Consider the following 72,089-nt stretch of genomic DNA (forward strand, 5'->3'; position numbering starts at 1 on the left):
CATGATTCCGAACCACTATGGAGTTAGCGAACTCCGTGATCGTGAATGGGGTGTAACCTTCACACCCGTGAACGGTTTCCAAGTTCCTAACTTGTTGGCGACTATTTTATCTTTAGTTTCCTTCCTTTTGGACGCCATCATGCCTAAAAGCATGATCACAGTGAGGGCTCAAAGTTGAGTTTGAAAAATTCCCTACACGAACATTTACCAACTAATCGACCAAATTCAATAAACAGTCATTACCTTTTTGTTTATTCAATTAGTAGTGTCTTAGGTACCAAGTCAATTGTTCCTGATCCTTACAACATTTTTTACTCCTTAAACAAGAAACCTTTTGCCACTTAACTAAACTATTCATACACACTTACAACAAGAAGACTAACTAAAATACAAGTCCTATTCTAGAGATCTTCATATTCTTCTGGTCTTAAAGCTTCCTTAGATCGACTCATTGATTTCATCATTTCCTTGAATTATTATTCAAGAAAGATATCGATCTTCAATCAAGTACTTGGACTAATGGTTAATACACATGAGAATCAATTGATCATACCAAAATAAGCAGCAACCAGCTAAGTTGTTTGTCATCAGTTTAAAGCCTAGGAACCTAACAAAAAAAAAAGGTATGTAGAAATAAAGTTATATCAAATGTATCATAATTTCATGAATAATAAAAGTGATGATAATTCCATAGTTAAAAAATAAATAAATAAATAAAAACATTATGAATTTTTCAGCAACTATAGAGCATACTTCTCAAAATGATTATTTAATTTGTTGTTAAAATTAATAAAGTGTGAAGTCGTTATTTAAAGTTTATTTTCCTTGAATTAGAGCCCTGCTAATAACATGTTAATAGACCTGGTTATTGGGAGGGTTGAGGCCGGTTAGTGAGGATCAATAATGGGCTGGTTTAAGGTCGGAGGAAATACTAGAATGGGTCATTAACGGGTCAATAAGTCATTTACTATGCTACTCATTTAAATATTTCTTCTTTGAATCTAAATTACCATTCCATGATAGATTGATAGTTCCAACAACTACATCCTAAAACCAGTCTAACAATCCTTCACAAAATTGTTTTGATAGCAAAAAAATATTTACCCATCAACCTATGTTATAGATTTGAGAGTTAAAGTTTTGTTTATAAATCTTAATATTTGGACTTGAGGATTCGAAGAAAGAATACAGATTTTTAAGATTAAAGAAGGATTATATGCAAGAATACAGATTTTTAAGATTAAAGAAGGATTATAGGCTATGTAATGTGACAACGGATGATAGATTTTCCGACACATCGTTAGCGACAAACGAAAGAATACAGATTTTTAAGATTAAAGAAAACAAATATTAAAGAAGGATTATGGGCTATGTAATGTGACGAACTGACGACGAATGATAGATTTTCCGGCACATCGATAGCGACAAAGAATCTCCAGGCGAAGCATAAACCTTTTAATTGTAAATGTGTACCGTAGAGAAAGGAGAAAGGGAAGGGAGGAGAGCGAACATACAACTTTTTTTGTTTAGGTGTCCTTTTTAAGTGACCCTATATCTATTTTCATTACTATAGGACTGTTCATAAGAACCCATTATCGTGCCATTGTAGAGGAAAATTCATTGTTGAATTTCCTTATTACAAGATACGAGTCATATGGCTACATAGGTTTCACTATTTATATGGTACTTGATGGTTATTGCAATTTATTCAAATAGAAAGAGTATCACGAAGAACATAAGGAGAAATCTCTCTAGGAGCGTGATTTTCCCAACATTATTCTACTCCCAACGGCACTATATAAGTAAGATGGTGAGCTACATAATTTTCATCCCTCTCCACATGAAACCAAGAAATAAAAGAAAAAGAACTTTTAGAAGCAATAATGTCTTCTAAAACACGATCAAGTAGAGAAAGATCAAGAGCACTTGTAGAGTTTGGATACCATGGTCTGGGAATCCAATTCTAATATAACATTGGCCATACCATAGTGCTTTGCTTTCTTAATAACAAAGAGCAGCCCTACATTCCGCTACTGGGGTTCCCACCTAGCTTTCACCCTACGGATAGCAGCAAAAATTATTTCCCCTAAGTTGTTTCGGGCTATTGCACCCATGGAGTTCCAACCGTCTTCACGAGTTGAGGCATCAAGCCATCAACATTTGAGAGAGAGAGAGAGAGAGAGAGAGAGAGAGAGAGAGAGAGAGGGGGGGGGGGAGTCCAGGTACCTCTGCTAGTTGGAGGTTTGGGAGGGGCACTGATTGAGTAAATTATTGACAAATTATTACTAATACTTCATTCTTTTACACTTTCATTGTTCAGACTTCTACACTATTAACATACTCCCACCTGAGACTTAACCATATTGTGATTTTATTCTTGAGAAAGATGTAGTAATCTATGGTGCAATTATACTTCTACACTATTCACGTAGTCCGTAATAACCGAGCACACAGTGATTAATGTTATATTTACACAAGGGAATCAAAAAATTTTATGAGTGTTATACCAGTTACATAAGTTACAATTAGATCAACCACCAGAATCACACAAATTCACCTTGTCACACAGCATAAGGCTGCAAAGAATATTTGTAAAGAAAACATCATGTACGCTTCAGGACATGAATTGTTCATGAAAAGCACCGCGGAAGCGAACAGAAAGCGAAACCAACTCTTTGTTGCTGTACACAAGGACTCTCCTCCATGTTGTCGCTTAGATGGTGCAAATTTGCAACAAGCAGATAAGACATATATCGGTCATATTTACTGAGTTTAAACGATTTGCAAGCCATCACCATTTATTTCCATTTTCCGGGATTTCCACACTCTCTGCAATGCATACTGACATCTGAAGATATAGAACAAAAGTAACCAATAAAATTAAAGAGGAAAATATTAGCAGAAGCTTATTTATACAATAATTGAACAAAATCCTCTTACCGCCAGGGAAGATGATCCAGAAACATATAAGGTGAAATGAGTATCTCCTTAAAATTTTGTCGGTCAGCTATGATTGCTCGATATGGCGGCTCTGATTCTTGAGCTCCCCAACCTTTCAAAAGAGGGATATTAATTCCCCTTTGTCTTCGAATTAAGTGTATAACAAGGCCTGGAAGAAAAAGTTCTGGTGGATCACCAGGTGATCTTCTTACAGATGATGGCACAGCTTCCATAAACCGAGATACTGGATCATCATCAGGATTTTCATCAGGGACAATGATATCAGTTAAATCTTCCAGCAAATCGTTGGCCAAGCACTTGACATTTTCTTTAGCATGAAATTCATCATGCAGGAATGCGTAGTTGCCAAGGTCCGTGTTTGCTGCCATCAGAAGACTAATATGTAAATTCAAACGGAAAAAGAAGAATGGTAAGGGACAGGGAAAAAGCTGCAAACAAAAAGAATTAACGGGGTGGAACACATTACCTTCAGGAAAGATTTTAGAATGAGTTCTGTAAACGTTATCAGTCGTACAGCTTTGAGTAGCATCGCCAGTGATAGCAGCAGCTGTAAGTGGCTTCAATGCCTTCCCATTCTGATACTTGCTCACATAAAGAAACAGCTGTGCCAATTTGGCAATCATAGCTGTATCAGTTGTGCTGCCTTGTGACAATGTAGTTAATGCAGCAGCTCGCAGCCTTAAGATTGAGTTGACAGAAAGAAATGATGAAAATTCACTGTCGTGCACAACACTGCATGAGAGATAAGAAAACTTAATTCATCTTTCTTTGAAGTAACAATGAATACACGGGAGAAACATTAAGTCATAATATTTCATCCTCACTCTTATCAAACTACCTTGTAATGAAGCTTGAGCATGCATCTGCAATAACTGAATCAACACAAGGAAGAGGTCCATATGCATACACATGTAAGTCTCGGAATCGGCCATACAGCTGCATTCATTTCAAAGGATCAAAAAATTTAGCAATCAATTTCTCTTAATAAAGATCTAAAATTGAACAGAAATGAGAGAGGCACTGGCTTCAAATAATAAAGAAAAATCCCAGAGAAATGCAAAAAATTATTGAATCATCAGTTTCAATAAACACAATTATAAATAGACAAAGCCACTGCAGAATTACTCATTGGGAAACAGAATACACAGGCTGCCATCAACACTTTCATTGTAATTTAAACATTGGAAATTGATATCACCGTTATTCTTTTTCCATAATTTGATAGGTTGATAGTTCAGAACATAAAACCAAAATTTTATTTAGAGCTGCTTCTAAAAATGAAGCGATATACTAGATGGATTACTATTGACATGGAGAAAACTGTAATATTCTATAGATAAAAGGAAATACTGAATACTAAAATATTAGTGCGTTACCCTAATACCAAGCAATGCAGCAATAGAACCTCCAAGAGAGTGTCCCACAATTCGAACTGCATAACCATCACACTCACATCCTGCCCCCAGAAGTGATGAAAGATAACCACGAGATTCTATTGCAGAAACTCCACTTGGTCCTTCAACAAATAAATTACTATTAGAGAACACTTTCAAGATTAGGACCAAACTAGAAGCTCAAACAAGGTTAAGATATTATTGTTTCTGAAAGCAGTCATATATCGATCTACAGTGGTCACTGCTTGCAAAACATAAATGGAAATTAATAAATTCTTGGAAAACTCTGAACCTCAACGAAAGATTATAAAATCCTCAAATTGGAAGTTAACTCATACAGAAACGCATTAAAAAAAATAAAAATTGAAGCCACTGCTAGGACTAACAAGGGGCAAAAGAGGGACAAACAAGTAGTGTTCATAACAGCTTATGCCAGGAACGTCTTAAGTTTCCTTGGTCTTTCCTAGTTGCAGGTTATCACTGGTGACTGCCCCATTTCTCTAATTTGGCAGATGGGGTAAAGGAGCAAGAGCTGGCAATCAGAGGAAGTAGGATAGGAGAGAAGATGGAAAGGAAAAAAAAAAAGTCTGGTAGCTAGTTATCAATTTAATAATTTATCACTGATGATTGCCCCAATAATCAATGGATTAGCTAGCATAAGGGAATAAAATAGCGTAAATGGAAGGGTGAGAGGAGAATAAATATGAAAGAAGAGAATTAGCCTGAGTCTTTCAAGGAAACATGAATTATTACGAGAACTTAACATCTAGGTCTACCATGCAATCCAAGGGTCAGGATTTACATGATTCTACAAAATATATTTAACAAAGGTTAACAAGCACAAATAACAATTAACTAGGCACAAAGAAAACATGGAGTACAATTACAATTTTACAAGAATGAAATACATGAAAAAAAAAAGGCAAGCTAAAGAATTCCACCAATCACAGGATGACCTGTATGATTTACCTGAGTAGGCCCCTTCAATATGGTGATAAAGTTCTCTAGCAGCCTCAACTATTCCTGAGTATCCATGATGTGGAAATGATGAAAGAACAGTTTGCCTCATGGTAGAATCAATATACAAGCCACTGTAAGCAAACAGAAATGTAACAAAACAGTCAGCAACATAAATAGCAAAGATCCACTATCATTAGGAGTGATCCAGAAAATTCAGATAGGATGAACATAATATAAATTTGACTTCAGGAAATCCTATAGTTTCCCTGATATTGGATCTTTAATATGTAATACACAACCGTTTTCCATTTTTACATGGTGCACATTGGTGCTCCTAGTATTGCCTTGGCATCCACATACATACTTTGAGCAAACCTTTTATAGCTAAATATTATGATCAAATTTTCTCTCCCATCTCATCCTGCTAACCTCAATCACCCAACAAACTACCACTAACAAAATTCAGAGGAACTTCTAGTGGAGAATGAGCCTAATAAAGAGTTTGCAGTAAATGGGGGTGTGGAAATTCTTCAGTTGCTCTTGGTGGTAGCATAGAGGGCAGGACAAATGGTAGGACAAGCTATTAGTTTGCACCATGATACTGGGATTTTCTCAATCCTCAGTTCATGAATGGAGTACATAGCATGGCAAGGGATTAGGAGATACTACATAGCGGTGAACAATGTGATCTTATGATCACCACTACACAGAATTCTTCCATACTTTCGTTCTTCATCTGAATCCAAATGTAGCTGAAACAAAAGATGCAATAAGAAAGATTACGGTGCTTGCTTTATGAATCATCCAAGTGTTCTGTTGTGAGAGAAGTCTCCTTACATATATTCTCAGTTGTAAGATATAGACAAGTCAAGAACTAGTATTATATTAAGTGACTAGAGAATGTTCAAGGACTTAATATCCTTAAGAGTTTTAAAATATTTAGTTTCTTGAGTCCTAATTTGTAGGCTCAATTAATCACTACTCCATACTTGGTCCCCACTTCACTTCCACTTCTGTAAATTAAGACTATTAAGATTACAGCCAAAACTGCAATCTTAAAAACTGCTTCTAACTCCTTAATGAAATCTCTCCTATCAATTACAACAGCAAACAAGTGCTTAAAAAAACTCTTTTTCTAAGCCCACTTCACTTACGTGTTCCCAATAACATAATTATACACTCCTGTCCTTCAAGAATAAATTTCTATAATGAATATCTACAGGAGTACAGGGATGACACTTCTTATTCAAAATATCTGTAAAAAAAACCCTCTTTCTAGTCTGTAAATCACAGCCATATCATAGATGGTCTTCTTCACAAGTTCACAACCCTGCACATTCCCAAAAGTCACCTCACTCAAACATTTAAGTTTCACTCAACAAATTGACTATATATTCCCTTCAGGAATGTCTCAAAATCTGACCATAATCTAAAAGTGTGGGTATTACACTATTACATAATTGTTTCATGCTTTGTTTACCTTGTCTAGATCCAAATTTAACTGAAAAAGATGCAATAAGAAGAAACAAGGAACTTGCTTTATTAATCCATCTAAGTCTTCTGTTGTGAGGGAGGTCTCCCTGCAAAGGCCATCAGTAATCAGATCTTCTGGTGTCTCTGTACCTCGTACTGCTATCACTACAGTCCTTATATCATGCAAAACTACAATGAAGTATGCAGCCTGGCACTTTCCCTGTTCAAAATAACAAAAATTGTCACCAACAATAATTAAAATCAAGGACCATAACACATGTATAGAGAAAAAAATAAATATAAGTACAAGGCATGGCAATCATGAAACATTATCATAAAAGTAAAATTACATGATGCTTTATAAGATATATGTGCAATAAGATAATAACCAAAGAATTTCAGAATGACAAAGCAGTTTCAAAATAAGGGCATTGACATGGGCTAATAATTCATTAGCTCTTAACAGAGAATATTCTTAAGGGTTCTGCACGTTCCTTAATCCCACGCCGGAAAACTCCAACTACAGCACCATATGGCAAGTTCAGACTACAAGAAGATTATAGTGAAGAAAATAATCAAACCTTGTCAAACATCAGGTGTAATTTTGGTTGACCATATCTATTACCAGATATAAAGACCCCAAGACAAATTACTGCTTGTGACTGCATACCCTTATATTAAATTTATATAGATACCGGCGGCTGAAACATAAAAATCTCAGGTACTTCCACCCTCTGTGCAGAACTTTCCGGCCTCATCTCATCATGTTAATCCCCCTGTTTAATCGTATTAACTTGCCTGCATAGGCTCTTTAATGCCAATTGTTACAATTCTATGCTCCATCTTACTGATTCCAATACTAAAAAGCCCCACAATTTAGTCAGTGCTTCTACTAAATTCTAGCTAATGTAAACAAGACTATTCCCCAACAACAACATTTACAACAACAACAACAAAGCCTTACTTCCGAAATGATTTGGGATAGGCTAACATGAATCGCCATAAGGAATCATATGCAACAAATTTCGATTCATGTTCATAAGATGTGACTAAGTTTTACGCTGGCCGAATCATACGCAAAAATAGAACAAATAAGGGAAATGATAAAATGATTGTGGATAAAAAAGAATGAGAAAACCATCAGTCTTTGTGAACCGAGGAGAAGGAGAGCTAGAGGAAGTGAATGACCTCATTAAGGAAGTGTACGGTCTTGTTTGAGGAAGTGATTTTATGACAAATTTGATTGGGAAGTCCAATGGCAATAAGAAGGAGATTCATTAGCTCGTTATTTTATATGAATCGAGGGATAAGCTTATCGTTGAAAGGGAAACAGCCTGGATCACCAGCTACGGCCCCTAAATGATTGCTCAGTGATAAAGCAGGTAGGGTGCTTCTTTGGCGACCGTGAAGTCACCAGAAACAAGCACATATAAAGTGAAAACCTAAAAGGAAGGTATAAAATATAATTTCAAAGAATTTGATGAAAGAGTAGGGGATAATAATCTATTAAACACTCTTTTTAAGACTTGGACGAAACTATTAATTTTTTAAAAGGTATAAATGTAGCTACATAGCAGAAGTATATTTAAAGTAACCAAATATGGCAGTATTGTAGCACAAAACAATTTATAACTGACAAGAATAACAGAAAGATTGAAGGATTGTTTTTGCTATTCTTGAAAATAAATATTGGCAGCACAACTCGTGATGTTTGAGAGGTTAAGGCCTAAACAAGTTAGACCTAAACCTCTCATGGTTATACACTTAAAAAGACAAGGTGATCCAATCAACTATAACAAATAAAAATTCAAATAATCCTTAATCAATCTCTAAATTCTCTAACCAAATGCACATGTTGTAGGAACAGAACCACTTAACACTATACTATTACAGCCACTAACACTATATTGTTACAATCACCCTCTATGGCTAATGCATCAAAATGTATATCCAAGGGTAACATGAAAAGCACTGAAGACATGTAAATAAAGTATCTCCTTTAAAAAAAATATATAAACATCACATGCAGTGTGACCTCATAATTCATATTCTCAGTCTTTTCAAGATAGACTTTTTAAGTAATATAGAAAATCCGTCCAGAGTTCTATAAGCAAATTGGCCATCTATCCAATACGCTTAAAGTCAAAGCCATTCAAGGTATAAATTTAAAGTTGAGGCAACTTGCTAAGAATACATCAAGCCACATACACCTCAATGAAAACTTTCCCATCATCAAAAAGGTATGAATTGACATAATATGTAGAAGTAACCTGATTTACACGGCCACGTCGAAGAGACTCTAGAGGCAAATTAACATAATTAAGAAAGGCTGCGGCATGGCCTCTCCACCAATTATCCCCTTCTAGCACAGGCCGCCTAATCTTAAAAAAGGAACTTAGGATTAGTAAAAGTACATAAAAGCACAGTCGCACAGATTTCATCAAACAAAAAATATATAGCAAAATAAGAGATCAAACATCATACTGAAACAAATAAAGAACAATTTTATCAAGCAAGGTACCCGGTAGACTAAGACCTGTTACGACTCCATGCTGTAAAAACTCCTTGCCTGCGTAGCCATGCACAGGGAAATAAAATGGGATTTCTTCCAACATCTAGCAATGGACCCTGCATAAGAAAAACAACAAAACTTAAAATCATCAAGATAAACAGAGGAAACTACTATCTCTGATTAACATTGATCTAAGCACTGACTATTTGCACGTACATAAAAGACAAAGGAAGTGCCTAAAAAGGTGGGTGGGTGTAAGAGAAAGATATGTAACTTAAGAGATAGTGTGTAAATATAGTGTGTAAAACAATTGAGCGTGTAAGAAATATGTGGATAAAGTAAGATAAGAGTGAATGAAAATGGGTAAATGTTGTGGAATGTAGGATTGTAGGCTTAAAGGGGTCAGATGGTAAATGGGATACGCCACAAAGCAACATGTGAAGAACATCTAGAAACTGACCAAAATGGCAGATGTTAAGATCATTGAGGAATGGAGGTAGTATATATCAAGGAATTTTCATCATAAAAAAGTCAAGTTAACAGAGGAAACTGAAAACAAAATTATCATTGCATACCGTGTAAGCAGCTTCAGCAAAGGGGTGAAATGAAGTTGCCTCCTGAATTTCATCATCAGGAGCATCAACAGAATTTGCGTCTAATTGAGGATATTCATTACGCATCTGCAATAGAGCCAGACCTGCAATGTACCTAACTTACACATCAGGAAAAGTGTTGAAACAAACAAAGAAAAGCACCTTGTGAGGATAAGTATTGGAAGAAAAGTAGTGGATTATGGTTTTGAAAACCAACATATTTAACACTTGACTTACCCAGAAAAGATTACATTACAGAGAGATGTAAATCAAGACTACCAAATCCAATTCAGAAGTTCCAAAACACAGTGAGCAATGTGCAAGGGTGAGAGTGGGTAACAATGATGAGTATCCAAGCCACTGGAAGGGCTGGTGGCATGGTTGTTGAAATGGCTATTCATATCTTAGAACACTAGAATTCTACAATCCCAAAAATATGTTATTAATAGTAAATCTTAATTCTAAGAAGCATCTCAAAATTGTAGGATCTTAGAAAACTATCAAGACTAACATGTGAAGTGTTGCATATTTAATATGATTCTAAAGTTTAACAACTTGTTCCTACAATAACAGCTTGAAATGATAAAATCATTCTTACATGTTATCGTTGACTAATTAGTTTCAGGAGGTACATATGATTGTATATGTTTACAAAATAGATAAATAAATAAATATAAATAATAAATGAAATTAAAACATCTTCAAATATGAATAATTATTAGTATATTGGGATTAAAAACAGCCCTATCAATCCCAAGTAAAATCCCAATTCTAATAACTTTGGTTGACAGAATTAAACAAAATACACAGAAGCATATTTACAAAATAAATGTAGAGAACTGCAATAATTTTTTCCCATAATTAATTCAATTTTCAAGTTCAGTTTATACTCTTTATAGGGACTTAACATACTTTTCATTGTCACAATGGGATCCACACTATTCCAATTGAACCCAATGACGTGTCTATTTTATAATATATACTTCCTCCATTTCACAAGATCAGAACGCTTGAGATAGGTACACTATTTAATGCAAGAAGAGAAAGAGGGCAAAAAGTTAAAAGTAAATTGTACTCCCTCCGTTTTTATTATTTTTTAAATTTGCATCACTTGCAAATGCACAGAGTTTTAGGAGAGTGAATTTGTTATAATATAGAAATGTGAGTGGATGAATAATTTATCATAGTAAAAGTAATGTGGGGACCATGAAAGTGAAAGTATGTGAGAGAAAGTAGTGGGGACCATGAGAGAGAAATAATAAATTAATTTAAGTGGGGTTTAAAGTAGGTAAGAGAAATAATAAAATATAGTACAAAGTTACTATATATATTGAAGTGATGCAATAAAAAAAAAAACACCAATTTAAGGCAAGTGATGCAAATAAAAAAAAACGGAGGGAGTATATTTAAAAAAACGATAGATATGATGGGAGAGAGAAAGAGTGGGCCAAGTATGAATAAATAGGTGTAGAGGTTGTAAAAGTTGTTAAAAAAAAAAAAAAGTGTTGCAATTATTTTGAAACATCCCAAATAGGCAAGGGTTGCAATATTAGTGAAAACAGAGGAAGTGTACAATTAACCCCAGTTCTTAGCTATTCACTAGCATATTGCTCTCCGAAGCAATAATAATCTCTCTTTTAGTGTGAATTGGACATCTATGAGTTTTATAGAAATTTGGAGGATTTAGAATAAGCCAGCTGACCAATTCCAAATTCTTCTAACGCACTAGTTTTGCAACAAATGATTTTTTGCCTTAAATGCGCACCCAACCGTGCAAGCAATGTTTCATGAATGATTATTTTCCCTTGTTTTTCAATTTTTTTTTTTTCCTTTTTTCATTGCACTATAAATTATCTCTTGTAAAGCTTGATTAAAAAGTACTTGGACAAATTATTATATTTAATATTTGCCTTAGAACACCAAGTTTTCCTCTAATAGCATCAGTATTGTTGTTAATCTCACTATTTACTTATTTATTTCTATGGTTAATAGTCCCTCCGTATACAAAGCCTCATTTCCTTTTTGGGTAAATCAAAATACAATGCCTCTTTCTATTTAAAAGTTGTATTTTTTGACATTATTACCCTCTTTTTGATAAGTTGTCATTTTTTTCCTTAACTTTTTTGTACTTTTAACATCAATTTCCAACACTTTCTCTCTCTATCTCTTCAATTATTCCCAATCACTTTTTCATCCCTCTATCTCTCTCTAACCCCACATGCACATATGTACTTTTAATCATTAGTTTTAAAGAATTTACAACTTTCTTAATTCCCGCGCAAAAACCAAAAGAGGCTTTGTATAAAGGGACGGAGGGAGTAATGTTTTTCTCATTACGTCTTATTTTTAAATTTCATTCATAAGTGTGAGTTGTAAGTGAAGCCCTAATATGATTGACACCTAATTTATTACTTTAAATTCCCCAATGAATGACCTTATTTAATTAACCCATTAAATTTTATTATGCTTTTGACAATACTAGCATATGAATAAGGAGTATTGTCATTATTCCATAGTCTTAACCACGATGGAAGTTGGGTTTTGGCATATATAATTATTTCAACTAAGGATTGAATCCTACATGAGAGAAGGTAAAAGCCGTAAAACAAATTATAAGGAAACTAGAGTATTGAGTTTGATATCTTATTTTACATGATTCCACATGATTAGGTTTGAATTGATTGATGATTAAAAAAAATCATTGATACTTGGTTGAGATTAATGGTAATAAAGGGAATACTTTTCCTTATGGTTTGATTATTAATTAAACTGGGGATAGAAATTATTTTTTTGCACTAATTATATAGGTGGTAATGCTCAACCTTAGTTGAATTTAATTATTTAACTCAATAAATTAGATTTAATTGCAATGGTTATTAATTGATACACTCATCCTTTTTGTTGACTATAAATTTAGTGTTGATTGAAGTCATTTAGCTAGATTAATTTGTTAGCCTCTTGTGATTCAGCCTTGCTTTCCCATCTACATAATAGGTGGTCCAATTAGTTTATTTTTGTTAGGTAAGCTACATGCCTATCAAATTTTTGTTAGGTAAGCTACATGCCTATCAAATTCTAACTTGAATTGGGTCAGCAAGTCAAGTCAAGTTGATTGGTTACTTTTGAACACTCCTACCATTGATGTATGACATGAGCAAAACGGATGTCAAGTCCTGTTTGATCTGTTCGATTTTATTAGGTCTGCTTCAAGAATTTGCCTTGGTTATCATTGGTCATCTTTCTCACCGGTCCTCAAACCTCCCAATTAAAGATTATTTTCCAAATACATCTCTTTGCTTTTTCCATTGTACAAACTCCTTGATATGCTGACATAGCCATACATGGCTAATGGTACTATCCCTCATGAATATTCATCCCAACAAATTCACAAGGTGAAGATGTTTCTGGGATGCTCCATTTCTTTACAGTTTTGTAGAAGATGTGTTCTGGAAGGTGGGGTAACCTTCATAACCTCACTACCACACTATCCCTTGTGGAGGTCATGATGATGCCACCAAGAAGTCTAATGCAGTTTTTATAAGTCAAACTTATGTAAGGATGTTTTATGCATACATCAAATCAAATCTTGCAATTGTGTGCAAAGGATAGGAAACGACACTAGGAGAAATGTAATGTCCCTAAACAAGTGTATGAGGTGATAATTTCATGGGATCGTTCAATTTTGTGTGGAACAATTACATCTTGGTAACCATAGACTCTATCTCCAAAAAGGTTAAAGGCCATCGCGACCCTGACGACGCTCATGTAGTGAGTAAATTTTCCAGAATACCATTTTCCCAGGTTTGTAGTAACACGAGTATTAAATTATTAATCAGGTCAGCATTTCTTAGAAAACCGGTTTAAGTCAATGTCATATGGAGTATATCATTAACTAGGGTTTTAAATCACCCAAAAATATTAACACTTTATTTTAAGGAAATTTTGTATTTTATCACCCACTATATACACATATTTTGAAATTACTACCCAAAAAAAATTTTACTTTGAATTACCACCCATTAAATAAATATTTAAATCACCACCTTTTGCCACTTTCCGGTCATTTTTCCAGCTGTGGGGCCCACTTTTTTTATTTCCCTCTTCTTTTGCTTCTATTCTCTAGATTTCCCTCTCTTGCTATTCTATCCCTACTCTACTCTACTCTTCCTCCATTTAATGATAACCAGGTCAAAGAGTCACATAGATATGCCCAATACCTCTACCCAGTATGAGGATCGGTATCCTTACTTTGAGAAAGAAGGGCAATCTGTTAGAAAGTAAAAGCTCCTTGATTGATTTCGGAAGGGGTGCGAAAGAGGGAAAAAAACGGATCAAAGAGTAGACAGGCCATTTATGATTCTCCATCTTTTGGGAAGAGAGTTTCTGTTTCATGCTAAAGAAAATCTCTTCTCCAACCTGTCGTCGCCTAATTCAGAAGGTCAGGCCGACTAGCCGTAGGTACTTCGCGGCGTATAGAAACAAAACGAACCACTTCTATTTCTTCATCTTCCAAGAGTTCCAACATTAATTCATTGTCAATTGTTCAACCACTCCACCATTAATGAAACCAAACCCTAAATTTTTTTTTCTCTCATCAGCGACATCTAACTGCAATGTACTTGTAATATCTGGAAAAGGGGAAGAGGAAGGACAAGTCACCATCTTTTGTAGTTGAGAGGAGACCAGAAGTTGCCAAGTTGGGTATCTTTGCTGACATTGCGTTAAACATCAAAGCTGACAGAGGTAAGCAATTTTGAAATTATACCAGAAACCTTAATTTCATAATACCCCCAATTTAATTGTACCAGGACCCTAATTTCAGAAAACCCTCAAATTATTTCTACCAAGAACCCTAATTCCAAAAACCCCAATTTAATTATACTAGGAACCATAATTTCATAAAACCCCCGTATTAATTGTACCAAAAACCCTAATTTCATAAAACCCCTGAATTAATTGTACCAGGAACCCTAATTTCACAAAGAATTGAGCTTACCTGATTGTGACTTCAGTGTTTGCACTTGTGTGGAAGAATTCTTCAACTTAAAGCTTGCAAAATTTCTGAAATTTTGAAGGTAATTGATTTCGAAATTGTGGAGGAGCTTGAAGAGTAGTTTTATAGAACAAAATCGAGGGCAAAAAATTGAAATAGGGTCAAACTAGCCGTTATGTGGGCCCCACAGCTGGAAATATGACCGGAAAGAGGAAAAAGGTGGTTATTTAATTTAATGGGTGGTAATTTAAATTTTTTTTTTTTTTTGGGTTGGTAATTTCAAAATGTGTGTATTTGATGGGTGGTAAAATACAAAATTTCCTTATTTTAAATCCTTGCGACATTTAAATCACTTTGGCAACTTCCCAACAACACAAGCTCCAGTATCCCTATTTGTACCAAACAATGACACCATACCATGTACCAAAGCTCTAAACATAAAAATAAAATAAAATAATAAAGAGGATGAATTTCTTCAAACAATAGAACATAATAGGAAGTTTGTACAATGAAAAAAAAATAAAAAAAATAAAAACCCCACAAACCTGCCAAGAATTCTAAGTGTCCCGTGCCAGAGGCACGATAGGTGACAAGATCACCTAACAATTGTGCCACTGAGTTTACTTCATCCTCCTCCATGTTTTTCCTGAAAAAAAAAAAAAATCAGTCAAAAAGGTTAAACTTACTATCATAATAAAAATTTAAATGGAAAACCAACTACAAAGTGGCTTACAAGTATTTTACACGGCCCAGACAGCATAAAGCCTCACGAATACCGTGGTCAAATACCTCATGATAATGAGCTTTCCAAGCAGTATCTTGCATGTCATAAAACGATCTCCATCTTAGGACATCAGAGCTGGCAAAACACTGCAGCATTGCTACGAAACATGCCATTATCAGAAATACAATCAACAGATGATTCCTCCACCATCCATCACTTGAAAGTGAGACTGCATTACAGGCATGTCCAAGGTAAGGCCTAGTCCGAACACTCTGAAGTACAAAGAAAGGGGAAAAATGCCAATACTAGAAATAACAAATAGGAAAATGAGAAGCTGCAGTTTACAAAGCTGCTTACATCATGATATGACAACACTACAAGTACCTCCAAAGTGACAAAAGCATGAAAAAAAACGCGGTCGCGGTTGCGTTAGCGGTAACGGTCGCGTTGTCACGGAAACAGCTTGTAATGGTTAAATAGAACGGATTGCAGATTTCGCAGCGTGAATTTTTTTTAAAAAAATCACACAATTAGAATTTTTAGCTTGTTAATTCACGTGCTTTGTATTTATCCATATTATGCCCAAAACTATTACAAACATTAAATTTCAATTCGGAGTAGAAAGGCCCCAGAGGCCCAGACTATTTAAAAAAAAAAGGGGGTAAAGAGGGGTAGCTAAAAGGTCACAACTCACCATAAAGGTAAAATAAATAAAAGGGTAAAAAAGGTGATGGAACAAAGCTGTCACAACTGCAGTAAAAATGTTGAAAAAAGACAAAAAAGTGGAGCAGCATGTGACTCTTTGACTCAACTTTTTTATTTACTTTTTCATAAATTGTACTTCCTTTCTTCAACTTCCTTTCTTTTTCAACAACCCCCGCTCCCCCGCTCCTCACTTCTCTTCTTTCTCCATAGCCATGTTAGCACTGATACGAAGAAATAGAAGGCTGTTTCAGCATGCCCAAAAGGATTACTCGCAAATGTAATGGTTTCAGAACGGCGTTCTACCGTTACAGAACGGCCAACTCGCCAATTTGGGTGTGAATTTCAACTCGGTGTTATATAACGGCCTTTTTGGGAACGGCAAGTCTGAAATCCGTTACAAAGCGGGTGTTACATAATGGAACGGCCGAGTTTTTTTCCATGGATAAAAGAAAGATATCAAAGATCCAATTAGAAAGATGTCACCCATAAAGGAAAACTAGTACAGAATAACAGGAGCCATTAACAAGAAAAAACAAGAAATTAATCATAACCCAACCAATGTTTTACTATTGTCCTCTCTGTTGTTTGTTACTGGATAAACTGCAATTAAACTATGAAAACATAATGTTTATTCGAAGTCACATAAGTCAATCAGTACATTCAACATAATCCCTTGATCCTTTCTACTCTAGTTTTGAAATCCTGACATCCTATGGGCATGGCAAGAATTCCCTAGTTACATGGACATCAAAAACCACAGATTGCCTAATTTGAGCACTAAAAGGTTTACCATCACATAAACATTCTCCAATGAGCTAGTACACGAGACAATCCAGAATGATAAAATAATTATTGATTTATTGCTTTCGGTTTTGCATTTCTACATATTTCATTATATCAAAACTGATCAACAGTTTCCCACTATTTTTCAAAGTTTCAATTACCTGATTTGCATTACAATGGAAACATATTTCATTACTTTTTTCTTAAATTTTGTGGCATTGCACAGTTTGTCAATTTTACTTTTAGTATTCAGTTAGAGCATGTGACAAGAAATTTTTAAATCAAGCAGTTAATACTGCAGTCAGGGATAGGAGCCTAGGAGGTTTCTTGCCAACAATGTCTCAAAAATGATAAGTAATATTAGCCTATCAGATACAATTTCAATGCTTTCCAAGATTATGGCTATAGATGGTTATTTTTCAAGTGCCCCCTTCACAAAAAGTACTTACTGGGTATTCAAAAAACCCCTGCCGCCCCTAAACCTGTCCCTTTATCTACCTTTATAAATACCTGACATATTCCTTTTATACCCAAAAATCTTTCACTGTCTTTATAAAAGATAAATGCACAAGAGTTTGCCCAGCCCCGTCATCTTGTTCAGCAAATTACATCTTGAAATCGCTAAATTTTATGTTTTTGTAGGAGTTTTAACCTTGCCCGAATCAAAAAATTTGCTTGAAGAAGAGTCTTGTTGAGAAATTACAAATCCTTCCCTATTATTGCTAGGAGGTTTCTTGCCAACAATGTCTCAAAAATGACAAGTAATATTAGCCTATCAGATACAATTTCAATGCTTTCCAAGATTATGGCTATAGATGGTTATTTTTCAAGTGCCCCCTTCACAAAAAGTACTTACTGGGTATTCAAAAAACCCCTGCCGCCCCTAAACCTGTCCCTTTATCTACCTTTATAAATACCTGACATATTCCTTTTATACCCAAAAATCTTTCACTGTCTTTATAAAAGATAAATGCACAAGAGTTTGCCCAGCCCCGTCATCTTGTTCAGCAAATTACATCTTGAAATCGCTAAATTTTATGTTTTTGTAGGAGTTTTAACCTTGCCCGAATCAAAAAATTTGCTTGAAGAAGAGTCTTGTTGAGAAATTACAAATCCTTCCCTATTATTGCTCTTGCTAAATTTCACCATGTTCAGATTAACTTTGAGAAGAATCACAGCTAATTTCTATATGCCATCATCGCAGTCTAAAACTTTACTTTTCCAAAGTAGTCTAAGGCCTTGTTTAGTTCAACTTATTTTTACTTACTTCAGAAAAAATAAGTTCAGATCAGATCAGAAAAAATAAGTTCAGATCAGATCAGAAAAAATAAGTTCAGATCAGATCAGAAAAAATAAGTTCAGATCAGAACATCGTTTTATGTGCGGTTTTTTATCGGTTAATTTCGTAATGAAAAAAACTGTGAAAATTACATATTAATAAACTACACATTATTACGAATCTAACAAGATCCCACTTGATATATTTTTTCCTTATAGATTATCGTACACTTAAGGTCAAAGTTTGGTCAAATCAGACAATCAGATCAGATCAGACCAGACCAGACCAGATCAGATTAGATTAGATTAGATCAGACCAGATCAGTAAAAATAAGGTGAACCAAACAAGGCCTAAACTTCTTAAAATCACCGAAGTTATGATATTTTATTAGCAAGGAAGCTAAACAAACCTCAATTTGAAGTGAGTAAATAGAGAGTGTATTTATTAAATAATTAGACAACATAACATCTTACCTATAGCACAGTCATTTGATGATATATTACTTCCCACCACAAACATGATGTAAATTGCTAGTAAGAATTGCACCACAGTAACAACTGTTGCAAACCTTGTCCACCAAAGCCAGCTTTTGTATCTTAACTGTAAAACATATGATAGCAATATAAATTTTGTGTCAAGGTATGTAATAGCGAAACATAATAACTGTATAGGACATAAACCATACCAATTCAACAAATATACATTCAAAATCTAGAACGCAAAGAATATGCCGTCAACAGGCAGGAAATTTCAAAGATTTAAGTTTTACCCCAACAAAAAAGTCAAAAATAACCTCTTTATGAGCCTAATAATTTTATTGTAACCTCACATGTCATGACTGGATAATCAGAGATTGGTGAAAGAAACTAGTTTATAAATTTCCAAGAAGATTCAAAGTAGCTCATCACAGAGTAATGCAAAATATTAGCACCTTAATTTTCATTCATTCTAACAAGTTGCACAGCTTCTCAGGGGTGTGCTTCTAATAGACTTGAGACCCTTTAGCAGATAGCTTTTTTTGCTTAATTTTTTTATGTAGGAAAACAAGCATGTTTTTAGCAGGTTAGTTTGTTAGGGTAGACAAGTGTCTTGAGGGGCAGGGGAAATAATAATAAAAAAATAGTAATAATAAACTTTGCTTCACAATCGCCCTAAATAAATCAAGAATTTCATAACAGACTCATGAGTTTTACCAATTACCCATGTTAATCATATAGCACAATCATCGAAATATAAATGTTGTTAATTAAACGAAACAAAAGGTACTTGCATATGCCCAAAACAAAGGTCCATTCTGATGAACCCAAAAGTTAGTCTTTTTCAAAATAGAATATTCCCCAAAAACAACACAAAAAAAATAAAAAATAAAAAATAAAAAAATAAAAAATAAACAGAGCAATTGGGAAGAACCAGTATGATTTCAGATTCACAATATAACACAGTAAAAATCAATAAAGTTGCAGTATTATATTTCTAAATGGGACCTCAAGCAAAGAGACCTAGAGTCCTAAAGGCCCAAGTCTCATAAATGGCTAAAGCAATAGACACAAATGACATATGCAGCCGTTTAGCCCAAGCCATTAGTCCTCTTTTCCTTAAAATTGTTTTAGTGGTAAATATCCAAAATCGATTTATCCAAAGAAGTGTTTAAGAAAAGCTACAGTATAATTTATATCGCCTAAGAGATTCCATATTCTGAAATTGTATAAGCATTAAGTAAAACAAGAAAACTTTTCTACATGTATATGAAGTGCACGAAGAACAATTTGATAGGTGAATGGATCCCTCATCAAACAGACAGGCAAAGACCTAAGTGTACCTTTAAATTTTCTAAGAGCTAGTCAGCATATCTTTCTCTTAAAGCTCTTGAGGCACTTTATATCAGTCATAAAGCACCAATACCATGAACTAACTCCCAATAGCAAAAGATTTGACATATTGTACTCCCAAAAGTATCATCACTAAGGTTACACTCTAGGTAATCAATGCTCTACCTAAGTTGTACTCCATCCCATCCTCTTTTATTCAAAAGAAATCCCTCGAAAGTTCTACATTCTAGCTAGTCAATGTCAAACAAAACCAAACTTGTTCATGAACAACATAAACCATTGCACATATCCTTGGATTCTTCGTTGAGTTATATGCTAAGCAACATTACACAAATATAGGGCACTCAGCTCCTTCATTTTTCATAAATATAACTCAAACACAGTCATCAAAAATCCTCTTACTACCTAAGCAGTCCAACCTGTTTAATAGTGAAACTACCATCAACAAGACATACACTTAAATATGAATAATTCTCTTCAGCACCACAATTGTATCCACAAATACTATCCCACAAACACCGTGCACACTTGCATAGTTACATAGCCACAATGGTGAAAATGTTTTCGCTTTCCGACATGGGCAAAGAAGTCACAAACATTCCACAATATTCCATATCATCTTAACAACCAAAATACCAAACAATTTATTTTCCTTGACAAAAACTGAAACAATCATAATATAAAACAGCTATACTCACTACTATCAAACCCACTAATTCATTCCTCAAAGCATAATCACAAGACATGACATCCACATTACCAATACACAAACTAAACAACAATAATAAAGAAAACAAAACCCCAAATAAAATTTTCAAATGCGGTAACAATTTCGCACCATACCCGTCTTTGAACACGAGAAAGATTATCGGAAACAACCGAAGCATCCGGAGAAGAACCCAGAACAGCAATGGCAGCAGCTTGCTGTTCAATTGCGCAGCGTATCATAGCCATCACACGAACCCCAGCTGCAGCCATAACCAAGAAAAAGGGCAGCAACTGGCTACGACTGCAAGACTGGCTATGCCCACAAAAGAAGAGTGACCCACCAATGGCGATCACAGCAACATTGCTGATTCCAAGTACTATGCTCGTCCATCTCAGATTCTTCACCAATTTCTTTGATGATGTACTCATTTTTGCCCGATTTCTTTCTCCTACCCTTTTGAGGCGTTTTCTCATTGCGTGAAATCGTACAAGTATTGCTGGTACATTGATGGGAAATTATGGAAATCGATCATTGTTGAATTTTCCTCTTATCCCACGCAAACGAAAAACAATGGTTCAATTTTCTTGTATTTTTAATTTCTAAATGCAATACAAAATAACCTAAATGCAGAAATAAATTAATGATAATAATAGAATAAAAAGACTGAAATACCCTTTTTCAAAATAAAAAGACAAAAAAATGACTTGCTATTTCACGTTCATTGGCCCTCTTTTTTCAGTTTGTTTTTCAATTTAATTCAATTCATTTCATCCTCAATTTCTACCTCTTGAATCCTTAATCCCTCAAAATACTTCAATTTGAGCCCTAGAGACAAAGAAATTGTTCACCATTCATAAATCATCCGGTCTAAGGTTTGTTTATTGTTTAATTTATTCATAATTTGCTGTAATTTAATCTTTAATTGTTGTATAAATGGTTATAAGTTGATTTTGAAAAAATTTCGATCGTACACTTGTGCCCAAATTGACGAAGCTTGTGACTATTCTTTCTGAGTTGTAATTTTTCATATGAAGTGGCTTGATTTTTTATTTTCATTTGGGTATTAATGAAATTATTAATATTGGAAGAACCCAATTGAAATTAGTTTGATAGATTGAAATTTATTGAAAGAATTGGGGAATTTGGGATTGTAAAGTATAAGAATTTTGCCCAGATTATCATAAGTTGAATATGTATTGTAGCTTTGACCCTTGTGTTGATAATTCAATAATGATTAGAATTTTAGATGTTGAACTTGAGTGGGGTGAGGTTTGCTCTAAGATAGGCTGCTTTGTAACCTTACCAAAGTTCTTGAGGTTTTAGCAAACATAAAGCCCATGTAACCACATTGAAAAAAAGTATTTTGATTGATCTTCGGAAATTAAAGTATAATCACATTCAAGTTCAACATGCTTCCATTAGCCAAAGTTTAATTCACATTCACATTCAATTTCAATATTCAACGTTCAACATTTAACATCTCTGCAAAGATGTTGAAATTATATATTTTAGCATTTCGACTAATATTGCCCATATGAAATCCGAGATCTTGATAGGTATTAAATTTAGCTTTCTTTGTAATCTGTTGTTCAATTATTTACTATTTTTGTTTTACTCAGTAATATCCTTTGGCATCCTTGGTGATGGTACCTTTTCGTAGGTATTTAATTATTATAATCTGTTTTTTTTAGATGTCATAAGGTTGTAGTGGTGGACGTTCGAAAAGTAAGAAGTTAAAAGAGAGTGTTAATATCAATGAGGATATTCCTATTCCACGACTACGTCCAACCGTATCCAATAGGGCTAAGCGTGTTAAGACGAGCGAACTTCTTTCAATTAATACGCAAAATCCTAAATTTATACCTAAATACAGTGAACAAAATAAAGGGGAACAAGAATATTTGGATTCCTTTGAAACAGCAATTCAGCAATCCGTTCATGCTAGTGAAATGAGTTCAGAAGTTCCATCTTAGACTAGGAAGGGAAAGAGTTTAATGTCAAAAATAGATTGTCTAACCAATGAGGATGAGGAGGAGGAGGAGAGGGTGAGGGGGGAGGAAGAGGAGGAGGAGGAGGAGAAGGGGGATGAGCCATTATAAAAAAAAAAAAAAAAAAAAAAAAAAAAAAAAAAAAAAACAATTTGGTACGAAAATGAGTAGTTATCGAGGTAACTTTGAGGTGCATGGGCGATTTGGGGGTGATAGACAAGTTTTCCTTGAAGACTATAGTGAGTTGCAAGATTCAATTGATGGTGGCCCAACAAATCCCGAATTGCTAAAGAGTTTTCGTGGTCACGTTGCATACTATATTTGGCATGGTCGAGTAAGTTGAAGTAGTTTTATTATTTAATTTGTAGTATTTATTTATTCTGATTTATAATCTGCATTTCAACAATTTAATTGGTGAGAGTTAATTACATATTTTATATTGAATTCTTATTTGATATTTGTTTATGCATTACATTTGTGACTTGAATAGGAACGAAGTGTTTTGAAAGGTAACAAACAAAGTGAGCGTTTACAAAAGTGGAAACCTCGTAACAAGGAGGTGAAGACATTAATTATATCTAGTGAGATTTTTCATCTGGCTAATTGTATGTATTCTAATTTAAACATGTCGTTAATATCTGCTTTGTGGAGAGGTGGCATCCAGAAACAAATTCATTTCATCTATCATTCGGAGAGATGACAATAATGCTACATGATGTAGCATACATTTTAAGTATTCCTATCACCGGACAAGCTATTTTTGGTAAATTTGTAGTTTCCGAATTAAAAGAGCACCTAAAACAACTCTTAATGTATCAACATCTGAGGTGGATGATGAATATCGTAAAGGGAGTGTGCGGTTGAACTTTATACAAGGGTGTTGTTCATCAAATAATTTGCATTCTTCATCGGAAACTGTTGGATACTTATTGTAGTTGTTAGGGTGTAGTGTTTTTGTAGATAGGTCATCTACTAGTGTTAGTCCTTATCTTCCACCATACTTGGTTGATTTGGAAAAGGTTAAAGATTATGCATGGGGTGCTGCTTATTTGACATATATGTATCGTCGATTAGGGGTAGCTTCCAGATTTGACAATGCTCAAATTGTTGGTTGTTTAACGCTCCTTCAAGTACGATTTAATAAAAAAAATTCCTTACATTTTAATACAAAAATTTGTAGTGTTAATAAAATATTGTTATTTTAATTTTTGTTAGGCTTGGATATATGCTTATTTTTCGATATTTCAACCCCAAAAGAACAAGAAATGGGATATAAGTTTACCGCATGCACAACAATGGATCCCTCCATATGTTCAGATTGTTGGTATTGATTCTTTGGTGTCTTATAGACGCATACTGGATGATATAAAAGTTGATCAGGTTAGCAGTTTATATATAGTTGTACTATTGAAAATATATTACTATATCTTCACCATTTGTTTCTCATATTGTTATTTTCAAAATTTAGGTAGTGTTGACTCCATTTGATAGAAATCCTCATCAGACGTTTCCGATCACATTGTATTCTAGTGTAATCCATTATAGGGATATTACAGAGCCATATATGCCTGACCGTGTATTGAGACAATTAGGATATGTCCAAATTATACCCATACGTCTATTGCATCCCAAAACTTGTTACAGAGACCAGAGAACAACAAATATAAATGCAAATACGATGAGAACCTTCATGCGTGGGATTCTTAGATGAATCATTGTTTTAGAGTAGGTGAAGCAGGTTCTTATAGAGTAAATTTTTTTCAACTGATATAGTGGAAGGATATCTTGACTATTACCGAGCTCGCACTCGTATTCGAGTTCATAGAGATGTCGCATTAGCACCAATGCCTATACAACCATGTGATGTGCCCTGTAGTAAGTTTTATTTTATATTTTTATTTATATTGAAAAGTAGAGTCCATGTTACTATTACATGATAACATTTATTATAAATTGCAGCGTTTGCAATATTTAGGTGCAAGAGGTTACCCACTCCATCTAGATTTTCGACACCGGACTGATGATGTGACATTTTGGCAATGCCTTGATGATTTAACCCGCCACTTAGAAGATTGGATGCCAAGACTACAAGATGATCGTCAAAGAAAAGGTGTAGGTGGTGGTTCAAGGAGGGGTAGTCGTAGGTGTCAACTTGTGTTTTTAGGATGAATTATTTTTCTAGATGCAAAGTGTAATATCCAAAACTGACACTTGTTAGAATCATTTTGATTGATTTATAAGCACTTACTATATATATATATATAGTAAGTGCTTATAAATCAATCAAAATTAGAATAAGAACATAAGTAAGAATCCTTTGTAAAAATAGTACAAATAAACAAATTTCCTCTATAAAATTTTAAAATACCATAAGATTGTCTATTTATCACCATTTAATTGATGATATAAATCAAGTTGATCCTTGAATATAGTTGAAGCCCGCTATAGCACAACAGAGCTACCATTATGAATGTTAAAGGTAAAAATAGGTGGTAAAGGAATATTTGGTTTCATGTGGAGGGAAATATAATGATTACTCCATACGCAGGCCAAATTGATAAATATAGATGGCGGTTGATCAACCAATCGAGTCTCCAATGGTAAGAATGTAACAGATTCATCTCTAGACCAATTTATCACAATTCTTTGATATCTGGTAGCGACTACCATTCCTAAACCTAGTGTATCTTACCAATTCTGGAACGGAGTAGGAGACTTATCACAATTTACCAAATTAAGCATTCTATTATACTCTTGTATGCTTTCCAATGCTTCTCTATCTCTATATAACTCCACATGGTGGGTTAACTCATCTTGTAAGTCACGCCGCATGTAACACCCCCAAATCTCCCTCTACGGAAATACTAGTATAATACATATAATTATACCGTAGAGATAGACTTAGACGTATTACCGCCGCGTGGTTACGCAAGGCTACTCAAACTTACTAACCAAAATCAATACTTTGCAGCGGAATTTTCAATACTTTCTTTATTAATAATAATATAAATAGTAACCATAGTCATGAATACTCATAATTGAACAAAGACCAACATTCCTAATGTAGGTGAAGAACATTCCTGGGACTCCCATATGCATAATTCTTGACTCCACCTGAAATTAGTCAACACTTCTTACCATTACGTTAAACAGGAAGAACCAAAACAAATAAGAAATACGGGTTAGCAAAATATGCTAACTACGATAAGTGCAAGATAAGTAAATTCAATTTATTCGTAAACATGCTTTTAAAAACCAATTCCAATAATCAATCCAATGAATTCCAAAACTCATGATTAAACCAATTCTCAATAATTCAATAATTTGATGAAACGATTTATAAAACCAATTCCTCTTTTGAAAACCAATTCTCAATATTCTCAAAATAACTTTAATAACTCATTAACTCAATAATAATGATTAGTCAAATAAATTATTTTCGAAAACTCAACCTCCTCTCTAAGTGTGCACACCCCCCAAGCTAGTCTCCTACTATTTCAAGGCTATTCTTGGAGAAAGACTAGGTCATATGATGAGTGACATTTATGTTACCCTTAGGGGTAGTGTATTGGTCTCTTTTCTCTTGTTTTTCTTAGGTTTTCTACCTCTTTTCTCCTCTTATGGCTTCCTTTTCTTTTATGGATGAAAAGTATGCTTATTTTCGCTTGTTTTGATAATCTTTATGCATAATTTTATCATCCCCATGCTCTCGTGATCTTTGCTATCTTTTGCAGGTTCCATGACGGTCCTAAGCACGGTAGGAGGCCCCTTGGCCAAGTATGGAGGCATGGACAAAGACAAGAGGAGCAAAAGGGAAGAAGAGGAAGCAAGAAGAGGAAGTTCAAGAGGAGGTGTGGCCGAACCTCTAAGAGGTTCGGTCGAACCAAGGTGTGGTCAAACTTTTGAAAAGTTCGACCGAACCTCCAAGGCAGTTTCAACCAAGTTTTCAGCATGTTTACAGGAGGGGTCGAACCAGGAAAGTTCGACCAAACAAGGATCAGGGAGGTTCGACCGAACCTACCCTGAGTTCGGCCGAACCTACCCTGAGTCCGACCGAACCTACCCAGAGTTCGGTCGGACCTTTTCCCGTTCCAGCTGACTTTTTGCGGAGCTTCCTAAGCAATTTTGTAAGGGGTATAAATAGTTTTTTTTTGCTCATTAAAGAAAAAGATTTATCAGTTTAGGAGGGATTTTTAGGTTAGTTTTAGGTTTTAGAGAGAGAAACTCTCAAAATTTTAGAGAGAGAAAGTGAGGAGCACAATGGTTTTCATGGATTTTGGATAATCAAATGAGGAATTTGAAGATCTCCACCTTATATCAATGAGCGTTTCTTACTTTCTCTTCTCTTATTGCTTTATTTAGTTGCTTTCATTATGCTTGAGTAGTTTCCCTTCTACTAGGTGTTGAGTGAGACTTTGTAATGATTATTTGAGTTATTTGAGATAAATTTGATGATAATTGTGTGATTAAATTGATTGAATTGATGTTGGCATGTTGTTTGTTTTAGATTGGATTGATCTCCCATGATAGCACACTTAATTGCATATTGGTTTTAGTTTGACAAGGGATTGTGAATTAGAATTGATATATTTGATTGCATTTTGGGTAATTTTCTTCTATGCACCTAGTCAATGAGGGATCTAGGCTAGGAATTTGAGAGATTACTTTTGAGTGTAGTTAATTCTCATTATAATTCTTTCTTTGCATGATTGATTATCAAATGGATTCTCATTATCTTATTAACTGTTCTAAGTGGATCTTTTCCCCTAGTAGACTTTATCATACCTTGTTCTTTATATGTGTTTTAGTGTAGTTGTAGTGTCCACTATCCATAAACCGATTTCGGCGTAGCTTAAGCATTAGATCGAGAACAATCCAACATTACCGTTCCTTGTGGTTCGACTCCGAACTTACCACTAGACTTGTTTAGGGGTTAGTTTTAGGATTTATAAATTTATTTGATTGAGTGTGGAATGTGCGACCGTTCTAACGCCCGTCAAAATGGCGCCGTTGCCGGGGAACGATGTCAATGCTTGATTGTTTTTGATTGCTTTAGTCTAGGTCTTTGTGTATACTTTTCTTTTTATTTTATTTTTTTTAATTTTTGCTTGTTTTTGTAAAAAAAATGGCAAGTAACTCGTTTCCTCAATATGACAATGAGCCTTTTTGTGAATATTTCAATAGACTTGTGGGATATTTGGATTTTGATTGTTGTAGTATTTGGGAGGCTTGTGAGATTTGTTATTTTGGTTTGAATGAGCAAACTAGGGATGAAGTTGAATGCATGCATAATGGTGAATTTAGAGCATTATCAATTGATGATGCTTGGGATTTTTATGTTTGGTTTGCTTGGGATGTCTATAATAAGGGTAATCATGATTCTATTATTGATATGCAATGTGTTGATACTTCTAATATTAGCATGAATTCCCATGATTTGTTACATGATCCATTAAGTGAACCTAAAACACATGATTTCAACTCTATTTCCTCTTTTGTTCATGATGATGAGGTACATGCTCAAGTTGATGCTAATGGTGTGTTTCAATATTCTTCATTATTTACCATGCCTTCTTGTGATGTGCTTCGTTCCCTTAATGATGAATCTCATGTGTTTGATTGTGCCCCCACTCCCCAATGTGATGTATATGCTCATGATCTTAATGTTGATTTTTCCAATCTTGGTTGTACTTCTTCTTCTCTTGTTGAGCCTCAACCTTCAACACCTTTTGAATCCCTTATTGCTACTTTTGAATCTCAAATTAGGTGCATTGAGCTTGATAATGAGCTTGGGCCTAGTAAGGAAATGATTCTTAATTTTATGAGAGGTCAATTAGAGATAATGAAAAAGAATGAGGAGCGTCTTGAGGAGGGAAGGAGAAGAAAAGAAGAGTTAGAAAGCCAATTGTCACCCTTGATGCTTGTTTGTGAAAAATCCCAATTTAATGTGTGTGTTGAGGATGATGATGAGGATTTTGAGCAACCAAGAGAGTGTGAGGATCCCATTGGTGAGCATATGAGTGATGGTGAAGGAGTTGAGAATGAAGAGAGTGTTGATTTTGAAAATCCTAACCCTTTTCCCATCTTGATGAGTCTCAAGTGAATGATTGTGATCCTTTTATCCATGAGTATTTGGATTCATTTAAGGTTATGTCTAATGTGTTTATTGAGTGTCAAATGAAAACCCATAGCCTTTTGAGTGAGTTCATTAAGAATGCTTCATGGGAGAGAGACCATTTTGAAATGAATTTGCATCCATTCATGCATGGCTTTGAGATTTTAGGCTTTAAGGAAGTTAAGGGAGTTGTTGTTCATGATTGTAGTGAAGGGGATTATGTAGTTCCTCTTGGAAGTTGGATGTTTGAGGGAGATCATGATCATGAGTGTTCTTCTTTTGAGGATTCTATGATTGATTTTCATGCTCAAATTGGTGATTTGAGGAATGGTGGTGAAGAAGAGACCATTTGTAAGACCATTGCTCCTATCCCCTTCTCTCATGTCCCTTTTTCAAGGAATTTCAACCATATCCCCTACACTCCTATATCCCTTCCTTCCTTTGTTAATGAGCCTATTGGGGACCCCCTTGCCTATGAAGATTTTTATGTCCCTCATTCGTCTTCAATTGAGGAAAAGGGTGATTTTGCCACCCAAAAAGATTTTTGTGAAGAGAGTTTGCCTTTCTATTCTTCTTCTTATTTTCTTGAATTTTCTTTTGATTCTTCTTCTTCTTGGAAACTCCCTCTTCACCTTCTTTTGCGTGCACTAATCTTGGTGCATGCCCTTCTTATATCATTTGCTTACTTGTTATCTTATGAGATGTGTAGTAGTGCATTTGACAAGCTCTTGCGATCGTTGCAATATTATTTACTAGAGCGGTCAAGCTTGGACCTTAAGCAAGCCTTTCTCGGGAAGTAACCTGTGTTTTATTGCTTTCATTTTCTTTTCTTTTTAGAATAGATTTTCTCTCATGGAAATGTTTGTGTGCCTTTTTCTAGGTACATAACTTGATATACTTTGGTGCATTGATTTGGATCAAGAATCAAGGAAGTTTGGTACCACAATTGCTATCATATGGAAAACAAGATTCAATTCTTGAGAAGAGTGGCTTTGAAAATTTTAATTGGGTCATTTGCGGGTATATACACCCACCTAAAATCCGGTAATATCTTTCCTTGCTCTTTCTCCATTGGTTGATACCTAAAGTGGCTTTGAAACAGGAGATATGTTGGGTTGTTGGATTGATCTCCTTGTTTTCCCCTCCCATGGATTATTTGATTTATGTTTGAGCATGTTGTCTCATTCAAGCTTGGGGGAGGGTATTCTATCATATTTGTTAGATTTTGATTCATATATATTCCATGCACATTTGTATATGCTTTTCCATTTTCTATGTCTTGAAAATCACAAAAAGATTTTTGTTTCTATCAAGGCAAATTTGCAATGTATTTTCTTTTGTTCTTGCTTTGGACATAATACTTTTGGACTTGTATTCTTGAATGTCTTTCTTCCTAAATTTTAGAGGTGTGCACGGTTTGAGAATGTGTTAGGTTGACTCTAGGATATGGTATGCTAAGGTAGTTGGCTAAGAACTTTGGGACCATGAAGCTCTAGTTCACTTGCTTGTGGTAAGATGGAGTTGCTCTCTATAGTGGATATGAAATCAAGAGTTAGTTATTGCTATCCCTAGTGATGTATAATTGTTCTAGCCTTCATCATACTTTGTTGAGCGGCATATTTGGATCCTTGGCTATTGCATTCTCATATCTAGAACTTGACTTTTAGCTCCCAAGATCGCGACTGAGCCACTTTAGGGGATGACAAAGACATTTCTCTTTTTATAGGATTAATTTTCAATTTTGGATTTGGTTTGCAATTGCCCCTATTACTAGCCCATTTGAGCCATATACATTCTTTTCTCTAACCTTAATACAAGCCTTCCAGCCTTAGTTTCACTTTAAATCCTACCTTTAGTTTGTGAAGCAATTTTGTTTTGGAGCTTGTTTTATTGTTTATGGTGCAAGTTTAGAATTATAAGTTCATTTGCAAAGCAAGTATGTGTTGTATATAATTTTTTGCATAAAACCAAATACATTTTGAGAAAAAGCCGTCCAAAGTTAAAAAGAGGCAAGGACATTTAAAAAGAAAAAAAAAAAAAAGCTTGGAAAAAGGAATTATTGAAAAAAAAAAGGTAAAGAAGAATGTAAAGCACAAAAAAAAAGGGTTTTGTTATTGTTGTTCTCCCTGTTTTTGTTATTTTGTGTTAAATAAGCTTGGGGGAAAGTTATTTAATAAGCATACTTGGCACTTTTGTTTTGGAATCGTTTGGATCTTGTGGAAGAAGTTCCACCCGTGCTTCACATAGGTTTACCACCAATTTCAAGAGTTCTCCACACCTTTACTCTCCTAGCTTATATGTTAATACCTTGAAAGTCCTTTTGATCCTAGAGGGTTAAGTCATTCAATGATGGCGGGAAATAGGAATCAAGCCTATAGAGCGAGTTTGCATAGCCAAGATGTCGGGTAACCTTCTCAATGTTTTTAATTTCTTATTTATTTTCCGGTTTCTTCGTGGAATCATGAGAAGCTAACTTGAAAGTGGATTTGAAACTAGTAGAGAGAACGTGGTTTGATTGGTTGAAACAAAAGGTGGAATGTGTTTCCTTTAGTTCTCTATGCTTAGCATATGTTATGTTTCAATCAACCTTGGACATCTTAGAACGTGCATACCTTTATTATTTTAGAAAGATTGACATTCATTAGTGTTTGTTCCATCATAAAAGTCCACTCTAGAACGCTTGTAACTTTTCTCTTACTTCGATTTATTTTATTTTATTTATTTGCCTTGCCTTGATTTTTGTCAAGAGTTATGGGTTAAACTCTTAGGACATCCTTACGAGAGCTTACTCGTCCTCTAGAGCGATCTATGGGGTTTAAAGTGCGTGATGCATGCGCTAAATGCATTCGTGATTCCTACGAAAGTGAGTTAGTGTATATTCTTTCTCTTCTAGTTTTATTTTATTTTATTGTTTTTTTTTTTTAAAAAAAAATATACATCGTTTTCCGTTGTGTTTGTTTTGTTTTGCTCGAGGATGAGCAAAAGTTAAGCTTGGGGGTGTTTGATGAGTGACATTTATGTTACCCTTAGGGGTAGTGTATTGGTCTCTTTTCTCCTGTTTTTCTTAGGTTTTCTACCTCTTTTCTCCTCTTATGGCTTCCTTTTCTTTTATGGATGAAAAGTATGCTTATTTGCACTTGTTTTGATAATCTTTATGCATAATTTTATCATCCCCATGCTCTCGTGATCTTTGCTATCTTTTGCAGGTTCCATGACGGTCCTAAGCACGGTAGGAGGCCCCTTGGCCAAGTATGGAGGCATGGACAAAGACAAGAGGAGCAAAAGGGAAGAAGAGGAAGCAAGAAGAGGAAGTTCAAGAGGATGTGTGGCCAAACCTCTAAGAGGTTCGGTCGAACCAAGGTGTGGTCAAACTTTTGAAAAGTTCGACCGAACCTCCAAGGCAGTTTCAACCAAGTTTTCAGCATGTTTACAGGAGGGGTCGAACCAGGAAAGTTCGACCAAACAAGGATCAGGGAGGTTCGACCGAACCTACCCTGAGTTCGGCCGAACCTACCCTGAGTCCGACCGAACCTACCCAGAGTTCGGTCGGACCTTTTCCCGTTTCAGCTGACTTTTTGCGGAGCTTCCTAAGCAATTTTGTAAGGGGTATAAATAGTTTTTTTTGCTCATTAAAGAAAAAGATTTTTCAGTTTAGGAGGGATTTTTAGGTTAGTTTTAGGTTTTAGAGAGAGAAACTCTCAAAATTTTAGAGAGAGAAAGTGAGGAGCACAATGGTTTTCATGGATTTTGGATAATCAAATGAGGAATTTGAAGATCTCCACCTTATATCAATGAGCATTTCTTACTTTCTCTTCTCTTATTGCTTTATTTAGTTGCTTTCATTATGCTTGAGTAGTTTCCCTTCTACTAGGTGTTGAGTGAGACTTTGTAATGATTATTTGAGTTATTTGAGATAAATTTGATGATAATTGTGTGATTAAATTGATTGAATTGATGTTGGCATGTTGTTTGTTTTAGATTGGATTGATCTCCCATGATAGCACACTTAATTGCATATTGGTTTTAGTTTGACAAGGGATTGTGAATTAGAATTGATATATTTGATTGCATTTTGGGTAATTTTCTTCTATGCACCTAGTCAATGAGGGATCTAGGCTAGGAATTTGAGAGATTACTTTTGAGTGTAGTTAATTCTCATTATAATTCTTTCTTTGCATGATTGATTATCAAATGGATTCTCATTAGCTTATTAATTGTTCTAAGTGGATCTTTTCCCCTAGTAGACTTTATCATACCTTGTTCTTTATATGTGTTTTAGTGTAGTTGTAGTGTCCACTATCCATAAACCGATTTCGGCGTAGCTTAAGCATTAGATCGAGAACAATCCAACATTACCGTTCCTTGTGGTTCGACTCCGAACTTACCACTAGACTTGTTTAGGGGTTAGTTTTAGGATTTATAAATTTATTTGATTGAGAGTGGAATGTGCGACCGTTCTAACGCCCGTCATCATACAAAGTCCATATTCTTCAATGAATCCGCATAGTGGGATTAATATAATAATCATGCTTGTAAAACTTTTTAATAAATAAATCCTCATAAAATTCCTCTTTGAATAAAAAATCAACCTTTATAATAAGTTAGCTCAAAACTCCTTTTTATTTAATTCAACATGCATTTAAAATCAACCTTTTAATAAATACTTGAGAATTAAATCTCATATTGATAACCTTTCAAAAATCAATACTTCTTCCTTTAAAAACCTTTTAATTAATTCATCAAACTTTTCAAATCAATTTCTTTACTTAAACTTGATTAATAATTCAAACCATTCAAAACATGATATAAAATCAATCCTCCAATTTATTTATCAAACCAATTATTTAAAACATGCTTTTATTTCATAAAAGCATAATTCAATTCAATTTAATTCAATCATCATAAAAATCATGCAAAACATGCTTATACAATCCAATCAATTTTAAAAGTATCTAGCCACCTAACGTACCTTTGTTCCTTGCTTAGCAAACACAAAGAAACCTCAAGAACTTGGATCAAACACACCCTACAAATAAATATAACCTTAATTAATTATAAGGTTAACAAATAATCACAACAATTAAATTAAAAAATCCCCAAATATATGTACATGAACCTTTTTAAATTATTTTTCATAAACATGAATAAAAATCTGATTTAATTTAATTAAAACTACTCATAATAATTTTTATAAATCCCCCATAATAATAATAATTAATTAAATAAGAGAAGAGAAGAAGAAGAGGTAGAAAACCAAGGAAAAGAGATAGAGGTGGCGGCAAGTGGGGCAGCCTTCCGGCAGGTGGCTGGAGGTGGCGGTCCGTGGTGATTAGTGGTGGTGGCGCAAGAAAGAAAAGAAAAGAAAAGGAGAAGAGAAATTAAAGAGAATTGGATTTGCGTTGGAAAGAATAGGCAGAATTTGCAGAGGCCATAACTCTGTCAATATAACTCCGAATTGGGTTATTCTTGAACCTAATCTCAAGGATTTTTTGATAGAAACAATTTTTTTTGAAATAAAAAAACCCCAAAACTATCCAGAAGTGCCCGAAAATTGGCTCTAAAGATATACGGGCTGATTTTCTTTTAGAAAAGAGGAGAAGAAGAGTAAGAGAGAAGAAGAGAATTGAGTTTTTGGTGTGAAGAATATGAGAGGTATGAGTGGGTATTTATAGGCTAGTTCATGCAAGATTTATGGCAAGAGAATGTGGAAAATGGTAAAAATAATTAAGGAAATTACTTGGAGAAGAGAGCTTAATAATTATGGAAAGTTTAATATCAAGGTGAGTAAGAATAATAAAATTAAGGAAAGTATGTTGACATGAAAAATAATATGGCAAAGGAGGTTTACTTGGGGAATAATCAAAGATAAAATAAGGTAGGGATATAAGATGATAAAATATTTAGGAGATGGAAAATAAAAATTAAGGAAAATAGTAATTTTTGAGGAAGATAATTAAAATAAAAATTACCAAAATAATTCCCGCAAAAATCAACCAAGAGGGCCGAAAATATTGAGCTTCCATAGCTCAAATTTTCGGACCTCCTTAGTGTATTTTAGGAAATTATTTGCTAGATTTAAGGATTGAAAATAATTGTGTAAATAATATATATTGTATAAAAAAATTAATTAAGAGAATACGAATTATTCACTAAATAAATTAAGAAAATTAGATTTTCCACACTAGGAAAATCCGAAATTATTAGCCATTTAATAGGGATTTTCGGACCTCCTTATTTAAATAATAAAATATAGTTTTTTCTTAATTAAAATATCCGAAATATATATATAAATAATCCGGTTTTTAAAATAAAATAAATAGATAATAAATCTTATTCAAAATCCAAAAATAATAATCAAGTTTTAAAATACTTTTGGCTCCAAAATTCAAATAGTAGAATAAACTACTAAAATACACTTTTTAAAAAATAATAATTAATTAATTAATTAATTAGAAAATACGTTTCAAAAATACGGGGTATTACACCGCACATCCTACCATTTATTCTTGTCACCATACTCAAAAGTAGCAATGGCTCGAAAACCATAATTTCCATCACCACACACATTTATATGTCCTTCAATATACGACAATATGAATTTCGGTAATTGGCAAGGCCATGGAAATGAATATCTACTTGACTTTGTTTTTTCCTTTTGCCCTTCATTAAAAAAAATGTTAGAATTGTTGGCTTGGTTACAATACCATTATTAATTAATAACAATAGCAACAACAATACCTTTTTTTTTTTTAGAGTTTGGTTCAGGTTTGAGTACGATTATCCTTTGAGATCTTTTTCTTCTTTGTTTCTACATATGTTATATGTTAAAATAATTTTTATTCAAATGGCTACAAAATTCATTTAAAAAAATTAATTAAATATACACTATTAAAAAATTATACCTTTTGATTTTTTTGAACCATCTTGTTTCGAATCTTCAAGGGATTTTTTTTTCTTTTCTTGTTCCTGCACATTAAGAATATGAATTAGAACTAAAAAAATATATTTATATTAATTTAATATAGTAGAGAAGTGCACCTTTAGTAGATTTCTTCTCTGAATGCTCCCAACCAAATCTATCCCTCTTTGTTGGATTATTTTTTGGAAGACCTTTGTGGGGACGATGAATTGGTTGCTTCAAATTGGTAGATTCGGGAAAAAGTAAATTATACATGGCATTCATGAAATAATCGACCTGAAGATGTTTGTCTTATACGCTCTTTCTCTTGAAAATCTTGTCCCTCCATGTCCATAGTTTTCCAGAAAATATGGACATCTATTTTTACACATTTCATGTGCGCACGGCAAACCAAAACTGTTCCTCATTTCACATCCACAAGTCTCAGCATTTGTACCTATTTTATTACATCTTTCATTGTATTCCTTTTTTAATAATAGCATGGTGAGATACCTTACACTTAAGACGACTAAATAACTGAAATCGGTGATGTGTAAACTTTTTGTGCAAGATTTTTCCATTTCAGCTTTGATTTCATTAAGTTGCATCTCCACCAAATCGTGAATTTTAGGAAATATCACATGAAAAGCTTCAGTAGTCGTTCCTAACCAATTTTTCAGTTGAGAGTGTGCGCTCTTTACCCTACAAAAATAAATTATGACAATTATATTGTAAATATAAATATGCAGCATTATTATAATAATAAAATATAGTTGTATCATAAAATTTACCTATTTGTCGTTCAAGCCTCGTAATGAAGAATTTTTTTTGGTCCAAGCGGATACAAATCTCTTTTTATAAGGATCTAACCATATTATGTGAACATAATCAACAACTGCCGATAAATTAGGACTCCATGCATATACCATTTCAGCGACTGCCACATTGTATTCTTCCTCTGTTAAAGAATTAACTATTTTTTTCCACCTGATTGAAAAGGGTTTTACATAAATTTTATTACCCGTCAAATCTGTTACATATTTCTCTACATCTTTAGTAATATGCCTCTTACAAAGTAAATGTGCAGAAGATGGAAAAACATGTTCAACAACATTCAGAAGGGCCCAGTCTCTGTCTGTGACAATTACTCTGGGGTTATTCTCAAAGCCAAATAATTCCTTCACTTGTTGCATCGCCCATAAAAAAACTTGTAGTTTTTTCATTTCTCATGAAACCAAATGCAACATGAAAATTTTGGCCTGTTGAAGATACTCCAATCACCTCTAACAAGGGAACATCATACATGTTCGTCCGATATGTTACATCTATTAGAATTACATAAGGGAACAATCGAAGCACATTAACAGCTTTGGGATGCGCAAAAAAGACATCCCCAACAACATTAGTTACGTCCTCTTTTTTGTGCCATTGATAATAGCCATGATCCTTCAATAATTTTAAAAAATATTGCATAGGAGATAAATCACCCATTTGCTTTCTTTTAAATTTTTTGGAATGCATTGTCGATGTGTCTCCTTCCGCTTACATTTTTTGGGTTTTCTAACTGTATTTGTTTTAACATTTGCTTCGGCTTTATGTTACTTCGTTTAAAATGAGCAAACTTTTCAAGCTCTTCTGTACTCAATTTTGCAGCCGATCTATGCATTGCTTATATTTCCCTAATGTATGGTTATGTTTACTTTTATTCACGTCAACCAATAATTTCCATTTACCCCCAACTTGTTCAATCCCTAGAAGTTGAAAGGGACAACAATGCCTTTTTATACTAGTGTTGTGTCTAGCTTTGAATTTTTTATCGGGTGAAGGAAAATTATACCTATAAGGTCAACTTCTTTCACATCCAATATAAACTCGACCTTGCTCCAATCCATTCCCTCTTCGAGAAGACTATATAGCAAAATACATATCATTATCTTTGTCAATTTGTATCACCCATTCTAACAATTTTTGTCGATCATTTAATAATGTGTCCATCATGAAAATATAGCCAACATCACGATAGTTTTGAAAATTTTTATCTGGTGTAAAATTGTAATCCTGACCAAAGTTTTAACAAAAAACCATCTCAACAATAAATAAAACTAACAACTAATATCGTTTCATAAAAAAACATTCTTATCGATTATAACAATGTCAAAGGATAACTGTTTAATCCAATCCAATTCCATAATCATATATATTAAGCCCCGAAAATTATAGCCGATACCCGTTATCAGGCCCCGGAAATGTTAGCCGGTACCCATCGTATGGCCCCAGAAAATTTACTCGGTACCAACTGTTACCCCTCGGAAAGCAACGCCGGTACCCACTAATAGGCCCCGGAAATTCTACTCGGTACCAACTGTTACCCCCCAGAAAGCAACGTCGGTACAATACATTTATCCCAGAGAATATAAGCCGGTCTTTTGCTTTTATGCCCGAAAATTCGAACAATATTAATTTTCGTAAAATTCTCGTGTAAATTTTAATTGTTCGACTATTCATATGTTAATTTTTTTTGCGGAAAAAAAATAAATTCTATAGCATAAAATATACATACCTTAAAAAAATCGTTGTGGTGCAATTCATCATTGTCCATGAATCCGTACAAAAAATCAAATAGGATAAAAAGTTAAGATACGTTATAATTTGTTGGTAGGGGGAATAGGGATGACTATATAGTTAGGAGTAAATTAGAATAAGGATAAAATAGGATAACTTTATTAAAATTTTATCTTATTGTGCATTAAGGTAAAATACTACTTGCATTTAGAGCCCCCCTTTTTAAATCGAAATAGGCATGTAGTTTTGAAACACCGAAAAAGGAAAGTAGACATATAGATAAGGGACAGAGGGAGTACTATAAAAAAACGGGTGGTACTAAATGCAAATAGCATTTTGCAATAAATTGAATTTTTGGGCGAGCCCCCATTAATCTATGGGATCAACGCTTTCATTTATCTCAGTCACTTTTTCATGCCACATAGCCACTGTATAATAATAAAAAAAATAAAAAAAAGAGAGGTGCATGTGGGACCTTATTTTCGCTAAGTTACGGCGTTAGTATTAGATTAAACGGATAGAAGACGGAAGGGAAAAAAACATCCCACCTTCTTCCTTCTCATATTTCAGCTAAGTATGAGCGTATGAGCTACTGAAAGTTTTGTGAGGATATCCTGAATAATAATTAGATCTGCGGTGTTGTTGTTCTCATCCATTTTGTCGTGGCTTTATCGGTTGATAAAACCAGTGAACGTTGTTTTGGGTGTGTTGATTTTTGCACATTTGGATGTTCAATCCTCAAAATTTTGAGTTGGTACAGGTTAGTTAAATTCTGGTCCCGTTGATGGTTTAATTTATTTTTATACTTTATAAGTGTGTATTTGAGCACTCTGTATTGTTTAATTTGATTTTCTTGTAGTATATGCTATTACATTATTTTTCAATTTTGCTTGTGATTGTAGATTCGTTTTTTGCAATTTGGTATTGATTGTAAGCATATTCCTGCTACTGAAGTGGTTGAATCATCATTGTTATGAAATTATTACGCTTTTATATTGAGGTTGTGTTAATATTAATGTATAAGAACTTGTTCATTATCTGGTTTGTTCAGTGTGTGTTAGACTTGTGGGCAATGTATTTTCATCAGTGATTTTTACCTATCTTAGTTATGTTTGAAAGTGTATTGTGGTTTGAATAGGTGAAGGTCATTTCAGATGGCTTGTTTTTAAATGTTGTTTGCATTTAGTTAGTTGTTAAAGTATGCTATTGTTGTTATATGGTAGTTGTAGCTCATGACTGAGATTCATGAAAGGGAAGTGGATAAAATTGTTCCTTTAAGAGAGGCTTGTGAAGAGGTTGGTAGTATGATGGAGATGGGTGGAGATGATAAGGAAAATGAAGGGCCCGATGATGTCAATACAGGGGACTTGGAGAAAATAACCCTGACTCAGACAATTAAAAACAATACACCCTCACGCCGTGTGAATAACAATTCTGATAGTCCAAACCAACACTCTTCCCCAATGTAGAGAGTAAAAATCATATAGACCATAGTTTCTACCAAAAAAGTGAGTGTCATTACTTCTGTGGAGCCTCCAAAACTTGGCATGGTTTTTAAAGGTTGAGAGGAAATAGAGTTGTACTATAAAATTTATGCGGAGCAGTGTGGATTTGGAGTTATCATGGTGCAAGGATTATAAACTAGCAGAATATATAGAGAGAAGAGGAATTACTTGGAGGTGTGAATGATGGGGTGCACCGGATACGAGGGCAAAGCGTGAGGCAAAAAAAGGGCTAAGTTAATCGATGTTGATCGATGTGCAGGAAATGTGAATGGTACTATAGGAGAGGACGAGCTTGCACGAGGAAAAAGGAAGTCGAAAAAATGTGAGTGCAAAGCTAGGATTTATGGGAGTGTGAATTATGAAGAGCTTTGGGTTTTAAAAACTATTGTTTTGGAACATACTCATATTCTTAATCCAAGTATGACAGCTCTTGTTAAAGAGTATCGTATGAAGAAGATGACTTCAACTGTGCGCAAGAGATTGATGAATTATTATGAGGAGGGTGTACCGGTTTCTCAAATTCGTGGATGTCTAGGCATCGGGAGTGAAAATTTGCCTAATTTGAAGGATCTCTAGCACAAGGTGTATAAGCGAAAGCGCTTAAAGATGGCAGGTTGAGATGCATGAGCCATGATAGCTTACTTTGATTACATGCAAGCCAATATTCAAAATTTTTACCATACACATAGGTTGGATGAGCAAGGTCCCCTAAAGGATGTTCTTTGGGTGGATGCTAGGAGTCGTGTAGCGTATGAAGATTTTGGAGATGTTGTTTGTTTCGATGTGACATACCTGACAAATGATTATGAGCTTCCTTTTGCTAAGTTTGTTGGAGTGAACCACCATGGGCAGTCGATTCTTCTAGGTTATGCCCTTGTCTCGCGTGAGGCTTGTGACACCTTTCGTTGGATTTTTTAACAATGGTTGTCTTGCATGGGAAATAAACCTCCTCTTGCTATCCTAACTGACCAAGCAACCACTATGAGGAAACTATTAGCTGAAGTTATGCCTAATACACGCCACCAATGGTGCATTTGGCATATCTTAAGTAAATTTTCTGACAAACTTGGAAAATTTGCCTGGTAAGTGTTTCTATTTTTAGTGGTTATTGTTGTTACATTCTAAGCAAAATTGTTAGTCTTGTTAAATTTAATAGAAGAAATATATGGGTTCTGCTACTGGAAGTTCATGTTACATTGCTTGGTATTGTTTTGTTTAATGGCATTGTTTTTAGTTTGAATGGATGAATTATTAGGTATACATAATAGTTGTAGGGTTTAGCTGTACATATAATAGCAAAGCATGTTTTGGTTTTGGTTTTCTATTCTGCAGTTGCAATTAGAAACTGATGGATCTTGATACATATATAGCATGATTTTATGGTTGTCCAGTACATGTTAAATAAAGGCAATGTACCTATATGGAGAATAGGAGTATGTATGGGGTCTGTTAATGCTTATAATTGGTCTGCAATCTTTGTGTTGTCATCTGTTAGCATTACATTACATCATTAATGGAGATCGTAAGTGATTAAAAGATGTTGCTGCATTATCCTTCTAAGATTGAATAATTCATTTAAGATTCAAATAATGATATATGGACAATATTTGGTTCTTTTACTAATTTAGGTTACCTATTTTTCACTATACAGGTACAAAGAGTTTATGGGTCCTTTAAAGAATGTTATTTATGACAGTTTCACTAAAGAAGAATTTCAGACTCGATGGTGTGCTACAATGAAGCAGTATGGTCTAGAGAACAATGAAAGGCTGGAAGAGTTGTTTATTGAGAGGCAAATATGGGTCCCCGCATAAATGAAAGAGTATTTTTGGGTCGGTATGAAAACAATGCACCTAGAGGGTTGTCGGGAGTATTAAAAGGTTCATTGATGGTTTTGTGACTCGAAAAACCAAGCTGTTTGAGTTTCCTGAAAAATATTGCAAAGCAATGAAGAAGAAGGTTACCAATGAGACCAATGCAGATGCACATGATTCTAAGTATATAAGACGGCTTGTGAGTAGCTTCAAAGCGGAAAAGTATTTTCAACGAATATAAACTGATTCGAAGTTCCAGGAAATGCAGAAAGAATGTGCAAGAATGTTGTATGTAATCCCTAAGGAGGAGAATTTCATCAGTGACGAAGAAATTCATTATTTGCTGGAAGATCGAGTTTGGGTAGTTCAGGAAGTTTCAAGCGAAGAAAGCATCACTGATTACAGGCGGTTTTACACACTAATCTTTAATCCTGTCACCAAGGACATTTCTTGTGATTGTAGGAAGTTGAAAAGGATGGAATTGTATGCAAGCACATCATCAGAGTTTGGGATCAAAACTTGTTCCATGAAATTCTATCCAAATATGTTCTTGATCGGTGGCACAAAGACGTGTTGAGGATGAAAGGAATGGTGTTTCGGGGTTATCTGATGTCCTGCGGGAGAGTTACAATTCCGAGACTGGAACCGGACGCCTGTACCTGCAAAACAAACGGATGCTCCGGATGATTGGAGATCCGCCTCCGACGGTCAAGTTAGTACTTGATTAGGGAGTAATTAATGCGGAAATAAAAGTAATTAGATCTCTCTAGGTGAGAGCGTTAAATGTGCGTAATCCCCCTTAATGAGGATTAAGGGAGGTATTTATAACCTTGGGAAACGTGCCAATCCTAGGTTTAGGTTAACCTAGGGCTGATTGGGCTTCCCTTGGAAGTTGGGCCTAGGTGGCCGGTTTTTCCATTTGGCATGGAGGATGCCACGTGTCATGATATAATAGGTCCAGGGTGGACAAATAGGCGTGTGCCACGTGGCGAACCCTGACAGTTCCAAATGGAGGACACTTGGCAGGACCTGATTGGCCCACGTGGCGCATTCCGATTGGTGGGAGCAAAATCCCCTAATCATTTGCCCCTCACAGGTGGCACGTGACTGGTCACGTGTTACCTGTGACAGGTGTCGCACCATGACAGGCGACGGCCTGCTACAGGTGTCACTCGGCGAAAGGCCAAGAGATTCTCCCGCCCAAATATTGAATTTTGGAAGTGACCCTTCGCCTTCTCGCTTTGCCTATATAAGGGTGTGTGGACTTCAGTCATTTTCACACTTGAGAACTTTTTAGAGAGAACATTCGGACCCCTGAACTTGCTCTGACATTTCTGACCCTTTCTGCCTACCACCTGCTCTGACAAGCCTACTACACAGGATTTCCAGAACTCCGTCAACTTCACTCGTTCAGGTAACCGTCGGTTCTCTTACTCTTAATTTTCTCTTTATTTTATTCTTTTTTGGAATGGCACCACGGAAGCACACGACACGACCTAGGTTAGTGATCAGTCGGTCACCGGGGACGGCTGAATCTAGGACTAGGAGTGCCGCCTGCCCTTTTCCAGACCAATCTTTGCCCTTTATACAAAGTCCGACTGTCTCTGTGTCTATGCAGAACATGATGGCCAAAACAAAAAGGACTGCTAGGATCTCGAACTCAGACGGCTCCTCCCACAGGGTGCCGATTAGTGAAACATCTGACCAGGCGCCAGATGTGGAAGTGAACCAAAACGGCTTGAAAGCCGACAGTTCTGAGGGAGGAGTCAAAGTGACCCCTTCCAATTTTACAGTTGACAAGTCTACATTCTCTCCTGCTCCTTTTGAAGGAGAGAAGGCGGGCCCCTCTGGGAGAGGGGAGGAGTCGTCCTCTTCGGACTCGTCAGAGGACGAATCCGAGTCTAGCTCTTCTGGTCATGCTTCTCTGGACACAGAAGAGAAAAGTCGCCGCCTACAAGAGGCGAGGCTTTCTCACGCAGTGGAGAAGGGGGACAATTGGGCGGAGCCATTCGCCTCTTACCGAGAGAAAAATACCCCCTACTACTGCACTGTCCCTCGGGGCCGGATCACGGCCATGCAAGAGAGAGTGGGGAGCTTTATTGCGAACCACACAATGGGCCCCGGCTTTTTAGTTTTCGTGCCGGATCCAGAAGACACAGTCGTCTGGCCGGCTGGTACTAGTTATGATGGCGCCTGCTTTGGCTGCTACGAGGCGGCCATCAGGGCTGGGCTGCGCTTCCCACTACATCCGACTGTTCAGCGGATCTTGGATGGGTATGAGTTGGGGTTATGGCAGTTAGCCCCAAACTCCTGGGTCAACGTACTCGGCTATGTGGCCGGGTGCGAACTGCACGGGGTGGAGCCAAACTTCGAGGCTTTCGCCCACATGAACTACCTCAGCCGGACCCCTAAGGCAGGCGGTACCGGCTGGTATCAATTGATGAACCACAGAGGCTACCTCATGACAAGAGGTAAAGCAAACAAGTGGAAGGATTGGCGAAGCACCTTCCTTATCATTGAAAGTTCAGACACAGAGCTGAACAAGTGCTTCAACAGGTGGAACAGGAATCCGCCTCTTCTTGTAGGCGGCCGCAGCATGCCGCCTGTTCCCCCCAAAGCCAAGAAAGAGATCCTGGACAAAGGACTCTTTAAAGTAGAGTCGAGGGTCGACTCTACTACAGGGGTACGAGAGCAAGTACCCCCGCACTGCGTCCCGAGCTTCAAATGGCTCTATGACGAGTACTTTTTGGCCGCCTGTGGCCTCAGCAGTCGATGCTCAAGAGGTAGCTGGCCTGTCGAATACTCTGCTTTTCCATGCATTACTTGTTATGACTTTTTATTAACTTTGCTATTTGTTCTTGCAGCGGAAGCCATGAGCAAAATTACCGCCTCCAAGACTGCGGCGGCTATGTTGTGAGCCTCCATCATGCAACAATCCTCAACCGACTCCCCCAACAAGGGGGCGCCCTTGGTGAGCTCCGAACCTTTCACTCTCTTTTTGGAGTTGGGTTTTTGCATATATACTGACCGAGTGTTTTTTTTTTGTTTTTTTTTTTTAGACGGGCACTCCAAGAGCCTTTTCTTCCCAACAGCCGGACTCCAAGACCCGGAGGACGACTATTGCGGGCTCTCCTGGTACTGCCAGGAAACATGCGGCGGCTGAGAAACAGCCGTCCACTCCTTCTAAAACTCCAATCGGGCCGCCTAGAAGTATGAAGCTGTCCTTGTGAATTTAGACTTGCTCCCTTCTTTACTAGGTCTAACTCGTTTGTTTATGCTTGATGCAGCCGGCCCTCAGGAGCCAGACTTGGTCGAGGTGGCCAAGTCTATGATCAAAGCCGTCCCTCCGGCTGAGAGGGAGGCGGTCAGGGGTGTCGGCACCCTCGACCTAGACTGGATTGCAGGGGTCCTTGCTAAGGTATACTTAGCATATTTTTGGTTATTTAAATTACAGGACGCCTGTTTTTTGTTTGAGAACTGACGCCTGTTCCCTTTTACTTAGGCCCTGCTCCGAGTGAACGGCCTTCGCAAGCCGCTTGACAGGAAAAACAAAGAGGTAAAGGCTGCAAAAGCTATGGCCGCCTCTGACTGTGATAAGGCAATGTTTCGAATTGCCCAAAATGAGGTTTTGACAATTGATATTCTTTATTATCAGGCGCAGGTTACTTCTGCTATCCGGGCTCAGTTAGAGGCGGCCTAGAAGAAAAATAGTGAGCTGGAGGCGACCATCAATAATCTCAAGGCCGAGCTGAGACCTCTTCGCCAAAAAATGTCCTCATACGACACCTTGGAGAAATCCTTGGCACATGTTAAGGAACGCCTGGTGACCTAGGAGAAGAGTCTTACTCAGGAGCTCTCGGCAAAGGCCGAGCAAGAAAAGAAGGAGCTGGTCCGAGAGATGATGGAAGACTCTGCTCAGATCCAGCGCCTGACCTGGGGCCGCCTCTTCCCCAATGCCGAATTTTCCTCATGGGAAAAAATGTACCGCCAGTGTTCTGATAGATATAATCAAGAGATCCTGGCGGCTGCTGAGGACAAGGCGTTGGAGGAGGAGGAGCCGGTAGTGGCGCTTGTGCCGCTTGGGGTGGATGCATCGAAGAAGGATGCAGCTGAAGCCGAGTCCAACAAGAAGAGTGCTGACAAGGCGGCAGCTGCTACTATTGAAGATCTGCCCCCTTCTTAAGCTTAATGTCTTCTTTTTACGGCCTGCGTGCCGTTTGTTTCTGTTTATCCGGCCAGGGGGCCGGGGTTTTGAATATTTTGTCGGTCTTAATGACCGACTTCTTTTTGTATCTTTTACCCGGCCAAGGGGCCGGGGGTATGAACATTTATGCAAAAAATGTTTCGTTTCAAATTTGTTTCGATTTTGCTAAGTATCGAAACTTTGATATCCAATTGCTTACTATACCGACTGTTTTGCATGGCCGATAGTTGCGGACAGGTACGATGTAGTTAGTCACGCCACCTATGCCCCTGGACGACTGGTTGTCTGTTTCCAGGCTAAGCGATCAGTCGGCCATTTTAAAGACTGGATCTCCTTCAACCAAATAGGAAGGTGGTTTCCTACCTGCCTTGTTTGTTTTTTTGTTTTTTTAAGCTAGAGACTCTAGTCGGTCCAGGCCGACTGTTCCCCGCCACATTTAATCTAGTGTGAACAGGCACTGTATGAACACCTTTTTAGTTTCATACTAAATTTTTAAGGAGTGACCAAGTAAACATAATTGTTACCTAGTCGCCGAGTGACTGAGTAGTAAAGGTTTCAAGCGGTGGGTACCGGTTGTTCCCCTTTATTCGCCAATGTTTGTTGGCTATTAACTCATAAGCTACCGACTGTTCTTATCCCAAGTAGTTCAGTCGGTTTGGTTGACACGGATGGTTACTGCGAACACTTGTTTGACCTGATTAGTCAGTTAAGTGAGAGGTATCCTTGTCCGGGAAACGGCTACGTGGTTGTCTTGGTTAGACAGTCGTATAGGTGCCGTGTAATGATTTTATAGAACAATGTTCCACCCAAAAGGGAGCTGCTCTCTGCGACGAATTTCATCCAAATGGATGCCGTCGGACGCCTGCTATAATGTTGGGACAGGTCGAATTAAACTTATATTTGGATCGGTTGGCTTGGCGCCTGGTCTGATCATTTCAACCATGAGCCTTTGATAGTTCTTGGTGAACTGTGTTATGGGAGAGTAGCCAGTTGTGTGGAGCAAGCGGCGTGCCCCTCTTAAGTAAAAATGAAAATTAAACATGGAGAGTAGCCGACTGTTTGTCAGTAGGCATGCCCCTCTTAAGTAAAAATGAAAATTAAACATGGAGAGTAGCCGACTGTTTGTCAGTAGGCATGCCCTCTTAGTACAAAATTGAATGAAACATCAATCTTTTATTAAGTAGCCCTCGACTATTTACATCATTCAAAAGAAATATTTCTTAAGATTATCTACATTCCAGGTTCGAGGCAACGGTTGGCCGTCTGGTGTTTCCAGGCGGTAGGTACCGTCCCTGACCTCTTCATTGATTCGATAGGGTCCTTTCCAGTTGGGAGTTAATTTGCCAAACTCATTAGCCCTACCAACTGCTTCCATTTTTCAAAGTACAAAATCCCCCATTTTGAGTGGACGCCTGTGTACTTTTTTGTTGTATGATCTGGTCATTCTTAGGCGGTAAATTTCATGGCGCAAGACAGCATTGCCCCTCCTTTCTGAGAGTGAGTCTAATGCCAGGCACATGGCTTCCCAGTTTGCCTCTTCGTCATATAACATTACTCGAAGAGTCGGCTCGTAGTGTTCAATTGGACGAACAGCTTCCGCACCATAAGTTAGGAGGAATGGAGTTTCTCTAGTCTCCCCTTTTTCAGTCGTCCTAATGGCCCAGAGAACATGTGGTAATTAATCCACCCATAGGGCGCCTGCTCGTTCAATCTTTTTCTTGAGACCGTCTGAGATGATTTTATTAAAGGCTTCTACCTGGCCGTTTGCTTGTGGACGACCGACTGATGCAAAGTGGTGTGCAATCCCTTGGTCACCCAACCAGCTTTTGAGAACAGGCGTCTCAAATTGGGGACCATTATCAAAAACCATGGACATGGGAACCCCGAACCGAGTGATGACATTTTTCCAGATGAATGAAATTACATCCTTCGTCTTGATTCCCTTTACAGCCTCCGCCTCCACCCATTTAGTGAAGTAGTCGACTGCAACAAGTATGTACCTCCTTCCGCCTGTAGCAGGCGTATAGGGACCCAGAATATCCATGCCCCACTTAGAAAACGGTAGTGGGCTATGAATAGTAGTGAGGTCAGTAGCCGGACGGTGAATTAGTTTGCCAAAACTTTGGCACTTGTCACATTTTTCACCATCTCCATTGCATCTGCTTCTAAAGTAGGCCAAAAGTAGCCCTGCCGCCTTGTCTGTTGAGCAAGCGACCTACCACCTATATGGGAAGCGCAATAACCAGAGTGAAGATCGTCTAGTATCTCTCGTCTTTTTTCTGGAGTAACACACTTTAAGTAGGGTTAAAGGTACCCTCTTTTGTGAAGTTCTCCCCTTATCATTTCAAAACTGGCTGCCCGTTTTTTCACCGCAGCCGCCTGGTGATGATCATCCGGCAGGGTACCGTCTGTCAGATATGCCCTGATTGGATCCATCCACGTTGAGCTTCTGTCTAGGATTCCAATAGGATCTTCCTCGATGCTTCTCTTCTCCATTAATTCCCAAAAAACAGTTCGAGGAGTATCACAAGAGGCGGATGATGCTAATTTTGAAAGTGCATCCGCCTGGTTGTTTTCTGATTTCGGCACTTGAGTCAGATGAAAATCTTCAAGGGATTCGACTGCCTGTCGTACCGCTTGTAAATACTTGATCATGGCCGGATGGGTTGCTTCGTATTCTCCATTATACTGACTCACTATCAATTGTGAATCGGAACAGGCGTCTATCTTTCGTGCCCCTGCCGCCTTGCACATGCGGATTCCGGCTAGTAAAGCTTCATATTCTGCCTCATTGTTTGAGGCCTGAAAACTGAAGCGTAGAGCATACTCGTACCTGTCGCCCTCTGGCGACTGACATATGACGCCTGCTCCACAACCATTTGAAGTAGAGCTTCCATCCACATATACCTTCCAGACTTGGTCTGGATCTCGAGAATCAGGGGGACGAGTCATCTCAACAATAAAGTTAGCAAAGGCTTGCCCCTTCACTGCTTTTCTAGGCTCGAAAGTAACTTCGAGGCTCTGTATTTCTATGACCCATTTGATCATCCGGCCTGACGACTCCATGGTGGTCAGTGGCCGCTTGATAGGTTGATCTGTATACACGACGACTGCATGTGCCAAAAAGTAGGGCTTCAATTTTTTAACAGCCATGAAGAGTGCAAGACCAAATTTCTCCACTAAGGGATACCTCAACTCGGCATTTTTTAGTACATGACTGACAAAGTAGACCGGGAGCTGACAGTCGTCTCTTTCAGCAAGAAGAACAGCGCTTAACGCATGATTAGAGACGGCCAGGTACATGTAGAGTACTTCTTTGGGCAAAGGGCTGACCAGCCTTGGCAAGGAATGCAAGTGAACTTTCAATTTCTAGAAGGACGCCTCAGCATCCGGCCCCCATTCAAACCTTGCCTTCTTCTTAATGGCCTGGAAGAAGTATAAGCATTTGTCGCCTGATCGGCTTAGAAATCTTCCCAAGGCCGCCAGAGAACCTGTTAACTTCTGAACCTCTCGGAAGGTACGAGGCGACTGCATGTCGATGACCGCCTGCACCTTCTCAGGGTTCGCCTCTATTCCTCTTTGATTGATAAGGAATCCGAGAAATTTCCCAAACTCAACTCCAAATACACATTTCTTGGGATTGAGCATGACATGGTGCCGCCTGAGTGTGGCGAAAGTTTCTCGGAGGTCCGACAGATGATCTATCTGAAGCTTAGACTTGACAATCATATCATCAATGTATGCCTCGACGTTTCTCCCAATCTGATCAAAGAACATAGTGTTTATCATTCGCTGGAAGGTGGCCGGGGCATTCTTAAGACCAAACGGCATGACCGTGTAACAGTATAACCCTTGATCATTGACGAGGCCGTCTTCTCCTGATCTTTCTTCCATAAAGGAATTTGATGGAAACCAGAGTAGGCGTCCATAAAGCTCATCAAAGCATGGCCGGCTGTTGAGTCAACCAGGTTATCAATTTTAGGCAGAGGGTAACTGTCTTTGGGGCACGCCTTGTTTAATTCTGTGTAGTCTACACACATTCGCCAGGTGCCATTCGGCTTTTTAACAAGCACCACATTTGCAACCCAGTCTGGGAAGTAACATTGCCGAATGAACCCTGCATCAAGTAATTTTTTTAACTTCGGCGGCTACCGCCTGACTTCTTTCTTCGCCATGGTTCCGTTTCTTCTGCCTTACCGGCTTCTTTTTCGGATCCACAGCCAATTTATGTCCCGCCAGGTCAGGACTAATGCCTGGCATTTCGTGGACTTCGAATGCAAAGATGTCCTTGTATTCTTTCAATAGTTAGTGAAAATCGTCACCCAGGACTCTCATAGCAGTCGTCCCAACTTTGACTATTCGGTCAGGACGCGAGTCGTCTAAGATCAGGTCCATATGCTCACCAGCCGGCTGAGGGCGGAATTCATCCGACCGCTCCTCTGCCAATGATTGCTATTTTCTGTCTTTTCTTGCGGCCCCCGTCTGGGCTGCCTTTCTCTTCTTGCCGCCTGCTTCTTGAACAGGCGCACTCTCCTTGACATTGTCAAGGTCTGTTTTTCCACCACTTGACCCAGCGGCCATAACAGTGGGTTTGATATCCGAGAGATAGCACTTTCGGGCCATCCTCTAAACTCCCCTTAGGGACCCGACTGTTCCATTATCCCTCTCAAACTTGAGCAACATAAGAGATGGGATTATAACAGCCTTGGAATTATTCAGGGTTGGTCGTCCCAGAATCATGTTGTAGGCCGAGAGTTCTTCTACTACCAGGAACCGGACTACCATGTGTCGTCCTTCCCCTTTTTCACCTAGGCGGATGGGTAAATCCACTCGTCCCACTGGGTGGACGACTCCTCCTCCAAACCCTACTAAAGGGTGGGATGCCGGATGTATGCAATCAGTCTGATATTTTAGTTTTGACAGACATTTGCTACCGATAAGATCTGAGGAGCTTCCAGTATCTATAAGGATTCGACCAACTCTCTAGTTAGCCACTTTACATTCAATAACGATAGGGTCGTCATGCGACCCCCTTACCCCTCCTAGATCTTCTTCAGTGATGACAATCTCAGGAAATGAATATTTGGAGGGCCGTTCTTGGTGAACGGAATTTACATCTAACCGCCTGATATTGTCCGGCCAAGGAAAAAATGTATTAGTAGGCGCCTATGACGGCACTACTAACCCAGAAGACCATTTGATGGCATTCACCAACCTGATGTACCTCAAGGGTTGGATGATCCCACTTGGTGCAAGTGTTTCCCAGCGACTCTCAAAGGAATCACACAACAATGGTTCGGCAACCTGCCGACTGGTTGTGTGAATAACTTCAGGACGCTTGCTTACTTATTCACCTCCAACTTTGCCATGAACATCCCTGCGAAGAAGACGACCCTTGATTTAGGAACAATTCAGCAGGGCGAGAAGGAGGGGCTTCGTTCTTACATCAGGCGGTTTAACCTGATTAGAATACAGATTCAAGGGTTACCGGATGAGGTATCCTATACTGACTTTTTCATAGGCCTCAAAGACGGATCGACATTCAAATTTGATTTGGTCCGAAAGAGGGTGGCGACTCTTCAAGAGGCCTTGATTGAAGCAGAATCCTATATACAGGTGACTGATCTTTGCAGTACAAAACAGTCGGACGGGAAAAGGTTCGACAAAAAGGAAGGGCGACAGAAACAGTTGTCGAACAAAGATGAGAAGAAAAGAAAAGAGGTCTGGGCGGCTGATTCCTCTAAACAGCCGGCCCAGAAGAAGAAAAAAGAATTCAAACCATACTCCCCAAAGTATGCGTTTAGCAAGGACAGCCAAGCTATCCTAAAGGAAATCAAGGGACGGATCTCAATTGAGAAGCCAGTCCCCATGAAGGGTTCTGCAAGCAACAGGAACCAGAAAAAATTCTGTGATTATCATGAAGATGTTGGTCATCATACCAACGAATGCATCAGTCTTATGCGGTATCTGGACTGCCTGGCTGAGCAAGGTGATCTTGACTCTTATGTCAAGAAATCCACGGGGAACACTTCCTCGAAAAAGCAGTCGGCCAAAAAGAGTCAACATGCCGACAACTCTAATATAGATGATGCAATCGTCTACACCATTGCAGGCGGCTTCGCAGGAGGCGGTCCCACTATTAGGGGTAACAAAGACAATATCAGGCGGTTAGATGTAAATTCCGTTCACCAAGAACGGCCCTCCAAATATTCATTTCCTGAGATTGTCATCACTGAAGAAGATCTAGGAGGGGTAAGGGGGCCGCATGACGACCCTATCGTTATTGAGTGTAAAGTGGCCAACCAAAGAGTTGGCCGAATCCTTATAGATACTGGAAGCTCCTCAGATCTTATCAGTAGCAAATGTCTGTCAAAATTAAAATATCAGACTGATTGCATACATCCGGCATCCCACCCTTTAGTAGGGTTTGGAGGAGGAGTCATCCACCCAGTGGGACGAGTGGATTTACCCATCCGCCTGGGTGAAAAAGGGGAAGGACGACACATGGTAGTCCGGTTCCTGGTAGTAGAAGAAATCTCGGCCTACAACATGATTCTGGGACGACCAACCCTGAATAATTCCAAGGCTTTTATAATCCCATCTCTTATGTTGCTCAAGTTTGAGAGGGATAATGGAATAGTCGGGTCCCTAAGGGGAGATCAGAGGATGGCCTGAGAGTGCTATCTCTCGGATATCAAGCCCACTGTTATGACTGCTGGATCAAGTGGTGGAAAAACAGACCTTGAGAATGTCAAGGAGAGTGCGCCTGTTCAAGAAGAAGGCGTCAAGAAGAGAAAGGCAGCCCAGACGGGGGCCGCAAGAAAAGACAGAAAATAGCAATCATTGGCAGAGGAGCGGTCGGACGAATTCCGCCCTCAGCCGGCTGGTGAGCATACGGACCTGATCTTAGACGATTCACGTCCTGACCAAACAGTTAAAGTTGGGACGACTGCTCTGAAGATCCTGGGTGGCGATTTGCACAAACTATTGAAAGAATACAAGGACATCTTTGCATTCGAAGTCCACGAAATGCCAGGCATTAGTCCTGACCTGGCGGTACACAAACTGGTTGTGGATCCGAAAAAGAAGCCGGTAAGGCAGAAAAAGCGGAACCATGGCGAAGAAAGAAGTCAGGCGGCAGCTGCCGAAGTAAAAAAACTACTTGATGCAGGGTTCATTCGGCAATGTTACTTCCCTGACTGGGTTGCAAATGTGGTGCTTGTTTAAAAGCCGAATGGCACTTGGCGAATGTGTGTAGATTACACAGACTTAAACAAGGCGTGCCCCAAAGACAGTTACCCTCTGCCTAAAATTGATAACCTGGTCGACTCAACAGCCGGCCATGCTTTGATGAGCTTTATGGACGCCTACTATGGTTTCCATCAAATTCCTTTATGGAAGAAAGATCAGGAGAAGACGGCCTCGTCAATGATCAAGGGTTATACTGTTACACGGTCATGCCGTTTGGTCTTAAGAATGCCCCGGCCACCTTCCAGCGAATGATAAACATTGTGTTCTTTGATCAGATTGGGAGAAACGTCGAGGCATACATTGATGATATGATTGTCAAGTCTAAGCTTCAGATAGATCATCTGTCGGACCTCCGAGAAACTTTCGCCACACTCAGGAGGCACCATGTCATGCTCAATCCCAAGAAATGTGTATTTGGAGTTGAGTCTGGGAAATTTCTCGGATTCCTTATCAATCAAAGAGGAATAGAGGCGAACCCTGAGAAGGTGCAGGCGGTCATCGACATGCAGTCGCCTCGTACCTTCCGAGAGGTTCAGAAGTTAACAGGTTCTCTGGCGGCCTTGGGAAGATTTCTAAGCCGATCAGGCGACAAATGCTTATACTTCTTCCAGGCCATTAAGAAGAAGGCAAGGTTTGAATGGGGGCCGGATGCTGAGGCGTCCTTCTAGAAATTGAAAGTTCACTTGCATTCCTTGCCAAGGATGGTCAGCCCTTTGCCCAAAGAAGTACTCTACATGTACCTGGCCGTCTCTAATCATGCGTTAAGCGCTGTTCTTCTTGCTGAAAGAGACGGCTGTCAGCTCCCGGTCTACTTTGTCAGTCATGTATTGAAAAATGCCGAGTTGAGGTATCCCTTAGTGGAGAAATTTGGTCTTGCACTCTTCATGGCTGTTAAAAAATTGAAGCCCTACATTTTGGCACATGCAGTCGTCGTGTATACAGATCAACCTATCAAGCGGCCACTGACCACCATGGAGTCGTCAGGCCGGATGATCAAATGGGCCATAGAAATTCAGAGCCTCGAAGTTACTTTCGAGCCTAGAAAAGCAGTGAAGGGGCAAGACTTTGCTGACTTTATTGTTGAGATGACTCATCCCCCTGCTTCTCGAGATCCAGACCAAGTCTGGAAGGTATATGTGGATGGAAGCTCTACTTCAAATGGTTGTGGAGCAGGCGTCATATGTCAGTCGCCAGAAAGCGACAGGTACGAATATGCTCTACGCTTCAGTTTTCAGGCTTCAAACAATGAGGCAGAATATGAAGCTTTACTAGCCGGAATACGCATGTGCAAGGCGGCAGGGGCACGAAAGATAGACACCTTTTCCGATTCAAAATTGATAGTGAGTCAGTATAATGGCGAATACGAAGCAACCCATCCGGCCATGATCAAGTATTTACAGGCGGTACGACAGGCAGTCAGTTCCCTTGAAGATTTCCATCTGACTCAAGTACCGAGATCAGAAAACAACCAGGCGGATGCACTTTCAAAATTAGGATCGTCCGCCACTTGTGATACTCCTCGAACTATTTTTTGGGAAGTAATGGAGAAGAGAAGCATCGAGGAAGACCTTATTGGAATCCTAGACAGAAGCTCAACCTGGATGGATCCAATCAGGGCATATATGACAGACGGTACCCTGCCGGATGATCATCACCAGGCGGCAGCGCTGAAAAAACGAGCAGCCAGTTTTGAAATGATAAAGGGAGAACTTCACAAAAGAGGGTATCTTCAACCCTACTTAAAGTGTGTTACTCCAGAAAAGGGGCGAGAGATACTAGACGATCTTCACTCTGGTTACTGTTCTTCCCATATAGGCGGTAGGACGCTTTCTCAACGGGCAAGGCGGCAGGGCTACTTTTGGCCTACTTTAGAAACAGATGCAATGGAGATGGTGAAAAAATGTGACAAGTGCCAAAGGTTTGGCAAACTAATTCACCGTCCGGCTACTGACCTCACTACCATTCATAGCCCACTACCGTTTGCTAAGTGGGGCATGGATATTCTGGGTCCCTATACGCCTGCTACAGGCGGAAGGAGGTACATACTTGTTGCAGTTGACTACTTCACTAAATGGGTGGAGGCGAAGGCTGTAAAGGGAATCAAGACGAAGGATGTAATTTCATTCATCTGGAAAAATGTCATCACTCGGTTCGGGGTTCCCATGTCTATGGTCTTTGATAATGGTCCCCAATTTGAGACGCCTGTGCTCAAAAGCTGGTTGGGTGACCAAGGAATTGCACACCACTTTGCATCAGTCGGCCGTCCACAAGCAAACGGCCAGGTAGAAGCATTTAATAAAATCATCTCAGACGGTCTCAAGAAAAAGATTGAACGAGCAGGCGGCCTATGGGCGGATGAATTGCCACATGTCCTCTGGGCCGTTAGGACGACTGAAAAAGGGGCGACTGGAGAAACTCCATTCCTCCTAACTTATGGTGCGGAAGCTGTTCTTCCAATAGAACACTACGAGCCGACTCTTCGAGTAATGCTATATGACGAAGAGGGAAACTGGGAAGCCATGCGCCTGGCATTAGACTCACTCCCAGAAAGGAGGGGCAATGCTGTCTTGCGCCATGAAATTTACCGCCTGAGAATGACTAGATCATAAAACAAAAAAGTACACAGGCGTCCACTCAAAGTGGGGGACTTTGTACTTAGAAAAATGGAAGCAGTTGGTAGGGCTAATGAGTCTGGCAAACTAACTCCCAACTGGGAAGGACCCTACCGAATCTATGAAGAGGTCAGGGACGGTACCTACCGTCTGGAAACACCAGACGACCAACCGTTGCCTCGAACCTGGAATGTAGATAATCTTAAGAAATATTTCTTTTGAATGATGTAAATAGTCGAGGGCTGCTTAATAAAAGTTTGATGTTTCATTCAATTCTTTACTAAGAGGGGCATGCCTACTGACAAACAGACGGCTACTCTCCATGTTTAAATTTCATTTTTACCTAAGAGGGGCATGCCTATTGACAAACAGTCGGCTACTCTCCATGTTTAATTTTCATTTTTACCTAAGAGGGGCATGCCTACTGACAAACAGTCGGCTACTCTCCATGTTTAATTTTTACTTAAGAGGGGCACGCCGCTTGTTCCACACAACTGGTTACTCTCCCAGAACACAGTTCACAAAGAACTATCAAAGGCTCATGGCTAAAATGATCAGACCAGGCGCCAAGCCAACTGATCCAAATATAAAAATTCAATTCGACCTGTCCCAACGTTATAGCAGGCGTCCGACGGCATCCATCCGGATGAAATTCGTCGCAGAGAGCAGCTCCCTTATGGGTGGAACATTGTTCTATAAAATCATTACACGGAACCTATACGACTGTCTAACCAAGACAACCACGTAGCCGTTTCCCGGACAAGGATACCTCTCACTTAACTGACTAATCAGGTCAAACAAGTGTTCGCAGTAACCATCCGTGCCAACCGATCGACTGAGCTAATTGGGATAAGAACAATTGGTATCTTATGAGTTAATAGCCAACAAACATTGGCGAATAAAGGGGAACAACCGGTATCCACCGCTTGATACCTCTACTACTCAGTCACTTGGCGACTAGGTAACAATTATGTTTCCATGGTCACTCTTTAAAAATTTTTAGTATGAAGCTAAAAAGGTGTTCATACAGCGCCTGTTCACACTAGATTAAAAGTGGCGGGGAACAGTCGGCCTGGACCGACTAGAGTCTCTAGCTTAAAAAACAAACAAGGCAGGTAGGAAACCACCTTCCTACTTGGTTGAAGGAAATTCATCCTTTAAATTGGCCGACTGATCGCTTAGCCTGGAAACAAACAACCAGTCGTCCAGGGGTATAGGTAGTGTGACTAACTATCTCGTACCTGTCCGCAACTATCGGCCATGCAAAACAGTTGGTATAGTGTGCAATTGGATATCAGAATATTCGATACTTAAACAAATTTGAAGCAAAACAAAAATGAAATATTTTGGCATAAAAAGAAGCCGGTCATTAAAGACCGGCCAAATATTCAGAACCCCGACCCCTGGCCGGGTAAATAGAAACAAACGGCACGCAGGCCGTGAAAAGAAGACATAAAGCTTAAGAAGGGGGCAAATCTTCAATATTAGCAGCTGCCGCCTGGTCAGCACTCTTCTTGCTGGACTCGGCTTCAGCTGCATCCTTCTTCGATGCATTACCCCCAAGCGGCACAAGCGCCACTACCAGCTCCTCCTCCTCCAACGCCTCGTCCTTAGCAGCCGCCAGGATCTCTTGATTATATCTATCAGAACACTGGCGGTACTTTTTTTCCCAGGAGGAATAGTCGGCATTGGGGAAGAGGCGGCCCCAGGTCATGCGCTAGATTTGAGCAGAGTCTTCCATCATCTCCCGGACCAGCTCTTTCTTTTCTTGCTCGGCCTTTTCTGAGAGCTCCTGAGTAAGACTCTTCTCCTGGGTCACCAGGCGTTCCTTAACGTGTGCCAAGGATTTCTCTAAGGTGTCGTATGAGGACATCTTTTGGCGAAGAGGTCTCAGCTCGGCCTTGAGATTGTTGATGGTCGCCTCCAGCTCGCTATTTCTCTTCTGGGCCGCCTCTAACTGAGCCCGGATGGCAGAAGTAGCCTGCGCCTGATAATAAAGAATGTCAATTGTCAGAACCTCATTTTGGGCAATTTGAAACATTGCCTTATCACAGTCAGAGGCGGCCATAGCTTTTGCAGCCTTTACCTCTTTGTTCTTCCTGTCAAGCGGCTTACGGAGGCCGTTCACTCGGAGCAGGGCCTAAGTAAAAACGGAACAGGCGCAGTTTCCAAACAAAAAACAGGAGTCCTGGAATTCAAATACTCAAAAGTAAGCTAAGTATACCTCAGCAAGGACCCCTGCAATCCCGTCTAGGTCAAGGGTGCCGACACCCCTGACCGCCTCCCTTTTAGCTGGAGGAACGACCTTGATCATAGACTTGGCCACCTCGACCAAGTCAGGCTCCTGAGGGCCGGCTGCATCAACCATAAATAAACGAGTTAGACCTAGTAAAGAAGAGAGCAAGTCTAAATTCACAAAGACAGCTTCATACTTCTAGGCGGCCCAATTAGAGTTTTAGAAGGAGTGGCCGGCTGTTTCTCAGCCGCCGCATGTTTCCTGGCAGAACCGGGAGAGCTCGCATCAGTCGTCCTCCAGGTCTTGGAGTCTGGCTGTTGGGAAGAAGAAGCTCTTGGAGCTCCCGTCTAAAAAAAAAAAAAAAAACACAACAAAACAAACACTCGGTCAGTATATGCATAAACCCAACTCCAAAAAAGAGAGTGAAAGGTCCGAAGCTCACCAAGGGTGCCCCCTTGTTGGGGGAGTCGGTTGAAGACTGTTGCATGATGGAGGCCCGCAACATGGCCGCCGCAGTCTTGGAGGCGGTAATTTTGCTCATGGCGTCCGCTGCAAAAACAAATAGCAAAGTTAATAAAAAGTCATAACAGAAATGCATGGAAAAACAGAGTATTCGTCAGGCCGGCTACCTCTTGAGCACCGACTGCTGAGGCCACAGGCGGCCAAAAAGTACTCATCGTAGAGCCATTTGAAACTCGGGACGCAGTGCAGGGGTACTTGCTCTCGTACCCCTGAAGTAGAGTCAACCCTCGACTCTACTTTAAAGAGTCCTTTATCCAGGATCTCTTTCTTAGCTTTGGAGGGAACAGGCGGCATACTGCGGCCGCCTGCAAGAAGAGGCGGATTCCTATTCCACCTGTTGAAGCGCTTGTTTGATAACTTGCTATTTTATGCGGTTTTAGGGCGTATTTGAACCTAGTTTACCTGAACAAATTTGTGTTTTGGTTCACTTTTACCCTATTATTATGCAATTTTTGTGTATCCTATGCTTCACGGGTTGTTAGTGTTTTTGTTGAGATTTTAGGTCCAAAGACGACCAAATGAAGCCCATGGTTACCAAACCGAGGTTAGAAGCAAGGAAATGATGGAATGAATCCAAGTACAAGAGCATCGTAGAAGAAAACACGAAGAAAAGGGCCCAGAAGACCCTGCACGGCCGTGCAAGATGTTGCACGTCCGTGCAGGAGTGGAGACCTGAACCCATCTTTCTGCCAAGGCCTGCACGGACATGCCAAATATTGCACGTCCGTGCAGATGATGCAGCACGGACGTGCTTCCGTGATTATGAGGCAGCACGGACGTGCCAAATATTGCACGTCCGTGCAGATGATGCAGCACGGACGTGCCAAAGGTGCACGCCTGTGCTGCAGCAGGTCGTCTTAAACTGAGTTTCTGCCTTGGTCTGCACGGACGTGCCAACTTCAGCACGTCCGTGCAGACCTACAATTTACCCGTTGTTTTCTCCGTCCTCTTATTTTAGGGGGTAGTATAAATAGCCCCTTTGGACCATTTTAGAGGGGTTCCCAATTCTTTTTTCCAGATTTTCATACTCCTCTTAGTTTGAGACACAAAAATCCTCAAATTAGCATAGATTTTAGTTCTTGTTTTGAAGGTTTTCAATCCAATCATTGTAGAAGACAAGTTCCACCATTGTTAGTCAATTATTGAAGTTTCTAGTAATTTTTCTTACTCTTTATTTCTCTCTTCTATCTTTAATTCTTTCTATTTATTAATTGTTTGGTTGTTCTTTGCATGTTTAATTGTTAGATTCTACTTAATTCTTAGTTTTAATTTGTTCATGAATTCCTTGAAATCTTTAATTGCTTTAACTTCCATGGATTGTGAGTAGTCTAATTTCTAGGGTTTGGGTGAACCCTCAATGTAATCACCAACACTTGTTGCATGTACTAATTTGTTAATTGTGGGGTGTTAATTAGTTGAGTTTAAGAGGTTTCATTGTTAATTCTTGTAATTGGCCATTGCTTGAATTATTTATCTAGCTTCCTCAACGAAGGATCGAGAGATGAACTTGAGGAAGCTCCCTTATGCTTGGTTGACTTGATTTGCCATGAGAATAGGAATTTCTAGTCAAGGGAATTTTCATGTTATCGTGAGGATGTTTTAACACTTGTTTCTTGCCCATAATCACGAGAGTAGGTTATGGTTTTGGTGGTCAAGTAATCCCTCTAGCTTGAGAGAGTAGTTGGGTGCATTTGATAACTTCCCCTAATTTATCCCCTAAATCACCATTTCTATGCATTCTACTTGTGGTCCGTGATGAAGTTGAGTGGTTTAACCCATGCCCTAGGCCTTCTTAATATTGTTAATCACCTCTTAGAATTAGTTGATTTGAATTAGAATAGTGTGACGTAATACCAACTTAAAACCCCCGACTTAATCTAGCTTGTTTAAACAATAACATTTGGTGGTTGATTCAACGCCTCTCATGGGTTCGACCCTTTCTTGCCCTTGCTACTAGTTTAGAAGGATCGAGTTAGGTCTTATTTCTTGATAGGTTGACGACGTCCTATCAAGTTTTGGCGCCGTTGCCGGGGAGGCAAAGTCACATTGAATAAGTTATTGTTGAATGAGTCTAGATTTGTGTATATGTATATAATCTTCTTATTTTGTTTTTGTTTAAGCGTGTTTACTTTGTGATAGTCATTGCTAACGTTTTCCTTAGCTTTGTTTGACTGTGCATGACACGGAGGAGTAAGCAATCACCGCTTATCCCCGTAGATCCGGAGTTAAATAGAACTTTGAGGAACGTAAGAAGGCTCCTACAAGGCACACCAGATTTTTCTCTAGCTTATACGGATTTCGAGTCGGAGGATAATCTTGACAACGAGCAAGAGATGGCTAACCCACCGCCTCCTCCACTTCTACAAGACTATGACCACCCTGATGCATTCCAACTTCGGAGTGGCATACTTCTTCCCACCACCAATGCAAACAACTATGAGTTCTCTCCTCAACTCATAAGGATGATCCAAAGTGAACAGTTCGGGGGGAGTGCAAATGAGTGCCCTCTAGCTAATTTAGACAACTTCCTTGAGTTGTGCACTACCATCAAGCAAAACAACCTCACGGAGGAATTCATTTGGATGCATATGTTTCGGTTCTCTCTTAGGGACAAGGCTAAGTGTTGGTTGAGGTCCGTGAAAGAAGGATCCTTAACAACATGGGAAGAGGTTACCAAAGCATTTCTTGGGAAGTTTTGTCCGCTCGAAAAGACCGCGGAATTGAGAAGGAAGATTACAAGCTTCACTCAAGAGGATGATGAAACCTTAGGTGAAGCATGGGAAAGATTCAAGGATCTAAAGAGGAAGTGTCCACACCATGGGTTGCCTTTATGGATGATTATTCAAAGCTTCTACGACGGTCTCACTCCTACCTCAAGGGCCAATCTTGACAACGGAGCCGGTGGTAGTCTTAAAAAGCTACCGGTGGAAGAAGCCGAGAATATGATTGAAGAAGTTGCAAGGCATTACGCCTATAGATATGATAGAAGAGAAAGTCAACCGAAGAAGAAAGGTATGCATGAGTTGAGTGCAATAGATCTCATTGCCTCAAAGTTTGATATGCTAGCTCACAAGCTAGACCAAGCAACCTCCTCAAGCGGTACCTCCTCTTCACAACCACAACCACAAGTCATGTCTTGTGAGACTTGTGGGGGTAATGATCACATGGCTTCATATTGCAATGCTACTAATGAGCAAGTTGCGGCCGTGAACCAAAGAAATGAGCAACCTTTCAATCAAGGTTGGAGGCAACAAAACCAAGGGTGGAGACAACCCAATCAAAACCAACAATCCAACTACAACAACCCTCCTCAAAACATCTACAACCAAAATCAACAAAATCACCAAGCCCCATACCGCCATCCAAACCAACAAAGACAACAATTCAACCAACGACCTCCTCCACCCCAAAAGACTTCCCTTGAGGCCGCTCTTGAGTCTTTCATAAATCAACAAGGGAAGAGCAATGCAGAAATGAGCTCCAACATCCAACAACTTCAAGCGCACAACAAAATAATTGAGAATCAACTAGCTCAAATTGCACAACAAGTTGGGAGTTCTACCTCCAATGCTAGTGGTCAATTTCCAAGCTCAACGGTTGTGAACCCGAAGGAGCATGTCAAGGCTATCACATTGAGGTCCAGGAGAGGGTATGAAGGTCCGGTAATGAGTGAAGATGTGCCACAAAAGAGAGATGAGGGTGTGGAGGTGAGAAGTGAGAATGATGTTGAAAATGAGGTGGTAGAAGTTGAGAGAAAAGAAAAAGAAAAGAGTGTTGAGGGAGACACAAAGAAAGGAGAGGGAGTTGAAGTTGAAGTGGAGAAACCCCCAATGAGAGTCTACAAGCCACCTATTCCTTTCCCTCATAGGTTGGTAGAGAAAAAATTGAATGAGAAGTTTTCAAAGTTCCTTGAGGTCATGAGAGGGCTCCAAGTGAACATTCCCTTTCTTCATGCTATGTCACAAATGCCTACAAATGCGAAATTTTTAAAAGATCTCTTGTCCAACAAAAGTAGGCTTGAAGAGAGTGCAACCATCTCCCTTCCAATGGAGGTGAGCGCAATCATTCAAAACAAGCTTCCCCGAAAGCTTGGTGACCCGGGTAGCTATGCAATTCCGGTGAAGATTGGAGATATGGAAGCCATGGATGCTCTTTGTGATCTTGGGGCAAGTGTAAGCTTGATGCCCTTCTCAATTGCGAAAAATTTAAAAGTTGGTGAGATGAAGCCAACAAGAATCTCAATACAATTAGCCGATCGTTCGGTTAGATTACCAATGGGAATACTTGAAGATGTACCGGTACAAGTGGGAAGAGTTTTTGTACCTTGTGACTTTGTGGTGATGGAAATGGAGGAGGACAACAAGGTTCCTCTCATTTTGGGAAGGCCGTTCTTGAACACGGCGGGAGTGGTAATTGATATGAAACAAGGCAAGCTAACATTGAATGTGGGAGATGAGAAAATTTCTTTCTCATTTTCGCAAGCCATGAGGAAGCCTATGTATGAGGATATCAATAGAATCGATACTCTTGACCGAGAAGTGGAGGAATTGAAGATGATGAACAATAGTAAAGATACTCTACAAGCGATCCTCACGGAAAGTTTGTACAATGATGATGATGAAGCTAAGGGGTACAAGTTGTTGCTAGACCAACCCCTACATGGCAAGGCAAGGGAGTTTGAAGCACTTAAGGTGGAGGTAAAAGAGGAGAGGTCTACGCCTCCTCCTAAGGTTGAACTTAAACCCCTTCCCCCTTCACTTAAATACGTTTTTCTTGATGATAATGAGACTTATCCCGTTATTGTCAATACCAACCTTGATGACACTTCCCTTGAGAAACTCCTAGTTGTGTTGAGGGAGTATAGGAGTGTCATTGGGTATGCCATTGATGACATTAAGGGGATAAGTCCCACGATATGCATGCACAAGATTTTTCTTGATAATGATCATGACTCCTCAATTGAGCACCAAAGAAGGCTCAACCCCAACATGAAAGAAGTTGTTAAAAAAAAGGTTTTGAAACTTCTTGAAGCGGGCATAATCTACCCTATCTCCGATAGCAAGTGGGTTAGCCCGGTTCAAGTTGTTCCAAAAAAAGGGGGCATGACCATTATCAAGAACGATAAGGGTGAGACCATTTCTACAAGGTCGGTCACCGGGTGGAGAATGTGCATAGACTATCGAAAATTGAACAAATCCACTCGGAAGGACCACTTCCCTCTCCCCTTTATCGATCAAATCTTGGAAAGGTTGGCATCACATAGTCACTATTGCTTCTTGGATGGGTATTCGGGATTCCTCCAAATCCCTATCCTACCCGAGGATCAAGAGAAGACTACATTCACATGCCCTTTTGGCACCTTTGCTTATCGAAGGATGCCATTTGGATTATGTAATGCACCTTCTACATTTCAAAGGTGTATGATGTCTATCTTTTCCGACATGCTTGAATCATCAATCGAGGTATTTATGGATGACTTTTCTGTTTGCGGTTCATCTTTTGACACTTGCCTAAGTAATTTGATTAAAGTGTTAAAAAGATGTCAAGAGGTGAACCTTGTGCTTAATTGGGAAAAATGTCATTTCATGGTTGAAGAGGGTATTGTGTTGGGACATGTTGTTTCTAGTAGGGGCATTGAGGTTGATCGTGCCAAAATTGAGGTTATTGAGCGCCTCCCTCCCCCCACTAATGTGAAGTGTATAAGGAGTTTTCTTGGACACGCGGGTTTTTACCGCCGGTTCATTAAAGATTTTTCCAAAATCGCTAAGCCGCTCACTCAATTGTTGGTAAAGGATGCCCCTTTTGTGTTTCCTAATGATTGTTTGCTAGCCTTTGATAGGTTGAAGGAAGCTTTGATCACGGCTCCCATCATTCAACCACCGAATTGGGAGCTCCCTTTTGAACTCATGTGTGATGCTTCGGACTATGCCGTTGGATCTGTGCTTGGGCAAAGGAAGGATAAAAAGCTCCATGCCATCTATTACACTAGCAAAACTCTTGATGAAGCACAAAGAAACTACACAACGACTGAAAAAGAGCTCCTAGCCATCGTCCATGCTATCGAAAAGTTTAGGTCTTACTTGGTGGGCTCCAAAGTTATAGTCTTCACCGACCATGCGGCTTTGAAGTACTTGCTGTCCAAGAAGGACGCTAAACCAAGGTTGATTAGGTGGGTCTTGCTCTTACAAGACTACGATATAGAAATTCGGGACAAGAAGGGTGCCGAGAATGTAGTAGCCGATCATCTCTCACGGCTACCGATCGTAGAAGGTGAAATTGAAGCTTTGCCAATTGATGGTTCATTCCCGGATGATCAATTATTTGCAATCATTCAAACCCCGGCCCCATGGTTTGCGGATATTGCAAATTACTTGGCTTGCTCCATCCTTCCTCCCGACCTCACCTATCAACAAAAGCGGAAGTTCCTCCATGATGTCTGCCAATACTTTTGGGATGACCCCTTGCTCTTCAAACAAGGTGTTGATGGTCTTTTTAGAAGGTGTGTCCCCGACGATGAAATTCATGAAGTTATCACAATGTGTCACTCCTCACCTTGTGGAGGACATATGAGTGCTAACAAGACATTGGCGAGAATATTGCAATGCGGTTTCTATTGGCCCTCTATGTTCAAGGACGTATGGGGAGTTGTTAAAGCTTGTGACCGGTGTCAAAGGACCGGTAATTTGTCAAGAAAGAATGAAATGCCTTTGAATAACATTTTAGAGCTGGAAATTTTCGATGTGTGGGGAATAGATTTTATGGGACCTTTCCCATCCTCTTTTGGGAACAAATACATTTTGGTGGCCGTCGACTATGTATCAAAGTGGGTTGAAGCGGTTGCATCTCCTACAAATGATGCTAAGGTAGTGGTCAAGTTGTTCAAGAAAGTCATTTTACCTAGGTTTGGTGTGCCACGTGCCGTAATAAGTGATGGAGGATCGCACTTTGCAAAGCGATCTTTCAAGGCTCTCCTTGAAAAATATGGAGTGAGGCACAAGGTGTCATTGGCTTACCACCCTCAAACAAGTGGTCAAGCTGAAATTTCAAATAGGGAGATTAAGTTGATACTAGAGAAGACGGTGAATAGGTCAAGGAAGGATTGGTCATCAAGGTTGGATGATGCTCTATGGGCCTACCGCACCGCCTTCAAGACTCCTATTGGCACCACCCCTTACAAGCTCGTTTATGGGAAATCATGCCATCTACCGGTGGAACTGAAACATCGTGCGCACTGGGCTATCAAAACCTTGAATTTTGATATCCAATCCGCCGGAGAAAAGAGGATGCTTGACCTCCATGCCTTGGAAGAGTTGAGGTTAGATGCATATGAGAGTGCAAAGATCTACAAGGAGAAGACCAAAGCATGGCACGACAAGCACATCAACAAGAGAGAGTTCAAGGAGGGTGACAAGGTCTTGCTATTTAACTCCCGATTGAAGTTGTTTCCGGGAAAGCTAAAATCAAGATGGAGTGGCCCTTTCACCATTACAAAGGTATTCCCATATGGCGCCATTGAGATTTCCAACGACAAAGGTGAACCATTCAAAGTTAATGGCCAAAGGTTGAAAGCATACTTCGATGGTTTCGTGCAAGAAGAAACAAAGGTAGTTCATTTAGATGAATTTGATATCCCTCGTGATTGAAAACGTAATATGGTCAAGCTAGTGACAATAAAGAAGCGCTTCCGGGAGGCAACCCGAGTATTTTAGTAATTTTTCTTAAAAAAAAAAAAAAAAAAAAAAAAAAAGGGGAGAGTAAACGTGCCTGCCAATCAGCACGGACGTGCTGAAAATGGCACGTCCGTGTTTAGGAAGGCAGAAAGTTGAGAAGTATTCTGCCAAGTTAAGCACGTCCGTGCAAGATACAGCACGTCCGTGCCAAAAGCAGCACGTCCGTGCCGATAATGGCACGTCCGTGCTTTTACAGGCAGAAAGTTAAGCACGTTCTGACTTGAGCTGCACGTCCGTGCCAATGCTGCACGTCCGTGCATACCAAGTATTTAAGGCTGAAACTGCTCGAAAAAAAAAAAAGAAAAAAAGCCACAATTTTTTTTTGTTCTTCCTCTCAAACCCACGGTTCTCCTCCTTCTCTCTAACCCCTCTTACTCCTCCTCTCAACCCTCAAACACTCAAATTCTCACCCAAAATTCAACATTTCCCACCATAATCAACACTCCTTTTCAACAAAAACGCAAAATACTACTCCTTTCTCCAATCTTCAACCCAAAAATCACCCATTAACCGAAACCCTAAGAAGAAAAAAATCAATTTGGGGGTTTTCTTTTGGATTGAAATTTTAACAATTGGTTGAAGGAAAAGGTTCAAGCAAGGGAAAGGAAGGCTAGGAAGGTTCATTTGCGGGTTTTACACCCACGTTAAGCTCGGTATAATCGTTCCTTCCACTTACTATTTCCATACATGAAACTTGTTGTTTTGTGCTTATTTTTGCTTGCAATCTTGGTTAAATTGATAGTTGTTGAGTATTTGTGCTTTTATGTAAAGCATTATGGGTTTAATTGAATATTGTGAGGATTAATTGTTTAGGTTTTGTGAGTTTTTGTGATTGTGTGGATTATTCTTTGTGGTGTCCTTTGGTGTGGCTAAGTCTTGGGTTGTTGACCTTAAAATTACTTGGTGAATTGGTTTAGTGTCTTGATCTCTTTGTGTGGCGGGTTTAGTCATTCTAAATAAAACAAAATAAAAACAACCATGCCAAGAAGAAACCAATCCCGAAACACCTCTTCCCTTAGATTTAGGAACCCATCGCCTCCTCCTCCCGTTGATCCACCGCAAGTGGACACAATGGGAATAGTTTTCGCTGACCAGGCCTTTTTGGCCAATTTCCTTAAAATCACTAGGAGGCGGGTCAAGCCCACCAAATTCTATGATAGTGAGGTGGCGGACGCCTTAGGGGTAGGAGCTGACATCACAATGTTATTCGAGGGAGCCGACCTAGGTTCTTGGCTAGAGTTACATGCCTTAACCTATAGGAGACTGACCCTAGAATTCCTCTCCTCCCTTTGTGTGCACCGTGACACCACAAGATCCCCCCGTTACATGACCTTCAAGCTCATGAATGCCCAACATAGAATGTCCGTAGCGAGAGTTAACCAAGCTTTCGGGTGGCCTGTTTCTGGAACTATGGGGCCTAAGGATAGGCAACCCCGTAACTATATGGCGGGTGAATTTTGGAGAAGAATCACAGGGCTGTTTGGGTATAACCCTAGAACTGATAAGGCCACAACCATTATTCACCCTGCCTTTAGGATCGCCCAGCGTACCATAGCGAACACAACTTTTGCTAGGGGAGACAGTTCAGGGGTCGTGTCTACTCGAGAGCTTTACTTTCTATGGCATCTGAGTGAGGGTAGTACGAGTTTAAATGTGGGGTCTTGGTTTATGGACCACCTAGAAGATGTTGCCACAGGATCAGGCAACATCACCATAGGTGGTATGATTACTATAATTGCTGCTGCTCTTAACCTTGATTTTGCAGAAGAGCAGGTTGTTCCAGGTCCAACACAGTTGGATATGCAGTCGCTGAGAGCCATGAAATGGCTCACGGATGTAGAGGGGAACCACCCCTATTTGTGGTTGGTGAGTAGGCGCCCCTATGCCTACTTACCCGACCCCGAGGCCACCGCCATCTACAACCAGGCGAACTGGATCTTTGAGAGGGACTTCCCTTGGGCTCCCGGTCAAGAGGGAGAGGAACAAGGGCAAGAGCAGCAAGAGCAACAACAACATCATCAACAACAACAATTTCAGCAACAACCAGAATTTCACCAGCAGTACGAGTTCCAACAAGGGTACCAAGAGGGGTACCAAGGTCAGGGCATGGGTGAAGGCAACCCATTCCTCACCTTCGAGCAGCAGATGGCTAATATGAATACGAACTTCGCCCGCATGACTTCCGAGTTTGAGACCATGAGGAAGTCAAATGAAGACTTGAGGACTTCTTTCGACGGAATGAGGTCAAGCTTTGAGGGTCTTCGAACGGAATTGGGCGACTTCCGCAATGTATATCAGCATCTCTACCCCGGGGGTTCGAGCTCCCAAGGGGGCCCGAACCAATGAGTTAGTATCTCCTTCCCCTTCTCTTTGTGCTTAGATCGTTTCAACATTGGGGACAATGTTTATGATAGCTTGGGGGGGAGTATTTTCTCATTTACCATTGGTTCATGCTGTGTTCTCGTACGTATATGTTGATTTGCATGCCCCTATTCCCATTTCCCTAACATCCAAACCCTTTGAATCCAAATTGCTTCCTTTGAAATCCAAATCCCTTACATTGTGAATACTTCTCCTATCCCTTATTTAGATGTATAGTTATTTTATGCCTAGTTTAGCCTGGTTTCTAAAAAAAAAGAAAAAAGAGAAAAAAATGAAAAAAAAAATGATGAAAAAGTGCCCAAGGATGAAACTCATATGACGATTCGTGTGTGATTTACTTGCTTCGCTTTTGAATGACAAGTTACTCTTAGAAAAGTGTATGAAAGGGTTGGAGTCATATAGGAGTTTATTAAACTTGATTGCCTTGGTTTGAACATGAAATGAAAGTCGATGAATGTTCATTTGCACATTAAGTTCATGAAATTTTCTAAGCACAGTTGAAGTAGGTTATGTTTAGTTGATTTGCGGTCCCTTGTGCCCTTGGTGTGCCTTCCACTCTTCCCAAAATAAAGCTTTGCTTGAGATTTATTAGGTTTATGTTTATTAAATAAATTGGTAAAATAAACCACAATTTCTAAAAAAAAAAAAAAAGGCGGAGCAAATAAATAAAGTCTCAAATTCAAGGGCTTTATCTTATGAAAAAAAAATTTTACATTTCCCTTTTGAGGTCAATTTTTGGATGCCTCCCACACCCTTTATCTTTAGTTTCCTCTTGTAAAAATCTCATAGTAGAGTGTAGTGGAGGGAGTTTGTTTGTGCATCTTGGGAGGTGGACTTGTATTTCACTATTTTATAACCGAAAATAAAAATGTGCTATGACTTAGGAATGAGCAAATGTGCTTTAATGAACTAGTAAAAAGCCTAAGGAAGTGTTCCATTGCAATCTTGTTCAGCATCCTTCTTGGTCTCTAACTCATGTGTACATTATTATGATGTTGATTTTTGAATGTTGTTCACTTGTCTTGCTTTTGAATCACATCCCGATGAGTTGACTTGGGCTATAAAAAAAAAAAAAAATCGTGTGTTGTGTTTGTGGGAGTTGTGGGTGATTCTCTTTGGAAACCCTCACGAGAGATGGACTCGTCCTACTAGGCGACTAGTAGGTTTAAACGGCTTCTCACTTTTGCTAAAAGTGATCGTTCGGTTTATTGTGTATGCCTACCCTTTCTTGGTTTAACTTTTGCTTCAACCTTCTATAACAAGTTAGTTCCCTCTATTTGTTTTGTCATGACTAGTTTGCTCGAGGACGAGCAAAAGCTTAGCTTGGGGGGATTTGATAACTTGCTATTTTATGCGGTTTTAGGGCGTATTTGAACCTAGTTTACCTGAACAAATTTGTGTTTTGGTTCACTTTTACCCTATTATTATGCAATTTTTGTGTATCCTATGCTTCACGGGTTGTTAGTGTTTTTGTTGAGATTTTAGGTCCAAAGACGACCAAATGAAGCCCATGGTTACCAAACCGAGGTTAGAAGCAAGGAAATGATGGAATGAATCCAAGTACAAGAGCATCGTAGAAGAAAACACGAAGAAAAGGGCCCAGAAGACCCTGCACGGCCGTGCAAGATGTTGCACGTCCGTGCAGGAGTGCAGACCTGAACCCATCTTTCTGCCAAGGCCTGCACGGACGTGCCAAATATTGCACGTCCGTGCAGATGATGCAGCACGGACGTGCTTCCGTGATTATGAGGCAGCACGGACGTGCCAAATATTGCACGTCCGTGCAGATGATGCAGCACGGACGTGCCAAAGGTGCACGCCCGTGCTGCAGCAGGTCGTCTTAAACTGAGTTTCTTCCTTGGTCTGCATGGACGTGCCAACTTCAGCACGTCCGTGCAGACCTACAGTTTACCCGTTGTTTTCTCCGTCCTCTTATTTTAGGGGGTAGTATAAATAGCCCCTTTGGACCATTTTAGAGGGGTTCCCAATTTTTTTTTTCCAGATTTTCATACTCCTCTTAGTTTGAGACACAAAAATCCTCAAATTAGCATAGATTTTAGTTCTTGTTTTGAAGGTTTTCAATCCAATCATTGTAGAAGACAAGTTCCACCATTGTTAGTCAATTATTGAAGTTTCTAGTAATTTTTCTTACTCTTTCTTTCTCTCTTCTATCTTTAATTCTTGCTTTTTATTAATTGTTTGGTTGTTCTTTGCATGTTTAATTGTTAGATTCTACTTAATTCTTAGTTTTAATTTGTTCATGAATTCCTTGAAATCTTTAATTGCTTTAACTTCCATGGATTGTGAGTAGTCTAATTTCTAGGGTTTGGGTGAACCCTCAATGTAATCACCAACACTTGTTGCATGTACTAATTTGTTAATTGTGGGGTGTTAATTAGTTGAGTTTAAGAGGTTTCATTGTTAATTCTTGTAATTGGCCATTGCTTGAATTATTTATCTAGCTTCCTCAACGAAGGATCGAGAGATGAACTTGAGGAAGCTCCCTTATGCTTGATTGACTTGATTTGCCATGAGAATAGGAATTTCTAGTCAAGGGAATTTTCATGTTATCGTGAGGATGTTTTAACACTTGTTTCTTGCCCATAATCACGAGAGTAGGTTATGGTTTTGATGTCAAGTAATCCCTCTAGCTTGAGAGAGTAGTTGGGTGCATTTGATAACTTCCCCTAATTTACCCCCTAAATCACCATTTCTATGCATGCTACTTGTGGTCCGTGATGAAGTTGAGTGTTGTAACCCATGCCCTAGGCCTTCTTAATATTGTTAATCACCTCTTAGAATTAGTTGATTTGAATTAGAATAGTGTGACGTAATACCAACTTAAAACCCCCGACTTAATCTAGCTTGTTTAAACAATAACATTTGGTGGTTGATTCAACGCCTCTCATGGGTTCGACCCTTTCTTGCCCTTGCTACTAGTTTAGAAGGATCGAGTTAGGTCTTATTTCTTGATAGGTTGACGACGTCCTATCATTGTTCAGCTCTGTGTCTGAACTCTCAATGATAAGGAAGGTGCTTCGCCAGTCCTTCCAATTGTTTGCTTTACCCCTTGTCATGAGGTAGCCTCTATGGCTTGTCAATTGATACCAGCCGGTACCGCCTGCCTTAGGGGTCCGGCTGAGGTAATTCATGTGGGCAAAAGCCTCGAAGTTTAGCTCCACCCCGTGTAGTTCGCACCCGGCCACATAGCCGAGTACGTTGACCCAGGAGTTCGGGGCTAACTGCCATAACCCCAACTCATACCCATCCAAGATCCGCTGAACAACCGGATGTAGTGGGAAGCGTAGCCCAGCCTTGATTGCCGCCTCGTAGCAGCCAAAGCAGGCGCCATCAT

General features: G+C 38.9%; 1 protein-coding gene across 1 annotated transcript; it reads right to left on the minus strand.

Moving 5' to 3' along the window:
- Positions 1 to 2,387: 2,387 nt before the first annotated feature.
- On the minus strand, positions 2,388 to 21,524 carry LOC110740191. The gene is made up of 14 exons (XM_021920668.1): positions 21,050 to 21,524; positions 18,851 to 18,977; positions 15,620 to 15,839; positions 15,432 to 15,532; positions 9,876 to 9,997; positions 9,325 to 9,416; positions 9,059 to 9,164; positions 6,854 to 7,008; positions 5,325 to 5,446; positions 4,338 to 4,477; positions 3,800 to 3,897; positions 3,428 to 3,693; positions 2,941 to 3,322; positions 2,388 to 2,848 (listed from the first exon to the last, which is right to left on the minus strand). Exons 1-14 carry the CDS (start codon positions 21,386 to 21,388, stop codon positions 2,773 to 2,775), a joined length of 2,346 nt encoding a protein of 781 aa, XP_021776360.1. The 5' UTR covers positions 21,389 to 21,524; the 3' UTR covers positions 2,388 to 2,772.
- Between the last annotated feature and the right edge of the window lie 50,565 nt (positions 21,525 to 72,089).

Source organism: Chenopodium quinoa, unplaced genomic scaffold, assembly GCF_001683475.1.
Source record: "Chenopodium quinoa cultivar QQ74 unplaced genomic scaffold, ASM168347v1, whole genome shotgun sequence".
NCBI classification, from domain to species: Eukaryota; Viridiplantae; Streptophyta; class Magnoliopsida; order Caryophyllales; family Amaranthaceae; genus Chenopodium; species Chenopodium quinoa.

Bases quoted from the DNA above. Each gene is read 5' to 3' on its own strand.
- LOC110740191 (XM_021920668.1), bottom strand. From the start codon at position 21,388: ATGAGAAAACGCCTCAAAAGGGTAGGAGAAAGAAATCGGGCAAAAATG. The intron at 15,533-15,619 runs GTAAGCCACTTT...TTTTTTTTTCAG, and splicing joins CTGGGCCGTGTAAAATACTT to GAAAAACATGGAGGAGGATG. The intron at 5,447-6,853 runs GCAAGTTCCTTG...GTTTGCTTACAG, and splicing joins GACTTAGATGGATTAATAAA to TGGCTTGTATATTGATTCTA.